This window comes from Pelodiscus sinensis, chromosome 1, assembly GCF_052426305.1.
Source record: "Pelodiscus sinensis isolate ZL-2025 chromosome 1, ASM5242630v1, whole genome shotgun sequence".
NCBI lineage: Eukaryota > Metazoa > Chordata > Testudines > Trionychidae > Pelodiscus > Pelodiscus sinensis.
The window spans coordinates 264,044,644-264,116,732 of record NC_143052.1 but is presented as its reverse complement, the minus strand read 5'-3'; the positions used below and the strand labels follow the sequence as shown (position 1 = coordinate 264,116,732).

The 72,089-nt window shown below is 39.1% G+C and overlaps 1 protein-coding gene across 2 annotated transcripts; it reads right to left on the bottom strand.

Moving 5' to 3' along the window:
• Positions 1-21,772: 21,772 nt before the first annotated feature.
• Positions 21,773-28,959, bottom strand: SLITRK6 (SLIT and NTRK like family member 6). 2 transcript variants are annotated; one of them, XM_075918830.2, is made up of 3 exons: positions 28,350-28,959; positions 24,810-24,978; positions 21,773-24,398 (listed from the first exon to the last, which is right to left on the bottom strand). In XM_075918830.2, the coding sequence occupies exons 2-3, from the start codon at positions 24,961-24,963 to the stop codon at positions 22,441-22,443; spliced, it is 2,112 nt and encodes a 703-aa protein (XP_075774945.1). In that variant the 5' UTR covers positions 24,964-24,978; positions 28,350-28,959; the 3' UTR covers positions 21,773-22,440. The 2 variants fall into 2 exon arrangements, with proteins under 2 accessions (XP_075774945.1, XP_006122778.2); XM_006122716.5 differs by having other exon boundaries at positions 21,773-24,978; positions 28,350-28,958.
• Positions 28,960-72,089: the final 43,130 nt, after the last annotated feature.

Here is a 72,089-nt window from a genome sequence, read left to right as displayed (position 1 = left end):
GATCTCAGTTTCCCAATACAATGCATGGGGAGTATTAGTACCTAAGGAAAGGATTCACAGGAGCAAGCATGCTGAGCAGGGAGCCAACTAATATAGCCAGTGGGAAATGACAAGGAAGGGGATATAGGATGATGGGACTTAGGTGCTTGATTTCAGGGTGTAAACATACACCTCCCATGCGAGGTTGTGATCTCTGTCCTGGAGTCAGGGATGATGTGCCTTTTTTGAAGAAACATATGAACCAAACATCCAGCCAACCAGCTATGATGCTGGTGGTGCTCAATGTTAATAAGCACAGAAGAAATTGTCTCTATTCTATTAGAAATGAAAATACAGAAACTAAATCAGTATCTTATAAATACTTTTAAAAGATAGTACATGATCTTGTACTTCTCAATCAGGCATAACTCTATTTATGTCAGAATTTGAAGATTAAGCCCATATAATGCATATTTTTCAGTGTGACCCAGTGCATGGCAGTACATAACTTTCACAACATGCCATTAAAAGGAATGTCTAATAAAGGACTGTTCTGGATGGAGAAGGTTAAGAATGTGAGTTTAGTTAGGAACACTTGAGAACAGGGCATTACTACATTTTTTCTACTTGAATTCCTCTAAATTGAAATTACCATGCATAGTAATACAGGATTTAATCCTGAGTCTTAAGCTACAGTTACTGAACTTTGTTATTGTTGAACCTTTGTAGTCCTTATTTCTAGGTGATCGAAATTTCATTCCTAGCATTCTATCATTTACTATATTAGTACAGGGGTTACATTAATTTATTATTTGCTGCAAAATTGTGTGTAAGACTAATATTCATTTTAGTGAAGCCAAAGAAAAACTCTTCACGTAGGAAAATAAAGATGGTTTATTTTTACCCTGGAACTGATACGGTATATTGGTTATCTTACTGCAAAAATCCTACTGAACACTAGACATTGTAATTTTTACCATAAAGTAGAAAAGTGAGATAAAAAATATACTACTACTCATGAGTCACCAGAACTGGCTACATAGAGGTAAAAAGCAGAATCTTATCTCCATTGGGACTTGTGTAGTGGGATTGCTAATGTAAATTAATTATCTTGATTTTTTTTTCAATCAAAAAACTTATATTAGCAGTGAAGATGCAGCTAAAATGTAAGTGGACTAGCAGCTCCACGTTTGAGAGTTCAGTCATTGATCTAGTTTCTCAAAATCAACAGAAATAACATATGAACATAAGACCCTGAAGTAAATTGTCAGAGGTTAAACTGAAGTTAATGGACTATTTGTATATTTGTATGATTATGTGCATGTATAAATACATCTTACAGAAAGGGATCTAGAGGTCACAGTGGATCACAGGCTAAATGTGAGTCAATAGTGTGACTGTTGCAAAAAAAGCAAACATGATTATGGGATGCATTAACAGGAATGTTGTGAGCAAGATACAAGAAGTCATTCTTCCTCTCTACTCTGCACTGATTAGGCCTCAGGTGTAGTATTGAGTCCAGTTCTGGACACCACATTTCAAGAAAGATGTGGAGAAATTAGAGAAGGTCCAGAGAAGAGCAACCAAAACGATTAAAAGCCTAGAAAACATGACCTATGAGGGAAGACTGAAAGAATCGGGCTTGTTAAGTTTAGGAAAGAGGAGACTGAGGGTATGTCTACACTTGCTCCTTAGTTGGACCTAGGGATTCAAATGTAGCTGACCAAAATTGCTAATGAAGCAGGGATTTAAATATCCTGTGCTTCATTAGCATAATCTCACCCACATGCTATTCCGCTCGCCAGCTGATTCGAACCAGGAAGTGTGCTCCGGAAAGTGTTAGTTTGAATCAAACCCCTTGATTCAAACTAACATTACTTCTCAAAAAAAGTATATATATCACATTTAAATTTTTTCAGAACAATTATTCCTGATTATAACATTAGCATGTGTTTAAAAAAACTGGTTTAAAGTATTGGCTTCATTAAATAGCAACTTTAGTGCTAATAACAATGTTGACAAATATTTCCTTTTCATTTCATTCTCGTTTACCAGATGATAATATGATGTTCCATTTATATATCTTCTGGGATTTTTTCCCATAAATTATTATACAACAAAAAAACCCCCACTAAATATTTATTTCCCTGGAGATCACTTCATAGAAATACAATGACTGTATTGTTACCCAGGCTAGTGATTTTAAAATGGAGTTTATGATTTAAAATGGAGTCTGCTGACCATTATTCACCTCAGCAGTTTCTTGCCACCAAAACCACACAGAGGGAAGCTTTGCACTCCACCCTCTAGCCTCTGCACACGATTCTAGACCTGTGCAACCCCTCTCTAATGCGATGCATGCACAGCCAGGTTATGCACTCGGCACCCTTTTCCCTATGCACACTACCCTGATCTGTTGCACCCCCACTCGCTAACCCATTTTTCCACCTTACTACCTTTATAAACCCTCCCCTGGGAATAGCTAGGATTGGCTCTCTTCGACCCGTCTGTTGGTTCTCGTCAATCCGTTTGTAACTGTGCCTTAGTTTGTCTTCATCACCCCTGAGGAGTGTCATCCGCACGTGGTCTGGTCAAAGGCTGCCCAGGCCCAACATTAGTTGTGCCCTCCTGAGGGTGAGATAAAGCTCTTCTCTAAGGATTTTGGGACTGGTGTCCTTGGACTCTGGGACTGTGCCACTATTTCTACACCTGCGGAACCTCACCTAGCTGAAGGACTGGTGCCAAGGAATCCAAAGGGTGTCCACCATGTGGAGAGGCGAGGATCTACCTCGAGGAACTACTCAGGAACCGGAACTGATCGGGACCCCGAGGGATCTCCCTGCTGTCCTTCCTCACGGCTTCAAATTAACTATGAGATTGAAGGTTACAGGAATCCATCGTCGCCTTAAGTGTTTTAGTGTAAAGTATACTCCTTTTGTATACGGGACCTTTTCTATCCTCCTTTTCTTCTGGGTTAGGGTGGGACAGTTTGCTGTTGTTTTGCTGTTGATGAGTGTTGTTATTTTCTCAAATATATGGTTTGGCCCTAAATTCGTGTCTGACCTGATTTGTGATTAACCTTTCCAATGGTGATAGATATGTGTACCAGGTCGAATCTGGCTTCTGTGGGGGAGGCAGCATTAGGTTTTAATTAATTGCCCACAGCAATTGTTTACCTCAGTTTTCCGGATAACAGTATAAAATGCATATCCTTCATATGTAGGGCTAGATCATGATTTGACCTAACACAGCCGCCCTTTCCCCCACACACATTCCCTAACCTCCCTAGTTATTGTTGCTTGGATCTTGGGGCTTGGTTTTGGAGATGAGAAACAGGCAGACAAAAGTAGAACCTTGTCCATTAACCCTCCTATATGCCACCCTGCAGAACTGCCTCTTAAATATCCACCCTTTCTACAACACGAATCAACAATTTACTTCTGAGATAGATAAGCAAAGGTCTTAACAATTTTTTGTAGACATCATAGCAGAAGTGGGTCAATCGGGGGGATTTGAGGGGGAAACAAGATAGTGAGGCTTGGTAAATGCACTACATGCAGACAGTGCAGCATGGAAGAAATATATTTATACGTTTTTCATCCTTTTCTTTTCTATTCCTATGGGAAGCCCCACATTTCTTATAGTAAAATTTTATCTTTGGGAAGAGGGATGTAGCCAACTTTTTGATCTAATAGGTAATATCTGATTTCAAGATGTAGTTTATACTGTAAAATCTCATTTTCTTGGGAGCATTGCTATTTTGTGATGTTAAAAAACATTCATTGTTGAACAATACATGGAGAACATCTGCAAAAGAAGATGCATTTTAAATGGTTTTGTGAATATACACCCTGAGGGTCAGACATAACCAGAAAAATCTTTTTGAAAGAAACCTGTGGTGACAGCTGAGAGAGCACACTAATTTAATAACAGTTGATGAATTAAGAAACTGAATTATTTTTTAAATTCACTTAGGAAGTCTCTTCTCAATCCCCTTGGTTCCTTGGTTGATTCTGCTGGACAGCATGTCAAAAAGATTTGGAAACACACAGCTTCTACAAACCACTGTGTCTGTGTTAGCCTCTTTTTCACTTTCTAGCAAGAATTACATCAAAGCTTTGTATTTCTGTTCCAATATATGCTGTCCATATAAGATGAAATACCTTGAGGTAAAAATGTGGAAGATGACAGTAGTCTTTGCAAAATTGCTCATTTTAACTCAAAGTGTAATCTTTTAGAACCTGTAATTGTTCACCACAGTTTACTAGAGAAAATTACATAGAAGACACAGATTCCCTAATGTTGATGATCCTGTATTTTACATTTAGTCATAATACACTTCTCTAAAGACTCTATGATTTTCATTATAAAAAAGCTCTGAGGTTGGTAACTTTGTCTAGGTACCAGTGCCTAGAAAAAGAAAAAGCAATTATGGCAATTGTTAACTGATGATATTTTTCTTCGGAAAGGAGGTAAACAAAACTGGGTAGGAAAAAAAGAACATTTTCCCATCTTCAAGGGATCCCAGCCATAAAAAGAGTAGGTGTGACCTAAATATAAAGAATAACAGGCATGAAGCCCATTCAGATTTGTTGGGTTTTCTTTTCTATAATGCTTTTTATGTTTCTGATGGTGTGTGCAAACCCCATATTGGATAGGGAAGCATAATGAGTTTCTGTGGACTCAATCAATCAGTCCCACCCATATTCAGCTGTAAGACCTGCCAGGTTTGGAGTTAGGTAGTTGAGAGCATACTGTCAACTCAGTTGGGTCTTGAGTTAGAAGGAGAGCTGTTTGGCAGCTCATATGTCATGTGGGAAACCTGGGTAGGGTTAAAGTTGGTAGGAAACTGGTCATCCAGGGCTTCCCTGAGGAAGGATATGCCTGACACTGTTGATTAATTACCAGGAATCTACTGTTGGGTGTTAAGACAAGCTGCTGCATTTGGGAATTGTCTGAAAGGAAGGGGATAGAAGCTGAGCCCAGTGGGGCTGAAATTACTTTTGGTTTGCATTATGTTGGACCATGGCTTGGGGAATCGGCAATACTGGAGGAAGTCGAACTCTGTCAATGAGTTACCAAAGAGCTAAGCCACATCCATAACTGAAGTGTGCTGAAGACTTTTGTGAAAACTGAGGTGCAACTGCTATAATGCTACTCCACGCTATTAGGAGGCATTCATCCTTTCCACCTCAGTCTCTCACATATCAAGACTGATATTGTGTCTATTCTGTTCAGGTTGTATACTGTGTAACAGATGCTTAAACAATAGGATTTTCCTGTCACAGTGCCCAATTATACATGGATTTGCAAATCCAAGAATGTTTGCAAATAGGAATGATAAAATGGAAATGTCAAAGGTCTGACATAGAACAGTTTAGTTACATGGATAAATGTTATCTTTCCACGTACTTATTACTTGAAAAGAACATTTGTAATTTCTATGCAGCTTAGAAAGGAAACAAAGAATTAAAGATGAAAAGATGAAAAACAGCAATGATATGCAGAAGTTAAAGGGTAAATTATAGTTCTTATTTTAAGACAAACATCATTAGACATAAGAGTAGGTGGAAGCTAGTACTTAATATCATTACACATTTACATAAGAATGGCCATACTGTGTCAGACCAAAAGTTCATCTAGCCCAGTATCCTACCTTCTGACTATGACCAATGCCAGGTACCCCAGAGGGAATGAACAGATCAGGTAATTGTCAAGTAATCCACCCTTATCATCCATTCCCAGCTTCTGACAAACAGAGAGGTAAGGGGTACCGTTCCTGCCCATCCTGGCTAATAGACATTGATGTACCTAACCTCCATGAATTGACTAGTTTTTTTTGAACCTGTTAAAGTCCTGGTCTTCACAACATACTCTGGCAAATGGTTCCTCAGGCTCACAGTTCATTTTGTGAAACAATACTTTTTGTTTGTTTTAAACCTATTACTTATTAATTTCATTTGGTGGAATTACTTCTAATGTTAAAACTTTTCCTTTTTTACTTTCTCCATTATAGTGGAACATAATGAACATTTTTCCAGAAAAACTACACTTAGGTCCACACTGCAATTGTGCTCTTTTGACAGAAAGTTGAAAGAATGCAGGGTTTTTTTTCTGGCAGCGAAAAACCTCTTTCTACAAGGAGGAAGCCTTTTTCAGAAAGAGCTCTTTCAGAAAAAGGTGTGTGGGGATAGGGAAGAAGAGTTTTGAGGGGAAAGGGAGGGTTTGAAAGAAGAGGCCTCCAGGAAAAAGCACAGCTGCCCTGGTGGCCACTCCATCCATAGTAATCACAACTTAAATGTGAGTTAGTGTCCAATCAATGTGGATACTTTCTTTCAAAAAAAGTTTGTCCAGAAGATCTCTTCTGGAAAAGCTTCTTCCAAATGAAGCCTGCAGTCTAGACATAGCTTTAGTTAGAGAGGAGGAGCTGGCACTATGGACAGGAAGTCAGTCAATGATGTTGCTGGCACAATATTTCTTTCTATCAGACCTTTTTCAGTTACAGAGTGAGACTGATCAAAGAACAAAGTGACTTGGTTATTGATTATATGACTTCCCAAGGCAATCAATTTCAGAAATTCTGTCTCTGAATGTCAGTCTTGCTTTAGCTTGCTTGTTAAGCCAAAAGGTGAAGCTTCTTTGCCTTATGTTGTTCCATATGGTTTGCAGCTTTCCTTATAGTGCTTCCCTCTACGGCCTTTGGACAAATAAAGTCAAAGGCCTATCTTAGAGGTATGCATCTTTATCTACTAGGGTTCATATTAGGTCATATTGGCTATCATCAGTTTGGAAAAAAAATCCATTTAAGCCAAAAATTTAAAATATATTTGATGTTTTCATACCAGAGAGACTCTAACAGCAACCCCCAAAATATAAAACATAAGGCCATTTTTGAGGAAACGGACATGCTTTCACAAGGTGACAAGGTCTTGAGATATCTGTAAAATAACTGCAATTTATATGGCATCTTTATTTCTTTATATGCCATTTCTTTTACATGAACAGCTGCCTAGAACCCAAAGGCATGAACCATGACACCACTGAGCTTTATGTGGTATACATGTCAAAATGATGGTCCTTGTCCCAAAGAGTATACAATTTTATCTAATTAAGTTTAGATGTGCTAAACAACTCCCACAATCAAGATTTCTACTAAGCAAGGTATTTGAAAAAAAAAAGTCAATCTCAAATCAGGATGAAAAATACATTTCATGAAACAAAAAGTCAATACAGTTCTAAATGGAAAGTTCTGATAATCCCAATTTGAAACATTTCATTTAATTTTTCTAAGAGAATTACATTTTTCAGCTTAGTTCAACAGAATACTGTATTGACCTGAGCTGCTGTAGTGTCTCCTGCGACTTGTAGTTTGAGTGTCTCCCATTCTTCTCCATGGATGAGGCTCCTCATCTGGACTCTATCTCCCATGAGACACTGCAATGATTCAAGAGATGATAGGCTGTCATGGGAGATCTTGTTGGTGGTCACAGTATAACAAATCGAATCAGTCACCAAGAGGATCAATGTCAGATTAATGTCAAACTCACCTGAAACAAAATGTTTCCATTTTCATTGGCCTGACTTAATGCAAAATATTTCATTATAATTTTCCTACCAAAAATCAAAACATTTCAGTAAAAAAAAAAAAGTGCCTGTGGAAACTTACACTTTTTCAGAAATCACATATTTCCTTCAGAAAAGCTTTTGTTTCATTACTTTTTTCCTACATGTTTCAAATAAATCTTGTTTTAAAGAATTCTGCTGTTACATGAATTTTACAAGCAGCTTGTTCCAAAGTAAAAAAGAAGTATGCAATCATGAAGAAGTTTAAAAATGTTAAGCATACATAGGAACTAAATCACCTGCTCCATCTCAGTGAAAGGCAAAGTTATCCTCTCAAGCGGTACATCTAGATTACATGCCTCTGCCGACAGAGGCATGTAAAATAAGCTACTCGACACAGTCAATGAAGATGGGAGTTAAATATCCCCGGCTTCATTAAAATAAAAATGGCCGCCACACTGTGCCGGCTCAGCTGATCGTCAGCACAGTGCACAAGTCAAGACGTGGATTGGTCGACAAGGGAAGCCTTTGTTGACCGCTCCCTTATGCCTCGTGAAATTAAGATTCATGATGCATAAAGGATCTGCCAATGAAGGGTTCTGGGGTTGGCAGATCCCCATCTAGACTGCCGCGCTGTGCCAACAAACAGCTGATCAGCACAGCACAGCAGCCATTTTGATTTAAACTAAGCTGTAATTATTTAAATTGCCGTTTCATTTCCCTTTGTCGTCCTGCCTCATCTACATGGCTCTGTCGATGGAGCCATGTAGTCTAAACACACCCCTAGAGTATAATTAAACTACCGTATGTACCTTTAGTCTTTGCACAATACCTCCTTATTAGAAATCTGGCAAAGGATTCAATCCATAGTGTTAAGATAAAATTACATCATTCTGTGCAATAAATCTATAAAGTTTCCAAACCCATTTAAGAGTTGACATAAAATATTTTGGATGTAGGATGGGAATTTTCAAATGCTAATAGGGATACATTTTCAAATAACTATATGTGTATCAAATAGTGATCCTCATCGATATTCATATCTGAGATTTGACTGTTGAATTTCACTATATGCTTTCAACGTGAAAGCATTTTGATACTAATTCTTTGCTTGTGTCTGTGTTTTAAACCAATTTAACAGATGTTTCATTAACATTTTATGGCATCATTCTCTGTAATTATTTTAACCATTTGAACTCTGGCACTTTCCAGACTGCCAGCTAGAAATCTGCTTCAGGAGAAGTCCAGGTGAATTCTCATTGCTTCCCAAAATTGCAGTTTTCATTATTAATATATCTCCCCAAGCAGTAGTTCTTGTGCAAAGATGACATGCAAAGTTGCAATATGTTCCATATGGGGAAAACATCATTGCCAATTATAGCAATGTCTATGAGATCTTCAGCATCCTCATTCAGCAATGTGTATATTAATGCAGAACATTTTCAGTGGCTATAATCCCCCAGCTCAGATTGAATATTTCAGACTGTAGTAATGAGATAACACATTGTACAAGAGGGGTCCATGACAAGGTTGATTACTAATTAACACTAACGAGCTCTAGAAAAATCTCTAGTGGTACACACAATTTAGATTTTGGGATGATTTCCAATGTTCAACATTAAAAGGAGGGACACATCCCCACAATGCTCTACTACTCACCATGTATGAAAATGCGCATGATGTCCTCTCCTTTTTTTCAGATTTATCTTACAGCTAAGGGCCTCTGAAGCCTTGGCTACACCAGAAAATTAGGTCTGTTTGACTACATCACTCAAAGGTGTGAAAAATTCAGACTCCAGAGTGGCATTGTTAAACTGACCTAAGTACTCTGTAGAAAGTGTAGACAGTACTAGGTTGATGGGAAAATTCTTCCACTGATTTAGTCACTGCCTCTAGGGCAGGATGACTGACTACACAAATGAGATAATCCTTCCCATTGGCATAGCTAACGTCCATACTGAAGTGCTACAATGATGCAGCTGCAGCATTTTAAGGGCAGGCAAATCCCAGGAAACAAAGAGGCTATTTTGATACAAGTTAAAGTAAAGGCCCTGATTTCATGGTCCAGTGTAGGCAGAAATCTTACTGAAACTAAAGGAAGTTTAATTTAATACTGCAAACACGGAAGTAGACATACTCGCATTTAAGTAGTTTCATTGAAGGGCTTCAGGCTCAGACATAAACATATTTTCTTTCTGTTAAGCCTGTAAACATACACTGCTTAGACTTTTTGAAAGTAAAGATATACCTCATCAACATTGTGGAAGAATGGAAAATAATAAGAATGATATTTGAAGTAGTGTAGTTTGCAGTAATCCATATACCAGCAGAATATAGTAGTATCTATGGAAACACACTGACGTAGTAATAGTATTTCGGTGTCCATTCTTTTAAATGGGTAAAAAATGTAACATACCTTAAATATTTTGGAAATGTCAATATATTTTTTTTAATGTTTCCGATAGAAACACTTATCAGTGTTGGGGTTTTTTATGGGGGGGGGTTGTTTTTGTTTTAGCAAGGGAGTGACTAAGGCCATAATTACACTAGATATATACTGATGCATCTGTGTCATTGTTTACACTGTGGGTTTGTTTGTTTTTTCCAAAAGAGGATATGCAAATGGCGCTCTCATTTGCACATTTTCTTCTGGTTCATTTCGTGGAAGAGGTTTTGCTGCTAAAAAGTCCCGTGTAGACGAGTCCATTTGTCAGAAAAAAAAACTTTTTCACAAGAACCTGTAAATCTCGATTTTTGAGAAATAAATGATCTTACGAATAAGGGTTTTTTTTTCCAATAAATGGCCCCATCTTGGAACTTTTTAGTGGCAAAACCTCTCCCTCAAAAAGAATCAGTAGAAGATATGCAAATGAGCACCATTTGCATATCCTCTTCCACCAAAAAAATGCAGGGTAGACATAGCCTCAGTGTAAGATTGCTCATATAGTGGCTCCCTGCCAACAGGAAAGAGCTCTCCCATCAGCATAATAAAACCCCCTCCTGACAACACAGTGCTGTCCACACTAGTGCTTCTGTTGGTGTAACTTATGTCACTCACGGAGATGCTTTATCCAGAACCCTGAACAACATCAGTTATAATAGCAAAAGTGCCCATGTATACTTAGCCTAAAACTACACAGGGGAAACAGTGAATCTGGATATTCACCAAGTCCCAGATCATTAAAGTTACTTTGCATCAGATTCCCATAGCCCCCAACTCCAACACAGAGGTAGAATGGGGCAGTCTGGACGTACCGCGGTCGACAAGGAAAGTCTTTGTCGACCGCTCCGGTAAACCTCATTTTACGAGGCATACCGGAGCGGTTGACAAAGCCTTCCCTTGTTGACCGTGGCATGTCCAGAGTGCCCCGCTGTGCTGCCAAACAGCTGATCGGCACAGCGCGGCAGCCATTTTTATGTACATGAATTGGTGATTATTTAAATCGCCGCTTCATTTTCCTATGTATAGTAAACTCATTTACATGGCTCCGTCGACGGAACCATGTAGTCTATACATACACTTAGTTACCTAAATGTCTTTAAGAATCTGGACCTAAATGCTGTCAAATACACAAAATAAGCAAACTGAACAATTACATTTTTGTTAGTTTATTTTAGTTATACTATTTTAAATTTTACTCGTAACTATAGTAGCTACAAATTATTCAGAGAAGAAATGTGAATTGCAAGTTGATAATATCCCTTTAAGACTCTGAGCAAGCTCCTTGTGAATTAGCTGATTCTAAAAGCCTGAACCAATTCTGCCTGAGCTGAGTGCTTATACATTTAATAAAAAATTACTATACTTTGTCTCCTGATTAAACTGATTCCTGTGGGCTTACTAAAGATTCCAGCAGGGGTCAGTATGATGATGGCATCATAACAGACCCCTTCCCTTTTTCCCTAAGCAATATTATCTCCCATTGTATAATTAGTCCTCAGTCATGATTCTTATATCTCAAAAGAATTTCATTTGTGACACAATTTAGATAATAGATTATTATTCAAATCTGGATTGGGGTCACTGTACATAATTCTGTAAGAAGCTACATACACCAAGATAGTCACCACAAAGCTTACTGAATTGCCTTATGAATATTACCATTTTAATTCCTTCATATCAAATAGATAATGAATTTGTCTAAATTAATCTTATATGGAAACAAGGACTTTGCTCTAGGCACTGCCTATATTGTCATACGGTTTCAAAAATTGAATATTATACAGTAAAACCTGTGTTATCTGGCACGCTTGGGGATTAGGGCATTCCAGTTATCTAAACATTCCTGTTATTTGATGGTCCCATCGATCTAGGAAAAAGCAATGGACAATAATGGTAAAACTCAAGTTTTTAATATTTGTAATTTTGTAGTGTGAAGCAGTTGGTTTCACATTTCTATTTTGAGTTAAAGATTATTAGTATTTCTTAAATAAAAAATTGTTAAGCCAATCATGGTAAACCAAGCTAAGCTTATGTGCCTGAAGATGTGACAGTATTGTGGCTGGGGGGAATGCCAGTTAACAAAGTATTCTGCGTAACAGAGTGTTGGATAACAAAGGTTTCACTGTATTTTGTGTAAAGATTTCTTTTCGTGGTTTGAAAAATTTAAACATTGCATAAATCAAACATTCTTGTTTAATAAATCATACTTGTTCACATATATCAAACACACTGATTAATTATCTGACTTTTTTCACAAATACAATTACCTTGCAAAATACAAAAGCCTTGAACACCTGAGGTGAAAGTGAAGTTACTAGTGCTTTTAAAATACATGGAGAAGTGCTGCACCAATCTGACAAGAAAACAAATTTCATTAATTCAGCAAATATATACATGGTTCACTCCATAAAAGACTGAGGGTATGTCTACACTACCCCGCTAGTGCGAAATAGCGGGGTAATGTATGCATACCGAACGTACAAATGAAGCCCGGGATTTGAATTTCCCGGGCTTTATTTGCATAAGCTGGCCGGCGCCATTTTTAAATGCCGGCTTGTTCGAACCCCGTGCCGCGCGGCTACACGCGGCACGGGCTAGATAGTTCGGACTAGCAAGCTACTCCGAACTATCTGTACGCCTAGTCCGAACTATCTAGCCCGTGCCGTGTGTAGCCGCGCGGCATGGGGTTCGAACAAGCCAGCATTTAAAAATGGCGCCGGCCGGGTTATGCAAATAAAGCCCAGGAAATTCAAATCCCGGGCTTCATTTGCACGTTCGGTATGCATACATTACCCCGCTAGTTCGCACTAGCGGGGTAGTGTAGACATACCCTCAGTCAACAGTTATAGATCATCTATCATACTAAAAAAATAATAATTCGAATGGCTGAGTTAGATAAACATGATCTACATACAGTCTGACAGAAATCTTAGAAGCATTGGTTAATTTGACAGTGCACAGACGTTACAGATTTTTTATTTCTTATAACAGTCAGAGGGAAAGACTTGCCTTCAAGTACACAGCTTATTTGGTGAATATGGCTTCTGTTTCCTTCCTGAATCCTGTAGTCAAAAAGCCTGTCTCTAGAAAATAGAACAATTTTCTATTTTCTTCTCATAATGCTTTCAGGTCCATGTTATTTATATCAGCATTTTTTAGCTATATCATGTTCTGGTTTATATGTTTTGTGTTAGAGGAAATTAATCAAGCCAAAGAAAGCTTTAGTTACCTTAGCAAAATATGGTATAGACGTCTTGATGATCATTGCTGTGAAACTAATATAGAATGCTAAATTTATGGCTGCACCTGATCCACAGTCTACTGCAGTCAATGGGGGCATTGTGTTCAAGCCACAAGTCTTAATATTAACAAATGTGCTTTTCTCAAAGGGATTTTTTTACATAGATATTTGTATATGTAAATAATAAATATTTTGTATAAACTGTGGATATGGTTAATTAATATAACAGCATGATGTCTGAATTGCAAGAACCTATTATTGGTATCGGCTGGGAACACTGATGGTTTTTAAGCACTTATATGCAACTATTACAGGACCTACTGAGCATGATTCAGGCTTAACATTATCATATGAGTCAGCAGAAAGATAGTTATTCTGAATGAAGAATCTCCTGTTGGAGAGTTCTGCATGCATGCATGACTAATGGACAGGGGTTTTTTTTTTCATGCATTTCTTTACATTGTATGTTATTTAAGGTTATGTATCTAATTCATGAGACAAGTAAAGGTGACAGGCCTCATTCACCAGTTCCTAGCCCCTAGTCATTTAAGTGGATATAAAATGTTATCCTTCTGATTAATTAGTGTTTTACACTCACCTGTAAATCATCAGGTGCAAAGCAAAGGGCAATTAGACTCTTCATCCATAAACACACCATATCTCCTCATTCTCAGTTCCATCTGGATCACAACTCAATGAGAAATACTCTCCACCATGGAAATTAATGGTGGGGAATATCTGGCATGCTGGCTGGATGCAAGTTTGTCAGGGTTAGCTGCTTCTGGGCAGCTGGATACTTTGTTTATCTGAGTGTCTGCAAATAATGGAATATGTGTGAAGTGGTGGCCCGGCCAAGGCCACCTGCCACAGCTCCCATTGGTTAGGAGCAGTGAACTGTGGCCAGCAGAAGTTGCATGATTTTGTGCTTATGCATGATCAAGTGAAAACAAGTGCCTACTGGCTCCGCAGTGGCTAACCTGATGAATAGTTTGGGGCCTGTGGGAGGGAGGTTTCCCACCCCTCATGTAAATCTATAGTAACCTGTACTACTACTTATCTGATACTTAGTCATCTACTTTATCAGTTTGATGATAAAGCTATTTAATAATATTTAAGTGAAAATGTGTATCCTTTATGAAAATTCCATATTAGCTTTGCATTTAAAACAATGTAAAAATGCTATGCCAGCTCTTATTCAAAATTAAAATTACAATTTAGATTTATGAGCTGACAAAACTCAGTTTTATTGCTAATTTAAAATGCTAATTTATGGTAAGAGTGAAAAGGATAGATTTTATTGCATATAAGGGACTCCACTCCTCTTTCTGTCTGAAAATTACTGTAGGTACTTCTATAATCTAAATGGTAAATTAACTACATCTGCCAGATTTTTAAGATTCCTCGAACAAATTATCTCACACACTTATCTCAGTTGGTTTATGTATCAGCAATGAGAATAGGCTAAAATGTAGATAAACCAACATTTATTATGCAATTCCCCTTTAAAATAAAAATAATAAAAAAGCCAAGGCTTTCCTTCTCTCTTTTCTTTGATCCTTCCTAAAATCACAAATAACAAAAAAGTGGTAATAAAAGGTAGAGTCGGAGCTGGATTTTACAAAAAGAGTTAGGAGCCTAAGTTCCAGTTTTGGTTCCACTGAGATGCAAAAACTGAGGCTAGGTCTACACTGTAGTTTTTTCAGGAAAAGCTACACAAATTGCACTTTTCAGTTTGTGTAGCTTTTTCTGATCTCTTTTCCAGAAGAGGCTTTTCCACCATTTGGCCCATTTGGTCTAGACGAGGCCAAATGGTGGAAAAGCCTCCTCTTTCGGAGGAGTACTTATCCTTTGTAGAACAAGGCATACAGAGCTCTCCAAAAGAGCGTGTTCGCTTTTCCAAAAAAAAAAAAAGTGGAAGAACAAATGTGTTTCTTGGACGCAGCGGAGTTTTTCCGGGATATCAGAAGTATCCTGAACCCCCCCACCCTGCAGTGTAGACGGACTCAAAACTAATGCCTGTATGTGCTTAAATTTAATCAGTGCCTAAGTTTTCAGAAGCAAAATACAGGACAATGTAGCACTTTAAAGACTAACAAGATGGTTTATTAAATGATGAGCTTTCGTGGGCCAGACCCACTTCCTCAGATCAAATAGTGGAAGAAAATAGTCACTACCATATATACCAAAGGATACAGTTAAAAAAATGAACACATATGAAAAGGACAAATCACATTTCAGAACTGGAGGGGGATGCGGAGGGGGGGGAGGTACCTTCCCTTGCAACAAACCCCGTTGCCAGCTTTGTCCACATATTTATTCTGCTGATACCATTATTGGACCTAACCAAGTGAGTTATAAGATCAAGAACACATATTCCTGCGCATCCAGAAATATAATCTATGCTATCATGTGCCGAAAGTGTCCGTCTGCTATGTACATTGGACAAACATCTCAGACACTTCGCCAAAGGATTAATGCCCACAAAACAGATATCAGACAAGATCACAAAGAAAAAACAGTTTCTTGCCATTTTAACCAGAAAGGACACTCTCTCAATGACTTAACCACCTGCATTCTGCTACAAAGACCTTTTACATCTGCACTTGAAAGGGAATCCTCTGAACTGTCATTCATGTTAAATTTCGACACTCTCCAAAGAGGATTGAACAAACACTTGAATTATCTTACACATTATCAAGATAGCTTTCCCAATTATCACCTCTAATACCATTAACTCACAAACATCCCACTCTCCCCACCTCTAATATTGTCAATTCACAGACACTTACCTTCCTTCCCCCCCTCCTCCCGCATCCCCCTCCTGTTCTGAAATGTGATTTGTCCTTTTCATATGTGTTCATTTTTTTAACTGTATCCTTTGGTATATATGGTAGTGACTATTTTCTTCCACTATTTGATCTGAGGAAGTGGGTCTGGCCCACGAAAGCTCATCATCTAATAAACCATCTTGTTAGTCTTTAAAGTGCTACATTGTCCTGTATTTTGCTTCAGCTACCCCAGACTAACACGGCTACATTTCTAAGTTTTCAGAGTAAGAGTTCCCTTAGCACTTGAATTTCTGCCTCTTGGTATTCACACTTCTGCTTCACTGTAGATGTCTGGGTACCTATCTCGTACCCAGAAATTCACAAACCAGGGGAGATTAGGTGTTTCACTGCATGAAGGATTGGATTTGGTTAGAAACTAACTACTACATTCAAATTTTAGTGGGAGGTGGTGGTAGCATTGCCTATTTTATAACTTTTACCCCAGTGATTAGAGTATATGCCTGTGATGTGAAAGACCCAAGTTCAATTTAGACCCTCTGCCAGATGGGGAGAAAATTTTAACTAGGGACCCCCTGTATGTCAGAGTAATGCTCTGCTGCTAAGTAAGGAGATATTCTGATGCAGGTCTCCATCATGGTCTACTGTCAAAGCTGTTTCTTGGTGGATAAAGAATGAATTATGAAAGCAGCTGAATGAAATCCAAGATCTCCCACTTTTGAGGTGGGTGCACTAAGTACTGTACCACAGATTATCTCGTTCTGTCTCTTTCTTTCTGCCTGGCCATAATTGTGCCACTCTGGGTAGATACTTAAATAGTTACTGGTGTAGATAGAAAGAACATGTATGCTTGAATGATTCTGTAGTCCAATGGTCAGGGTACCCACGCTCCAAACACTCTTTCATGATTTATCCAGAGTATAACAGCTTCTCTGGGAGAAAAGGAGAAACTACACATTACACTATTCCATAGTTTGCTAGTCAGACCATTCGCTTTAAAGGTTTGAGATTTGTATTCAAATACTTTCTCTTTGGATAGTGGAGGTGAATTGAAGGTCTTCCGAAATCCATGCACATCCTCTACCAAGTCCAATAAAAATTATTAGGTGGGCAGTAGCCTCCATGTCCTGTTTCTTGCCAAATGGCATAGATGCATTGGTCCAAAGAGAGTTCCTGCCTGTGAATCACAAGTTGATAGAGGTGCCTCCCTAAATCCTGGATATAAAAACTTATCTCTGCAAGGATAGAATTAGTACAAAGCCCTGGCAACAGCACCTCCCATTGGCTAACTTATGTTGTCTGTTCTTGATTACAGTCTATGGTGCCTCTCTTTCCCCATTCATTGTATAGGAACCTAACTCCGGCTTTGTCAATTGCAGTGAATTTCCGTGGGCATAAATGTTACATGTTGTTATGCTCAGTCTAGCTTCTTTCATATATCCAGGTATTTGGTGCTTCTATATTGGAACACAAACTATAGGTGCACATTTGGGGTTGTATTATGCCTATGTATTTGAGTGAGCCTCTGAAAAGAAGCCATTCCAACTAAAGAGTATTTGTCCATCATACGATACCATTGAAAACATGAACAACATCTGGTGTTTTCATTCATTTCTTGTTCTTGAAGTGAGCTGGTTTCTATCAAGTTGCGGCTTTTTCAGAAATTGCTCTGTTGTGTTAAAAAGACAAGGCTGTCTGTTAGCAGATGAGCAGGAAAGAGAATGTCATGCTGTATCTTTTCAGTATGGCAATTAACCTCTCAGTATTGATTCCAGTGGGTAGCTAATGTTCTAGTCAATTTCTGTTTTTCTGAGCAAGAAAGATTTAACATCCAATACTGGGGCATGATCAAGAATATCACAAAGCTAAAGCACCATTAAGGGACAAATCCTTGGATGCAGCACACGGCCTCAGAAGCTAATCCCTCTGCTTTGCTCCTAGTCAGCAATGGGAGACCACACAGTGACCTCTGCAGATGTGGACTCTAAAAGTAATGTGCATACCCCTTAGAGACTTGCCAAGCTCTGCAAATTCCTATCTCCTGGAACAAGAAAAGGGGAAATAAAAGAGTGATGCCTCTTCAAAGAGTGTCACAGATGATCTCGTCATCTTGAAATCAAACGTTTCCCCACTCCACCACAGTGCCCTGACCATTTCTACAAGAGTAACCAGTTATGCTGATGTGTATGAGAAAGTGCACTATGATTGGTCTTCCTCAGTTCACAGACCACTATTATTTTTCCCTGTGACACATTGGTTTTCTTTACAGCATATGCCTTTCTCCATTAAAGTACAAAAATATCCTCTTGAACAGATGTCTGGTCTTCCAAGTTAGCCTCAACTCTTCAGTTTCTCATTCTCTTCAGGAAAAATATCTTTAGATATTTGTTACACAACACCATTTGAGGATTTTATTTCATTTAGAGGTAGTCCTAACTGATTCCTCAGATTGTTATCATGCCAAATGCTGCTGATCGTGGTTACAGATCTGTATCCTGTGGCTTGGGCGCATCCCTGTAAAAAGTATGAACTCGTATTTAGTTTGTAAATCCCTTACAAAAAATGTCAAGCAACTATGTTAAAAGAGATGGAAAATAGTTGATCAGTACCATGGTGAATGAGGCACTACACTAACAATTATATGGTTGTGTCTTTTGTGTTCAGAAGTTTGTAAAAATATCATAGTAAGCAATATTTACATGGGCCATTATTAAAGAGGCTGCCAGGATGACTGTAGTAGGAAGCAAAGAGAAGAAAAATCATGTTTATGTATGTTAAAATCTGTTTTGCAGGTTAAAATGAATATCTGCAAGAGACCATTTTAAATTGTGTTTCACGAGAGAAGAGGCCCCTATTGTTATTTAAGACATTTTGTATGCTAAACTGACGGAAAAAAAATGATTGTATTAGGTACCTTGTGGTGCCTTAACAACATAACAGTTATGTACCTGCCAGCTGCACCAATGTGTCTGCTGAGGTACTATTCTTGCACTCAATTATTAAGTACAGTACTGACATGGGAAAAATGAATCCACTTTGTTTCAGACTGTCAGACATGCTGCACTTTCCATTTTCCAATGTACTGTCTCTGTGAAACACACACAAAGTGTTTAACTCTGACTGTCAGTATAATAGAGGAGAACATGCCACAACAACAGAAAACTCCATCAGGGATCTCACCCAACTATCCATTAAGGACACACTCTAATGGCTGTGATGGAAACATTCCAGAGAACCTCCAGGCACAGACCTTTCACCTATCTTTTTTGCCTAGTTCTTATTGATTTTATTTGTTTATTTATTATCAGGAACAGGGTGGGTGACACATGCCTTAGTCCACTGATCCTTGGATACTAAAATAGCCACTTGGGAGAGCACTTCTGGGGATGATTTAATTTATGCAGGGATTGAACTAGCCCCCTTCTGACCGAGGCAGCAAGAGAAACAAAGTTAGTGTAAATTTCTGCATCCCCGAGCTGTGGTGAGTTGAGCACTGACACAACTGAGCATCTGAGTTACTGTGACATGAATTGTAGTCAACATTTTTCTGATGCTTTCAGTCTACTGTGAAAGAGCCTATTTTTCAGCATAGTTGTCCTCCACGTTCTGCTAAGACAACTTTAGCAGCTTAATAATGTGTCATCTATGCATGTAGCACTTATCTGTAGTCTGAAAGCATTTTGCTCAAAACGAAGCCTAAGGGCCTGTCTCGCCACTGCTCTGTACCATAGAAATCAGAAGGTGTCATTGTACACCCCCAGTCGACTGGTATGTATGACCATATGAGGAGAGAGAAGAATAAGACCCAATTTGTTCCATACTGCTTCTGTCCCCATCCTCCCCTCACCCCAGTTCTGACTTTGAAATCTCTCAGGGTGCATCTACACAGCACCATAGCTCAAAATAAGATACGCAATTTCAGCAACACAAATTGCGTACCTTATTTCAAAATTTAGCACTCTACACAGGATTTATTTTGAAATAAATCACTATTCCAAAATGTCCCTTTCTCCTTGTGGAATAGGGTTTAAGGGGATGTCAAAATAGAGAGCCCATTATATTTCAAAATCACGGGCATGCTCAAAAGATGCAGAACAACTATTTCAGGATACTTCTGGTATCCCAACATAGAGCTGAAGTGTAGACATAGCCTCATAGTCCAGAGATTTGATGGCAGAGAGGGGAGAGAGATGAGTTTGAGGGAACCAATCCATTTATTTCAACTTATTTTAATAGAATATTATATATATTGTCTCTGACCCAGAGTCCACCAAATACAATTCCATAAACTTAATTTGATTTTTGATCAGGCTCTTGCCAATTTTAATTATTACATCTATCAGTATCTCATACTGAAAGATGTTTTGTGACAGAATTTAGTTGTCAATTTTCTAAAGGAATTTATTTTGAGTGCAATAATGGTAACATTAGTGTAACTATATTCAAATCAATATTTCTGTTGTGCACTCTCCTAGAACGTGTGGTGGATAAATCTAAATGATGTTAAGTTTTTGTCATAACCAGAGCAAATGGTGTGTTTTGTTTTGCTACTGCTATACGATTTGTGGGGGCCAACAGGTTTTACTGTCATGGCAATATTATATTATCAATAAAATGTTGTTATGGAAGTATGATTAGATAACAGAAAGGTTAGAGAACAGATCCTTAGCTTGTGTAAAACTGTATAATACCTCTGACATCAATGGCATTATGCAAACTTAAGTGCCAAGAAAATGTAGTTTTCTATCAGATATTATGTTCCTTCAAACACTCCTATATTAAGTGTAGCGAACTCACAGCTAATTAAGAAAACTGCAGTAAGCCAAACTCAAGGAAAGGTATCTTTTTTAGCTCTGAATTTATCAAGTCTATATGTTAGCTTTATTCTATATATTTAGAAGTCTATTAATTGATTCAGCCTTTAAATAACTGTACAATTGGATATCAGAAACATATATTCATGTGTAGTTGATTTACAAAAGGTTTGTTTAAAAGTCAGGAGAAATGCAGATCAGATTTTCTGTTTGGCACAGTGTCAGTCATGCACAGAAACTGAATGGCCTTATTGCACAGTGAACAAGATGCTTCTGTCCACGTGACAACAGAGAGAAGCTTCGTGTTTGATTCCTGAACAGTCCTGAACTTGTGCATGCAGATCTTGCTGCCTTCTTTTTTAAAAAGTGACTTTTAAGAAAATGACTTTTTTTTAAAAAAAAAGCTTTATTTCCACTTGTATTTATAGTGAGCAGTTCTTTGATTTGCTTGAAAGGCACCCAAAATTATTCCTTGTTGTGAACTGAAAAAAATTACAAAACTGTACAGAATAAATAGTTAATATAAATCTAGCTAGACTTTGTTGCAAAATAAAGCTGCTGGGCTCCACACTCTAAGCCACTTTACCTTTTAACTGGAGAAACACGGTTTTTGCTGTTTATGTGGGGCATAATGTAGAGAACTGATACAAACAACAAAATATTCTCTTTTCTTTCCCCACACCTGGAAGTTACTGGCCATTGTGTACTTATTTTTGTGTTTCTGCCAGGAATATTCAAAGCCACCACAGGAGCCAGTCATATGAAAGAAATCATACTCATTAGGTGTACTAATGTATTTACAACTGATTCTCATTAGCCCAGGATTCTGAATTGAAAAAACACCAGTGATGCACAATATTTTATAGCAGCAGAACAGGAGAAGATTGTCCAAATTTGTGTAAAAATGTCAGATAGGGAAAGTAGCAAAAAGCTTTGTTGATGTCTCTTAACTTGTTGGTAATTCTATGTATACATATATTTTCTATCCACATACTACAACAACATGATAAATTAAGTCCCACATAAAAGATACTTAAATGTTTGTAGACACAGAGTGCATATACAATTAAATATCTTTTGTTCTCCATTTTTTCTCTTTTTTTAGCTGACATTAGGTATGAGAGCTTCATTTCCTTCTGCATTTATTATAAGGGAATGGTATGTGCAGTTGTAGACAATGTTCACATATGTAGTGCATATATCAATGCCTAACCAATACATATTAACCTTACCACTATATAATTAGGTGCTTTAAAAATGTAGTCCAATTAAATTGAGCAAAAAGAAAGAAGTACAAGTAACATAAAAATTTTATCCTAGGTTAGGTACAGAATGGGGAGTGCCATACAGACCTTTTAACCCCCCCCCCCAAAAAGAATATGGCAATCTTCCTCCCACAGTTCAATTACCCAGAAATCATGTTTCATTTGGGGTAAGATATATTGCCTGGCATATCCCCATGGCATCCCACAGTGATCCCTGAGTTTTTTTGCTAGGATTACTGCTGTGCTTTAGTCCTAATGGATGACACATTATTATAAGGCACTTTTATTTACAATGTTCTGACTTAAGATAGAATTACAGATTTTTGTCCCAGTTCAAAGTAATGTCATTTTATGTTTGCTGTTCCAGGACTTCCAGGTAGTCAGGCTCAGCATGTAAGTTAGCTTTGAGCTCAAAATATTCATTTTTAGTCTGTTCAAGCAAAACTTTTCTTGGTCTAGAATACATCAGCGTCTCCATTAACTTTAGCTCTTCATGTGTTCCAGGATAACGTACCTCCATGTCAGGCTGGAGCTGGACAATATTTTTCCTTAGATACTCAGTGATCCCTAGCTGCTGGAGTTCTCTTTCTTTCTCAAGAATGTTTCTGTATAAGGAACTGGCATCCTGAAAAGTCAGAAATTCAGCTGATTGGTCTGTACATTTGTACTTCACATTTGAACCTGTGAGAGGAGAACTGTTCTCTCTTTCCAGAAGACTTCTGCGGAGATGATTGGAGTCATTCCCATCCTTTTCATTTCCCTCCTCCTGTTCTTCTGCATGTTTGGGGCTGAAGGATGGACTTCGATAAACTTGAATCATGGGGCTGATCATGCGTTGCTCATAGAGAGTAGGTGTTGGACGTTCAGTTGTGTGGTGTGTGGTTTTGTGACCATACATGCTATAATGGAGATGAACTGGGCTACTGTCCCTCATGTGTTCATCTGCCTGTTTCTTTTTGTGTCTTCTCCGCCGATGCAGAACAAGAACAACTATTCCTGCTGCACAAAATACAATCGTAATAAACACAATTAGGAGTCCTAGGATTAAAACTGAAAGTGGGACAGCATCTGTAAGTGATCGAAGAATAGTGTCTGCAGTATTGGTTGTTGTAGAAGAAGTCGTCACAATTATAAAGCTAGCATGCGTCGGTAGGGCTGGGCTATTTATTAGTCCTGGGCACAAGACTTCACTATTCAGAGATTTCAATTCTTTTTTTGCTAGGTGTTCTGGAGATTTACAGAAAATGTCACCCATCATGGTGTTCTTACTCAGCTTTTGTATCCACTGCTGCAGCCCAACTGAATCACAAGTACAATCCCAAGGGTTGTCCTCAAGCTCAATTTGTATCAGCAAATCCAGTTCATCCAAGACAGTGCTCACAGGCAAGTGGGTAAATTGGTTTGTTTTGAGGTTTAGCCTAGCTAGTGGTACTCCCAAGAAAACATGGGGTGGTAAAGTTTGAAGAAGATTGTTGTTTAAATATAACACCTTCAGTTTTGGCATTGTGTTAAATGTCCCCGGCAAAACTTCCTTGATGGCATTGTATTCAAGATACAAATACTCAAGGTGCTGAAGACCAAGGAAGAGACTTTGACTTAACTTTGTAAGATGGTTGCCATTTAGATATAGCTTCTGTAATCTCGTTAGATTAATAAATGATCCTTCTTCAAGGATTTCAATACGATTGTTTCCCAAATGAAGCATTTCCAGGCTAGCATAGTCCACCAGATCTGATTTCAGCAATGTCTGAATAATGTTTCCAGCAAGAATAAGTTTTTTAGGGTTTGGAGGAGGGGGACCTAAATCAGACAAACTTTCAATATTTCGCTCTTGGCAGTGAATTAGAACTCCTGACAGGATATGGCTAGTGCAGTGACAGGGGACAGGACAGTATATTCCTGGAACGTGAGTAGTTGGCTTTGTGGCATGAATCACTAAACCTGTTTCCTTGGTAGGAGCTTTCAGGACAGGTATCACCTTGGCTGATAAGTGACTATCACTTATAGAGGTGGTTACTACCAAGGGTAAGGACCCTGAAGGATCTTCAAGTTCATTTATAGGGTGAGTTGGACAGAGCAATTCTTTTTTCAGTCTTCTTAGGATGCTTCCTTTAATAACTGGAGGGCTGTTACACACAACATCACCTATTATGGACTGGGGAGGCATGTTTTCTAGCCATATCTTCAGCTGCAGTAAGTCACAGTTACAGGCCCATTTGTTGTCTTCCAGCTGCAGGTCCAGTATTCGACCAATATGCTCTAAAAAGCCAACATATGGCAGTGTCTGTAACTGGTTTCCTCGAAGATCTAAGTGGGTCAATGGCACAAAGCGAAATACGTTAGGAGGGAGAAACTCAATGGCGTTATCATTTAAAATAAGCACTTTAAGTCTATTGAGTTTGCTAAAGGCACTTGCTTCAATCACGGTGATGAAATTGTTGTCTGCTTGAAGAAACTCTAGATTTTCCAGGCCCTGAAATGTATCCTCTTTAAGTATTTCTAAAGAATTGTGATTGATATGAAGTTGCTTAAGAAGACTCAGACCATTAAAAGCTCCAGGCTCAATATCTGCAATATTATTAAATCCAACATGTAGTGAGATAGCATTGATGAGGCCAGCAAAATCATTCATATGTAACATGGTCAAGCCATTGTTTAGCAGGTTAAGATTGAAAGGCCGTGATGGTGGAACATTTATTTGTGATAACATTTTAATACCTCTTTCTTCACAGTTTATAATCAAGATATCATCCTTTTCATCGCAAGAACACAGATTTTCACAAGATCCTCTCATTGAAGACAAAGAAGTCTGGGATTGTAGTAAATCCGAGGCAACCACAACTGAACATAATAAAAAAATCCAGAGCTTCATTGTTGCCAGTAGATCCTGTAAAAAAGAAAAAGAATTGTGATGATTATTTTAAATTTGAACAAAAAAAATTTGAAAGTTCCCCAAACATACCTGGCCACCCTTTAGAAAAAGACACTGATTCCATACCAATAGTAGGACTAGTCTTGATTATTAAATATAGCATGAGGGTCCTAACACAGAAGCACTTCAGTATTTTTATTCTGCAGCAACACTATATGCAGAGCTCATGACAATTACATTCTTATTTATGGAGTGCCATATAAATATATGGTGCTCTGTAGGAAAGCAAAATAAGAAACAAACAAACAAAAAACCTAAACTGCTTCCATCAAAGTTAATATAAAATATTATATTTTTACCTTTGATGGTCATGCAGTGCTACAGTTTTTAGGAACCTGTAACAAATAGGTATTAATGGGAAGGAAGGATATTAACAGATTAAATTAATAGTTAGTATTCATAAAGAAACTTAAATTCTGGTAGGTGTCAACAATCTATTGTCTATCAAATATTTATTCAGTCAGCATGTGCAGGGCTTTTTCTTTGCCTGTTTCTACAACTTATCTGTAACTTGAAATGGAACTTCCTCTGTAATCCTAGCATCCCAAAAGTGAGAATAAAGTTAATTTTCCCTTTGCTTCAATATGAATATTCATGTGCTTTGTTTATATTTTAATTATAGCTATGGGCAGATGCACATACATACATCACCCATAGATTCATAACTTGAGGAAGATTAAATAAACATGTTATACTGATATATATAATATACTTATGCATTCAATATGTAAACCAAGATTATCAATACAAAAAAATAAGAGTAAAGTAAAAATACAAACAGGTAAGCGGGATTCAATCTATTAAATTGGACATTTTCCTCTGAATAATTAATATTAATATAATTCTAAAATGCACACAGCAAGAAATTTTGTCATTAACAATTAAAATTGATGAGGGACATCATGTGCACTGTGTAGTTTAAGCTTTTATCTTGCAAGCCATTGGTCTCAAACTTTAGGATGCATGAGAAATACATCAGAACTGTCCAACTATTAAACCAGGAACAGAAACTAGTGGATATTATACATTCTCGATGAAGTATCTGTTAAGCACCATTCTCACTGAGATGGGATTACTTTGTTACTGTTCATATGAGGGTTCCATATGCATCTTCCTTTATAGCAAAGTTGTCTACCAAAGAGCAAAGATATTTACTGTAGCATTAGATGAAGTCATAAGTCTGTTTACAATCTATTATTAAAGTAAATACTTCCACATTTCCAACAAGAAAAGGTTCTTACTATGAAAAGGATGATTTGAAACACATTTCATGCAAGAACTTGCTTTCAGTGCACTATTTATTCCAGAACTGAACAATATTGCTTGAAGAAACCTATGTCGGAAAGGTCACTTAATCTTTTTAAGTGATCTTTTGAAATGTGCTTTGGAGTGCAGAATGTCATCACACAATCAACCAGCTGAATTGATGCTTTATGAGAAAATTGCAAGGAATCTATGTAATTATATTAATTAACATTCTCAGAATTTGGCCATATATTTAGGCATTCCATTTAATAGCAATTACTGTTTAGATGTGTATCTTATTCTTACTACACAACTCATTTAGACTTCTCCTGTAACTTGATGAGAGGACTTTCACAGGAGGCAATGAGATAATATCCTCGTGAATAACAGAAAATGTTTATAAATCAGTAAGCATCTGTTTATGAACAGTGAGCAGTACCTTACACCACAGTAGTCCCATTGATTTAAATGGAGAAGGGGGCTTTTCAGCATGAGTAAAGGTGATAGAATCTGTCACTAAACTTGTTTGAATCATGTATCTCATTCAGTAGAAACAAAACATATTTGTGTTGTAGCATAGAGTAATTCTTGAATGTAGTCTGTTCAAGTTAGCTGGTTAACCCTCTGTTTTCCCATGAAGTATTGGAAGAGAGACACAATATGCAGACATTGTATACCAAATTATTAAGATGCATGCCGGCATGATATTGTGTAAAAGAAAACTGAATTCCATTCACTAGAATTCTTTTCAGTAACTGAAGGTGAAAAATGAAGATGCTAGTAACAATAAATAGTGACAAATCTGGTCTGTTGCTAGTTAGCTTTCATTTCTGTATAAGGACACCAACATAGTTATGCATTGTATTTAAATGGGAGTTTTTATGAGGGCCTAGACCAAAATTAAGTGAAATAAATCAAAATATATTAATCTGAAATGTATGTTGCATTTTCACACATATTGCAAACATGATTTTTTTAAATGAAGGCCCTCTCATCATTTTTAAAGATGAAAGTAATAACATTTGCAACCAATTGGAAAACATTCCTTTTTTAATCATTATCATACTTTTGTGGGGAACATAGCAAAAATTCTCTCTCTCCTCTTTCTCTTTCTCTCCCTCTCACTCATAAATACACTGAGAGAGAGAGAGAAAGAGAGAGAGTAGAAAGACACTTGGAACTTCTACATTTTGTAAGTCCTGGGGGAGAAGTGATTGGCATCTCTTTTTACATTTTCAGTCTGTGCACTCCTGAGCAAATAAATCTAACCCTGAATGGGCTCCACTATCATTTTAAAATAGCAGATACTTTCATGGAACAGATGATTAACATTATCTTGAAATAACTCACAGTAAATATTGAATATGCATTTCATTATAAATACTGGACTAATTATTTTCTTGTTCATTTAGTGAAGTATAATAAGAAATTTAAGGTGGTAACTTAATTTTAATAAATAGTTACTGTCATTGTCCTTTCCAGTTTTGATTAAAAAAGACTAGTGATCTCCAGAGACTTCCCTACCAGGCAAATTTGCAGTACATAGAGAAGTAGTGAAATATGAGTCCCTTCAGGCTAATTTACAATATGCCTGAGAAGCAATGAAATAATAAAATCTTCTTTTTAAAAATAGTGTAATTTTTATTTGATTGTAATTGTGATACAAATATTTGTAAAGTGACTGATGAAGTATTCCAAAGCCAGAGTTTAAACAAAAGCAGTGTGCAGTGTATAAAATCCTTCAAGCCTGCTTCTTAATTCTGGATATAAGCACAGTCGCATGATGTATTTTAAGAGAATGTCATACTTTAGAAAAATACTTCTTTAATCCACACTCCTGTGCATACTACAGTCTAAAACTACTCTATTTTTTGCCAGCTGAGTGACTACATGTATTGAAAAACTGATCAATGAAAAAAGTACCTGGAACTGTGCTTGAAATATTAGTAGGTAAATCTATACACATTTCTATCATTTAAATGTAAAATGATGCAAAATAATACAGGCAAATAAAATCAGAGAGATAGAGAATAAGTGAGGAAATTCACTTGAGATAATTAGCTATCTGGAAGCTTTCTTACCTGTACTGAAACGACACTCTGACACGGTCAGTAATGCACAGTTTGAGCAGATGTTCAAATGCAATTCAGTTCTCAGTTCCTTTCTATAAAAATGTACACTTTCTTCCAAATTTTCACTTTGCTGCAAGCTTTTGTACAGCTCCAGCTGCCTAAAGTTAAAAGCCTGGGTCAGAAAATAAAGTACACAATGGTTCACTGGAAAAAAAATAATGATAATCTCTCAGGCAGAATGCACACTTAGACCATCCTGAAAGCGGTTGTCCCTTTTGCCCAATTAAAATTCACAGCATACTTCCCATCTATGCTGACTTTTCTGCATAAGGTTAACCATTTGCAAGCTTTTGGATGCTGTAAATAAACAAGATGTTCAGCAGAGCTTAAACTGATCCCTCTTGGTTAGATTTTTAGATCCGAGCTGCTTCTGTGTTCTCTCTCTTCTTTCTAGTCTTTCTTGTTACCTCAGTTTGTTATTAGTCAGATTGCCAGGGGCTGGGAGGTAGGCGTAAATAAAAAGACTTCTTGGCTTTTGACTCAGCCTTTAAGCCCTTCCCCTTCCCCATCAGAGAGCTTTAATCTGCCAGTGTCATTTAATACAAGATACAGCTCCACCTTGGGACAGCTCAGCTCCACCTCCTCTTGTAATTTGTCTCACCTTCTCTTTTCCTTTTCTAACTGAACCTTCTGCAATTAAAATCCAGCTAAATCTGCCTTAAATCACTTAAGATCTATTAATGGCTGTTTTTTCAAGACAATAAATCTCTCACACAGCTCCTGCAGTTTTTTTTCTGTTTGCAGACATACAGTGAATGTAAAATCTCTCTAATATGCACTTTAAATGCTGAAAATGCCCCCAGATGAAATTCAAAAGTCCTTGTTTTCCAACTAGCAATAGTGATAAGGGAAAATCTTATGTTCCTCTGCAGCAAACTGCCAGTGATCATGATATGAAGTGTTTATAAAAGTGTAACACTGAACATTAGAGCCTTACTCCAGTTCACCCAATGTGGGAGTTTATATAGTTGTGTGTGTGTGTATGTACAGTGGCTTTAGAGGTTTTTCTTTTGCAGCAAAAGCATTTTATGGTACATTGATGTTTATGTTCACGAGTGAATGCAGGGAGTACACTTTAACCCACACCCTCCTCTTCTCTTTTGGAGGGAATATCAGTTTGATTTTAACTGACTGCTTTCCATATGTTAGGATAATATATTGGTATTAAAGCACATGCTTGTGTATTCCGCTTGGCATTAAACAATGTGTTTGCAAAAACTGACTCTTTCTTAAAATCAAGTTAATATTGAAATAATATGTCCACTGGGATTCTAAACATGCAATTATTAACAATTGTGTATTACATGAAAGACTACAGGATTGTATGTCCCAGAATTTTCAGCCAACTTCTGACACCCTTAGTTAGGCTGAGCATTGCTTTACTCTAATAAGTATTCTTATTGACTTCAGAAGGGCTATTTATAGAGACAACTACTATTCCATATCACTAGGATCATAATCTTATCCAGTTTCTGTAGGTGCTCATAGAATATCAATAGGCTGATTTTTAGTTTATTTGCCTTACTTGACAATATTTCACAAACATTTTGACAACCTCTTTTATATTGCTAGATTGATTGAAAAATATTTTCAAACTGGGGTTCTTGGCAGAGGGTATGTCTAGACTACATGGCTCCGTCGATGGAGCCATGTAGATGAGTTTACTAGACATAGGAAAATGAAGCGGCAATTTAAATAATTTAAATAATTGCCGCTTTATTTACATCAAAATGGCCACCGTGCTGTTTGGCGGAGCAGCTGTTTGGCGGCACAGCGGGGCAGTCTGGACGCTCCGCGGTCAACAAGGGAAGACTTTGTCGACCGCTCTGGTAAATCTCATTTCACGAGGCATAACAGAAAGGTCGACAAAGGCTTCCCTTGTCAACCATGGAGCATCCAGACTGCCTTGCTGTGCCACCAAACAGCTGATGAGCACAGCATGGAGGCCATTTTGATGTAAATGAAGCGGCAATTATTTAAAATGCTGCTTCATTTTCCTATGTTTAGTAAACTCCATCGACGGAGCCATGTAGTCTAGATATATCCTAACTATGACAGATCAAACAATTCAAAAGGTTTTTTTCAGATTTGCACTCCTAGTTTGTATACGTGAGTATACAATCTTAATGTTTTAGGTTGTTCAATACAGTGAAAAAAGGAACCTAAAATGTTCACAGAAATCAATTACATTGATTTAATTAGGCAGAGTATTCATGAAAGTTTTTTTGTAGTTTCTTCCAGTGCTAAAATGAATGGGACAGTTCCTCAGATGTGTGAGCTCCCATTGCTTTTTTCTCCAAAAAACTTTAAGATTTATTATTGGTCAATGATATTTTTAACTGAGGTCTTGATCCTGCATTTATCTCTGCATGGATGTTCACCTGAACTTATGTGGCAGTCAAGGCCTACTAACATATTGTTTGCAGTGACATTTAAGTATTTCCCAATGTCTCTGGCATCTATTAATCAAAGAAAATAATTCCAATTAATGTAGCTAGTGATCTTGCACTCAGGTTTATGTTGATGAACATTCATGTGCATAATAAAATCCATCAACTTCAGTGGGACTCCATGCTTTTACAAATATGTGACCATTCAGCTATGACCACATGACAAGGAAACTTAATTTGACTTATACACTTCATCTATACACCTAATTTTAAATTATATAACGGAAGCCAACAAAAGGTCTAAGGAGAGAGATAGAAGGGTTACTGCAAGGAAACATTACCTACCCAGGAAACTTAATTTTTAAAGCACCTGTTTGTAAAATGTTTTTGAGAGATGCTCTCCCTAAACAGAACTGTTCTATAAATGTTAACCTTATCAATCACATTGACAGTTCTAAAATTTGTGAAGCTGCACTAAAATAGCCACAACTGTCAACCTCACTTAGTTCCCAAAGGCCCTAAAAATTTTATGACACTGCTTTTACTTTTTCACAAAGTGCAGAATCTTCTCCAGATTATAAATAAGCATACTATATCCTTCTTATCATACATACTTTCTATGTATTTTTCTAATGACAGAGAATTCTCTCCATTATTACATGTAAACATACATATGTAATCTATCATATCTACAATGGTTCAACTTCAATCCATGAATACAAGGAAGTCCAGAATTAAGGCCTTTTGTTTCATTCTTTACCGAGCTGTTGTGAGTCATTCTTTGTTATATCATATGTTGTATGTGACATGGTGCATAGCCAGATTTAGGCATTTCATACAAGTTTGAGAAAAAAAATCACTTTACTCTGAATTGAATGATTTGTTAATTACTATATAATTAACATATGGCAGAAATTCAATTAGTATTTTCTATTTCCCTCTTAATTCTCTGTACTTAATAATACCCTCACTTCAATTTCACAAAGATTGGAAGTGTCTCCTTTAAAAGCTGATGGATCGGTCAAGCAGTCAGTCAATTTGCCCTGCTGCCAGGACCATTTCTTACTAAAGAGATTTTAACTCCATTAGGATACGTGGGCTCTCAAGAAGTCCACATCCATCCCATCTACTACCCATGACTTTCTGTCAACAGTGTCACTGACTGAAATAGATCTGAACTTTTGGCATCAGAGAAATCAGTTGTAGTAGAGGAACTCTGAGTAGACAAATCCTTCCTGTTCCTAGTCTCAGACATTCCCTCCACAGCACCAATGGTATGGAGATATCCACAGTCTACCTTCAACCTCTCATATTAGCCCTTTTAGGGTCATGTATGTAAAACAGACATCACTCCACTCCCATAAAAGGACAACCAGAACTTATTCCTTAGCTCATAGAAAAATAATATGAGACAGATCCAGTATTTTGCCATTACTTGCAAACTTATTTTCCTCATTTTCTGATTATGTTCCAGCTTTGCCATCTCCTCCAGCTGACCACAATCAAGGTTGTAACAGATACTGGCAGAGAATCTCCATATCTAATTAGAGCAGGTACAGGACTCACAAAATAAATTCCTGGATTTCCTCAGGATCCACCCAAATAGCACTCCTGATGAATAATGGCATATTGGAATCTAAAAGAGCCAACAACATATGCCACTACACGTAAGTGGGCAGAGAAGTGTTACTTTTTCCCAGAATAAGAATTTGAGTTCTATTTACCCAGCTTCCATCTAACTTCCTAGCTGTTCACGCTGCCACAGAAAGACTCAGGGATTCAGAAGCAATCCCCACCGAAAATGAGGCTAAATGCCTGGTCCTTCTGGGGCTAAAGGATATTGATTCCCCTGATTTAGAATATCTGTCTATCAAATGCTGTTCTATATACAGGATTTTCTAAAGTATTCTAAGTTTGTAGACCTTAGAACAAAGTGCAATTTACTTAGAAGGAGAGGATTTACTTTCAGGCCCTTTCTAAAGAAGACAAGTTGGTAATGTTCCCTTATATACATAATATTGGATAATATAGCAATCATACTCTACATAAATAAACAGGGAGAGACAATATCCATTCCCATATGTAGAAGAAGACAACTTATGGAATTGATGTATGAGGTGCTACATAAACTTATTGGCAGCAGCACTCCTAGGAACCCAGACTTCGCTGGTGGACAGCTTAAGCAGTCATTTTTTCATTGATTACAAATGGGAGTATCAACATCTTCATTTCCAGGCAAACAGGAAAGTCAACGGCTGTGTCTACATTGGCACCCTTTTCCGGAAAAGGGATGCTAATGAGACACTTCGGAATTGCAAATGCTGCGGGGATTTAAATTTTCCCCACGGTATTTGCATGAACATGGCTGCCGCTTTTTTTCTGGCTCGGGGCTTTGCCGGAGAAAAGTGCCAGTCTAGACAGGTATCTTTCAGAAAATAAAGCCTTTTCCGGAAGATCCCTTATTCCTACTTAAAATCAGGAATAAGGGATCTTCCGGAAAAGGCTTTATTTTCTGAAAGATACCTGTCTAGACTGGCGCTTTTCTCCGGCAAAGCTCCGAGCCAGAAAAAAGCGGCAGCCATGTTCATGCAAATGCTGCGGGGAAAATTTAAATCCCCGCGGCATTTGCAATTCCGAAGTGTCTCATTAGCATCCCTTTTCCGGAAAAGGGTGCCAATATAGACACAGCCCAGATGTATTGCTAAAGGGGAGTTTTAACCCAGTAATGCATCACTGATGCTGTTTTATTCCCTTTGATAGATCACTTGAACTATGCCTTCTCTCCTACCCTGTAGTACCCCAGGTTCTTCAGAACATTTGACAAGAAAGAGGACAAATATTTCTTACTGGGCCTAAATGGTGCAGAGATTTCTGTTTTCCCAGCCTCCTACAAATATCAGTCTATTCACCCAACAGCATTCAATCCTTCTTTGATATTGTGACTCAACAGAAGAGCTAAAGAAGGCATCCCAAGCCAGATTTTTTTCATTTCAGAGCTTTGTATTTGGATGTTGGGTAACATCTAGAATTTTCCTTTTCTAAGGAAAGCAAGCTATGTTTCATATCTGAAACAACAAATATTATCTAGATGACTGAAAAAACGTTTTCTAGCTGAGCCCTGTGATTTGTTTTGCTTAAAAGAGAACATGATGCATACAGAAGTAATTATATTTTATTTGCTTTGCTGTGAGAGTAAATTGTACTAGCATTTCCTTCATTTAAACCAATGTTGTCCTTTTAAAACCCTACAGTGAATTTGAATCTGATATTTTGCTGCTCTTTTCTATCCACAGATGGAGTACTCTCAGGAGGAGGAAGAGCATAATACCAGAGTCAAGTATCAGAGGGGTAGCCATGTTAGCCTGGATCTGCAAAAGCGAGGAGTCCTCTAGCACCTTATAGACTAACGGATGTTTTGGAGCATAAGCTTTCATGGGCAAAGACCCACTTTGTCAGATGCATTTGATGAAGTGGGTCTTTGCCCATGAAAGCTTATGCTCTAATACATCTTTTAGTCTATAAGGGTATGTCTACACTACCCCGCTAGATCGAACTAGCGGGGTAATGTAGGCATACCGCACTTGCAAATGAAGCCCGGGATTTGAATTTCCCGGGCTTCATTTGCATAAGCGGGGAGCCGCCATTTTTAAAACCCCGCTGGTTCGAACCCCGTTCAGCGCGGCTACATGGGGCACGAACTAGTTCGTGCCCCGTGTAGCCGCGCTGAACGGGGTTCGAACCAGCGGGGTTTTAAAAATGGCGGCTCCCCGCTTATGCAAATGAAGCCCGGGAAATTCAAATCCCGGGCTTCATTTGCAAGTGCGGTATGCCTACATTACCCTCCTAGTTCGAACTAGGAGGGTAGTGTAGACATACCCTTAGATGCTACAGGACTCCTTATCAGAGTCAAGATGCAACTCTGAGAGGATCTTTTTTGCCCATAGATTATAATGCTGATGTGAATGAATCCTCTACAGTCTTTTTATAATGTGTAGCATTCTTTCCTCTCATTGTTTGGTATTATTTCCCACCACCAATTATAGTTGCCAGAATGTAGTTGCCAGAATGAGCTTTGGTATATTTGAAAATGATGGGACAAAGCCTCAGGGTATAGTAGATCTATTGAGAGCACAGGTCAGCATATGGAGTATACAGGTGGCTTAAACCTTAAAAGCAAACTGGGTTACATCTTGAAGGCTCCTGTAATTAACATTCACTATAAATGGTTCCAAGAAGCATCCTAACAATGTCTCCTTTGTTCCAACCAGCTCTTTCAACCTCTCTCCCCAACCCCCATTACACTGGCATTAGAGGCAAGTAATATAAGAACTGATTCATTGATCCTAAACCTCTCCACCCTTATACTGATGTGATTCTCAGTTAAAAAAAAAAAGTGTTAAAGCCAAATTATACAGGCAGAGCCATACGGAGAAGCCATGCAATACTGACGGGTGAAATCCTGGCCTAATTACAATTAAACAGGGCTTTTTTGACAAAAAGGCAGTTTAGATGGAGCATTTTCAACATAAAGGCCCCGTTTTGAAAAATGAGGAGTACAGGCTCTTTCGAAACAGGGCATTTCTGTCGAAAATGCCCCCTCTAAACTGCTGGGTTTTTTTCAGAAAAGCCCCATTTTGAAAAAAAGTGGCGGCTGCCATTATGCAAATGAAGCATGCGAAATTCAAATCCCAGCTTCATTTGCAATATTGACGTTCCTAATTTACATCCCTTTATCAAAAAAGGGATGTAGTCTAGATGTAGCCCTAGAATCTACACGTTCAATTGATGACACTATATATACTGTGATATAATTTAAATAAAATATTCTAAGAAAATATTATTTTATGCTATAAGTAATAATCACCTAACACCTAACTTACACTTTTTGTCAATCTAAAGAAATGGGTTGTGCTCGAAAAAGCTCATGGTACTTTCTATATTTTTTGTTAGTCTCCAACATGCTACCGAATCACTCATTGCTTTTTAAGGGTTTTTTCTTTCTTTCTTACACTGTGGTTATAAGTGTTCTATTTCAAATAATACTTTTTTCCTGCAGATTTTCTGGTGGCATTTTGTTTCTTCTGACTGGATTTTTAAAGTCAATGAATGTTTGATGCCACAGTCCTGTTTGACCCTATGAAAACACCAGCAACTATTTTCAGTCATGGGTACCACCCATAGCTATGTCTAGACTGACATGATTTTCTGCAAATGTTTTTAATGGAAAAGTTTTCCGTTAAAAGCATTTGCAGAAAAGAGCGTCTAGATTGGCATGGACGCTTTTCCGCAAAAGCACTTTTTGCGGAAAAGCGTCTGTGCCAATCTAGATGCGCTTTTGCGCAAAAAAGCCCCGATCGCCATTTTCACGATCGGGGCTTTTTTGTGCAAAACAAATCTGAGCTGTCTACACTGGCCTTTTTGCGCAAAAGTTTTGCCAGTCTAGACACAGCCCAAAAGTATGGAAATGCAGGAAAATGTAATGCAGCATTTAAACTTCTGAATAGAATACTTATGGTGCAGTCTTGTAGTGTTTACATGGGCAACACTTCCACTGATTCCAATAATTTTCCTTTACTTTCTTTAAAAATATATATATTCCAGTTAGCGGTGAATATTTGTCCTAATTCTTATTTAAGCCAAAGTGTTTCATTCACATCTGCAACAATATAACATGTTCATAGTTCCTGCTTAACTTCTAATTTGAAATGTATCAAATTTATATGTAAAGTTTACTGCTCACATATTTTTCCTATTAAAAAAGAAACTAGCAGAAGGCAACTGACACCTGTACATTTGCCAACATGGTTTAATAGATATGGGGAAAAATACAATACCATTTGAAATTTCAAAGATCATTAGTAAAAACTGTGTGGCAATCACAAGTTATAGATGTAATTATTTTATTTTATTTTTTTTGCTGAATGGTATTGTTGTTAGTCAACAACAAAACTAATGGTAGAAGACATAAACTGAATTATGACAAATAGCATTTGATACTGAAAATGAACTTGGCTTACAACAATGTGTGCCCTTCATCATCCCAATAACTTTTCTTTGATGTTGTATCTCTTGATTACTCTTCCCGAGTCTTGTTTTCTTAGGCCTCAGTCCCACCACTGACTCCATATGGGTGAACTCCTGCACTTGTATGGATCCCCACTGACTTGACTGGGTCTTTGCATGGAATTCCTGCAGCTCCCATTGCCCCGGAAGGCGAACCACAGACAGAGGGAGTTGCAAGCATTTGTGCCCACAGACACACATATAAACCAAATGTCTTGTGGGCCCATTCGTGGCTAACCCTTACAAGCCATGGCCCAAAATATGAAAATACCTACTCCATGGTATGTTCAGATGGAGTCTATTGCAGGACTGGGAACTGAGTCAGTATAAATTGTTTGAAATTTAGATGTTGTCATTGTGTATGCCTGGAGACCACCTAGCTCATGGTGGACACTGCCAGACTGCAAATAACAATACTACTGTATGGGGGCAAAGGAACTAACACAGACCACTAAAACTGAACTAATCTTTTTTGGTCCTCATGAAGTTTGGTGTTTTTTATAACAATGGTAGTTAAAAGAATTCCATATTTGAACTGCACTTTTCTATTTATAGTGCCTAGGTTTCTTATTTGAGGTCTAAATCAGGAAATAAAACATCCAGCTGTAAGACTGTTATTTTTTTTTCCTGCAGACTTTGCTGGTGAAAATGCTGCATGACTTTTTTTTTGCTGAAACTGGCCTTGTGTTTTTAGCTGATTTTCTTAATTTCATACAAGTCTACTGTTTTGTTAGTTTGTGACAAATGAGTTGGAAAAAATGCTGAGATTCTTTTTTTGGTTTTCAAAAGCATCACATTGTTCTCTATGCTTTAATATAGATATATAGTATAGCATCTATTTTTGCTTCAAATCACTGTTATAAAACATTTGTTTTGATAAAGACAATTAACAGTTCACCTTTAAAAAAAACACATTTTATAGCTACTGCAGAAAAAAAGAAACCACTAATCTCTCTCTCAATCTCTCTCTCTCTCTCTCTCTTTCTCTGTGTCTCTAATGGAGATAGATAGATAGATAGATAGATAGATAGATAGATAGATAGATAGATAGATAGATAGATAGATAGATAGATAGATATGCCTAATTTATATTTAGAAATAATATTTAATTCTCCTTTCTGCAATAGATCCAAGTGATCATAAGTTTATGGAGATTTCATATTGTGTTTATTATTATATAACATCATGTTGACCTATATAATGTTGATCAAACAACTTTTCAAAATAATGTATTGGCCATATCTTTTGTGGAAAAATGCAATCTTGATTTTAAAATTGTCAGTAATAGAGGATCCATCACAACCCACATAAATTGTTCCAAGCGTTAATTACTCTCACTGTTGAAAGTTTGTGCATCATTTCCAGCTTGAACTTGTCTAGCTTCTGCTGCTTGCTAAACTGACACAAACAAAGAGTAATATTTTTAATATGGCTAAATGTAAAGATATACATCTAGGAATCTAATGTGGGTCATATATTGGGGGATTCTGTGTTGAGAAACTGTGAATTTGAAAAAAAAAAGATGTAGGGGTTGTGCTGGATAATCAGCTGAACTCCTGTGTGAGGCTATGGCCAAATGAGCTAATGCCATCCAGGGATTCATAAAAAGACAAATCTCTGGTAGGAGCAGAGAGGTTATTTTACTTCTTTACTTGGCATTTGTGTCACTGCAGCTGGGACTCTGCCACTATGTCCAATTCTGGTGCCTACAATGCAAGAAGGATGTTGATAAATTGGAGAGGGTTCAGAATAGAGCCAAAGCAATGATTAAAGGATTCAGAAACATGGCTTATAGCAATAGACTTAAGGGCTACGTCTACACTGGCCCCTTCTCCGGAAGAGGCATGCTAATTTAGAACTTTGGAATAGGGAAATCCGCGGGGGATTTAAATATCCCCCGTGGGATTTAAATAAACATGGCCGCCGCTTTTTTTCCGGCTTGGGGAAAAGCCGGAAAAAAGCGTCTAGACTGGTGTGATCCTCCGGAATAAAGCCCTTTCCGGAATAAAGCCCTTGCAAGTAGGAATAAGAGATCCTCCGGATCCTCCGAAAGTAAGGAGTGTAGACGTAGCCAAGGAGAACAGAAGTTGGGTTTGTGTTTACATGCTTAGTTTAGGAATTAATCTAGAGACATTGTGGGGGAGAAGGTCTGAGAGAAGCCATGGTAGAAAAAGTAATAGAATGGAGTAGTCTCTGGTTGTTGTTTATAGGAAACCTGGCCTAGAACCCAGAATAGAGGGAAGTATTTGGCGTCTCTACTATCCATGGGTAAAGTGGCATGAGGAAGATTATTGATCTAGAAAGGGGAAAAAATAAAAAGGAAGAGTACTGCGCCAGAACACACTGACACCTTATTTGCTGAACTGCAATTCTAATTCTAGGAAGCATCAAAACAGTTAATGCAGATTCAGGCAGTCCTCCTACTGATATAGTAGAGGCATTGGGAGACCCAGTTGCATGTCTGGTAGCAAATGGGAAGACTGGAAGAACAGGAATGGATTTTGCAGAAAAACCATCAGAGCTCATAGTCATGAGGTGAAAAAACAGTATTCAGGAGCCAGGAGGCCAGGAGTATTGCCAGTGGTATGCTATGTCTGTGGGCAAGAGATGCACTTGAGAAGGATTTACTTCTTTATGAGCTCTGTCAAACAAGTCAGTTAACAAGAGCAGAGAAGGAGGAAAAACTGCGGGTGTGTGGCCTACTGCCAACACTGGTTGAAGATTATTTGTTTTTGGCTCCGAGAAATTGGCCATATAAAAAGGCACTGCAAAAAAGGGTGTGCAAAAAGAAGTGTGCTATCCCAAGGAATGCGGAAAGAAAAGACGGAATATATCATGAATATACATAAGTAGACAAAGTGTTGGTAACAGAGATGTAAGAGGCCCTTACAGCCACTCAACTGCTAGGCGAAGCTCTGGAAGGAACTAGAAGGAAGGATGACTTTCCCTGAGGCAAACAGATAAATAGAGGGATGAATACTAAGGCTACAAAGCCAGTGGTGCACAGTCAACCCTGATACAAAGTATGATGGGGAAGGAAATGGGAGAAGTTAGTGCCTTTAGTACAGGCCTTGCAAGCAGTTTTCCATGAACACTGGGTATGTGGGAAAAATGAGACTGGGGCACTTCAAATGAGAAGGTTGAGCTGCTCATTGGTATGAGTGAGATTTCTTGTGAACCCTGGTCCAGCAACTGCAAGAAATTCTTGAGGGACAGGGTACCCTGTACGGGTTAATACTGTCCTGAGAAACCAATTGACATACCACACTGCCCCTGACAGTAGATGAGGCTTAAATGAGAATGAAGCCCAGATGGTAAGGGACTGAGGGGACTATAAAGAGAGGAGGTTGAGAGCAGAAGGGGGCTGCAATTAGAAAGTAAGGAGTTCAGGGACAAGCGAGATAGGATAAGCCCTGGATTCCATGCCTGAGTAGAGATGGCTGTCAAGCAACCAGGGGAAGAAGAAACATAGAGTAGCCACATTGGTGGAACAGACTCTGGGACTGTGTTTAGACTGCATCCCTTTTTCATAGACATATTGCAATTGCAAATGAAGCGGGGATTAAAATCTCCCACGCTTCATTAGCATAAAAATGGCTGCCACTTTTTTCCGGTTCGGAGCTTTGCTGGAAAAAAGCATCAGTCTAGACGCAGATCTTTCAGAAAATAAAGCATTTTCCGAAAGATCCCTTATCCCTCATCTTAAAATGTTAATCTTAAAATGAGAGATAAGGGATCTTTTGGAAAAGGCTTTATTTTGAATGACTGAAGTTACATTTATGTTTATATGTTAAGTTTGGGAGCTTGTTAGGGAATCTCAAGGAACAGTCCACAGTGTCCTAGCTCTGACAGAATGGTTAATGTAGAGAATGGAAGTGACATCTATGTTGGAAATAATTCATATTCACAATTAAATACCAATTAAATATCTGCTAAATAGGTATTTTATGCAACATGCCTCTGGAACAGGAAAAAGAAAGTATAAGACTTGTGGGGATGAAGTCCTGAAAAAGACTAATGTAGGCAGAAGTCTGAGATTCAGGAGTGAGGAATTGAACTGAGGAGACGCTGGTCCTGGCTACAGGGTTTTTGGACTGGATTGTAATGAAGTACAGGCAGTCCCCGGGTTACGTACAAGATAGGGACTGTAGGTTTGTTCTTAAGTTGAATCTGGATGTAAGTCAGAACTGGCGTCAGCCGCTGCTGAAACTGATCAGTTTCAACCGCAGCTGAATCTGGATGCCAGTTCTGACTTACATACAGATTCAACTTAAGAAACCCAGGCGTCCCCAAGTCAGCTGCTGCTGAAACTGATCAGCGGCTGATTCCAGGAAGCCTGGGGCAGAGCAACTCTGCCTGGCGCTTCCTGTAGTCAGCCGCTGGTCAGTTTCAGCAGCGGCTGACTTGGGGACGCCTGAGGCAGAGCAGCTCCTCGGCTCAACTGGAGCAACCCAGCTGCTCTGCCCCAGGCGTCTTGATTCAGCCACTGCTGAAATTGACCAGCAGCGGCTGAATCAGGACGCCTGGGGCAGAGCAGCTGGGGTGCTGCCGGGTTGGTCCGGAGCGACGCTGCGGGACCAACCCAGCAGCCCCCAGCTGCTCTACGCCAGGGGTAGGCAAGAAAAGCCTGGTCTGCTGGGGGGGCACTAGCTGCACCCCCTCCCAGCAGACCAGGGGGACAGGAGCAAAGCCTTGGAGCACGCCCGCAGCGGGACAGCCCGGGCGCACCCGGGCTGTCCCGCTGTGTGCGTGCTCCTTGGCTTTGCTCCTGTCCCCCTGGTCTGCTGGGGGGGTCCAGCAAAGTCGCTGGACTCCCCCAGCAGACCAGGGACACCAGAGCAAAGCCGCCACCTGGGCGGCTTTGCTCGTTTGCCCGGGAGCAAAGCCGCCTAGGCGGCGGCTTTGCTCGGGTGTCCCTGGTCTGCTGGGGGGGGGGGCCAGTGGCTTTGCTGGACCCTCCCCCCCCAGCAGACCAGGGGGACAGGAGCAAAGCTGCCCAGGCGGAGGGAGTCCCGCTGCCTGGACGGCTTTACTCCGGGGCAAACGAGCAAAGCCGCCCAGGCAACGGGACTCCCCCCACCTGAGCGGCTTTGCTCGGGTGTCCCTGGTCTGCTGGGGGGGGGGTCCATCGGCTTTCTGCTGCCCGTGAGCTCCGGGGCGAGAAAAGCCCCGATCTTAAGTGCGGATCCAACATAAGTCGGATCCGCGTAAGTCGGGGACTGCCTGTAGTGCCCAAATGAACATGGCCATAGATATAGTGCTGTAGGGTCAGAAAAGAGGACAAGGATAATGGAGATTCCTGAGAACAGTGAAAAATTATTATGAGATCCAGTGTCGAGGCTATAGACCTGGTACAAGGTCTTTTATTTTGGTTTGTTGGACTCTTTTCCCCAGAAGACATGGTCCTCTGGTTCAGGATTAAGAAGCGGGAAGAATACACCTCACAGCACTATATGGAATGCAGTAATTGTAGTCCAGGCATATCCAATTGAGTGCCCTATGCTTATTTAGTTCCTCATGTGGAGTGAATGGATAGGGAGGGGAAAGGAATGGTCTGAGATTTGGCTCCAGGCCCACTCCTTATTGCCAGCCAGGCTGAGCCAACATTAGTATATTGTACAGGTTAGAATCAAATGACTATCCCCTCCACCACCACCCCCCAGAGTACACAAAAAAGCTGGGGGAAGAACTGTGACTCAGAGGAGTATCTCTGAATCATACCAGTTAGGCTGCTCCTGGGATGGTGTACTTTATATACCACTCCTTTCTCAGGCTGGTAACAACAGTCACAGTATAACCCTAATTGCTTACTTAGTCATGAACCTTTGAAAAATCTGAAATATATGAAAGCACCTAATTTTAAAATATATTTTGTACATGTTACTTTACTCATATAAATATGTGTTTCTTTTTAATAACCCCAATGCAATGAAAAATTCCCCATTTAATGTAAATTTGAGATATTGATTTCAAGATCCTTGCGTCATTGACTGTACACAGTTCCCTTCCCCCACCATTGAGAATGTTAATTCAATAATTATTTTAAAGAGGAATTAGTCTATCAGTTCAGTGGACCACATCATAAATCCATTGCATTTAACTCAGCAAACCAGCAGCTCCAGTTCAGAAGCACATAGCTGAATTAGCATGGAGTTTGAATTACGTCGGCCCAAAATGAAATGGTCTCTTAAATCATGGTTAATGACACTTAGTGACAATGAAAGAAAGGCTAGTTATCTCTCACAGCAACTGGTCTGTGGTTAATACAAAGATACAATATACGTTAATCATTCTTTAACCCTCACAAATACCAACCATTCTTAGTGATCAAATAAAACCACAGAGACTTTATGTGCAAATACTAATGATACAGCAGAAAAAGTGAAAAAAGGGATTTTAGAAATAGCCAGGTGTTATATTGATATATTAGAATTTGTTTCAATATCCATTTTCACCTGCAATAGGATACAGTGATGTGGAAGCATAACACTGGGATGGGTGTAATCCTTCTTGAAGAAATCCAGGAGGGTTACACCAACTATTATGCATGAAGGTGCCATGAACAAACTGTATCTAGGAGAAGGGAAACTCTTATTTCAAACTGGGACATGGAGTGTTTGATTTGCTGCTTTAGGCAACTCTGTCTAGGGGTGTGTCTAGACTACCGAGTTTTGTCGACAAAAGTGGTCTTTTGTCGACAAAACTATACCTGCGTCTACACTACCGCTGAGTTCTGTCGACATAACATTGATGGAACTCAGCAGTTTTGTCGACGCTGGTAAACCTCATTTTACGAGGCATAACGCCTTTTGTCGACAGAGCTCTGTTGACAGAAGGTGTTATTGCATCTAGGGTTGTGTCTAGACTACAGGGTTTTGTCGACAAAGCAGATTGCTTTGTCGACAGAACTGAATGTAGTCTAGACGCTCTTTGTCGACAGAAGCTTTATCGACAGTATCTGTCGACAAAACTTCTGTCGACAAAAGCCTGTAGTCTAGATGTACCCTAGGAGAAGGAAAACTCTGATTAGAAATAAAAGCAATCCAACTTGTTAACGATGGAAGATAAGGGGTCTAGAGAGGAACATATGTCTAGACACATATTCCCAGGCACATATTCCTAGCAGGACCATAGGCATGGTATTCCTATGAGCTGAATGGGGTGGATTATCTCAGCATATATTGCATCTTTGCATTAACCACAGACCAGTTGCTGTGAGAGAGAACTTGCCACTAAATGTCATTAACCATGATTTAAGAGTCTATTTTCTATTACACTGGGGTAATTCAAACAATTACATCTGAAAATTACTTGCTACAGAAACAGTACAGCAAGCTACACTTATTTAAATGGATTTTCACCCAGGCTTATCAAGACTATCAAATGGAAATTGTCATGGATTATTGCCTGTATTTGGTTCCTCACAGATCATGATTAAATACCTGTTGTGAGCTGGAATGTTAGAACTCTGTGAGCTCCACACCAGACTGAGCTTATATCAGAGAAGATAAGGAAGTTGCAAGTTTCCCTTGCTGCCATACAGGAGACACATATTCTGGGTAGAGAAGAGTTCTCAGTTGGAAAATAAATTTCATTGTGTTTTGGACATTCAAGAGACCAACTGAAGAACAGAGATGGGGTTACTATAATAGTAGATAACAGAACAATTACTTCAGTGATCAGCTGGAAACCTGTGATTGAGAAGACTGTCATAGTAGGGTGGCTACTGCCTACAGTAGACCATGTATAATTGTGATGTATTCATAGAAGCAGCAGAAGAGAAGGATGGATTTTATCAACAGTTGGAAAACTTTGTACATAAGATTCTTCAAAAGGATATAATGTTGATAATGCAAGGCATGAATGCAGAGGTTGGTAAAGAACATGGTATGAAAATTAATAGTGTTGGACCATACAACACTGTGCTGGCAAACAATAGTGAGGAAAGGTTGAGAAATTTCTGTGGGAGGTGTAATCTGATTATTGCCTCTATTTGGTTCATCGTAGAAACATGAACAATGTTACATGAAATTCATCAGATGATAAAAAAAAACCAAGATCAACCAGTTTATTATAGGCACAAAAGGTCACTATTGACATTAGTGTATATACTAATTGCAAGTGTGTAAGAACTACTAATGGGAAAGATTATGATAGTGTGCCCTTGTAGCCAAGAAGGCTAATGGCATATTAGGTTGCATTAAGAGGAGCATTGCTAGCAGATCCAGAGATGTCATCATTCCCCTTTATTTGGCTTTGGTGAGGCCACATCTGGAGTATTGTGTCCAGTTCTGGGCCCCCCACTACAAAAGGGATGTGGACGCATTGTAGAGGGTCCAGCGGAGGGCAACCAAAATGATTACGGGGCTGGAGCATATGACTTATGAGGAGAGGCTGAGGGACTTAGGTCTGTTTAGTCTGCAGAAGCGAAGAGTGAGGGGGATTTGATAGCAGCCTTCAACTTCCTGAAGGGAGGTTCCAAAGAGGATGGAGAGAGGCTGTTCTCAGTAGTGACAGATGGCAGAACAAGGAGCAATGTTCTCAAGTTGTGGTGGGAGAGGTCCAGGTTGGATATTAGGAAAAACTATTTCACTAGGAGGGTGGTGAAGCACTGGAATGGGTTACCTAGGGAAGTAGTGGAGTCTCCATCCCTAGAGGTGTTTAAGTCTCGGCTTGACAAAGCCCTGCCGGGTTGATTTAGTTGGAATTGGTCCTGCCTAGAGCAGGGGGCTGGACTTAATGACCTTCTGAGGTCTCTTCCAGTTCTATGATTCTATGATTCTATGAAAAGGATGGCTGCAGGTAAAGCTAGATTTAATCTTGATAAATTAAATAATAGCTTTGTGATTGAGGTGATGCTTAGATGACAATTCAGGCCATTAATTTACAATGATGAAGAACTCTCTCAGCAGAATGAATTGGAAATATTCAAGAGAATAATATAAAATACAGTGGAGGAAGTAATTACAAAGGGTAAGAAAACAAGGAAAATCTGGTCTGGACAAACAACAAAACAAGATCATTAGAAAAACAGAGTATACAAACGAAGACTGCTGGGAAAACTGAAGGAGTAAAAGTGTTGTGAAAAGTGTTGTAGAAATCACAAATAAATTAGACAAAGAAAAGTTTTGGAAAGAAGCAGCTCAACAGCTAGAGGAAACATCCAGAAAAGAAAATATGGAAACAATATACACAAAGATTAAGTTGTATGGAAACACAAGTGTTAAGAAAGGCTTCTAGTGAACTGGCAACAAATGCCAAAGAGATGCTACAAGAGTGAAAAGAGCATTTTGACAAAGTGTTAACTCTTATCGTTCACCCAGATGCAAGCATTCTAGATGTTCAAGATGATCAGGGCTACTTTCAAGGCATAATTGGTATCAGCATTGAACCACCATAAAAAAAAACAATACGGAGTTCAATGCATATCTAAATTATACTAAAACATAGGTGAAACAGACAAGTTTCCAATAATGAATTTGATAGTGCTCAGATAATTATTAAAACTTTGGCAAGGTTTGGCACCTGGTTTGCCATCATCACTTTTCTATAATTATTGAAACTTTCATGATCTCTTTTCCTGAAGACTGGTAAAAATATTGCCTTTCGTCATCTGATACATCATTTCCTCCATTACCTTCCTACGCTCTGGTCTATACTACAGAAGAAGATTGAATTAAAATATGCAACTCCAGCTATGTTAATTACGTAGCTGGAGTTGATGTATTTTAAATTGTGTTTCCGCGCCATCCACAGAGCAGGAAGGAGGAGTACTGGAACCTGGCCAGAGCTGCCCTCAATGTTCAATTTACAGCTCTATACTAGACCTGCTGAATTGAATGCCCAAAGATTGACCTCTGGAGCACTGATCTTCCTCAAAATGTAGACCTACATGCAGTCCTATATGGTTTTTTTCCTAATTCTTTGGTAACACATATCCTACCAACTTCTAGCAGCTCACTTCTTCTAGATACACCTATTTCTGAAAATTTGTCATGTTTAAATCCTTAATTTCTCTATTGCTCCCTCTTCCAAGTGGACAGTCACTTATCCCCGATTGCATTTAATGTTTAGATTTTATGAAAGGCTTGTAAGTTTCTGCATGTATTAATCATACTTCTAATATCTTTGTCTCTTTGTCACATGCTTCTTTTTTTTTTTACTTTATAACTATAAAAAATGTTTCCTCTGAAACTGTGAAGCTATCAGAAAGAAAGTCTCCTGCCCCTCAAGATGGTCTAGCAAAACTAAATGGGACATTGTGGGACATTACAGTATAAAGGCTTTGTTGCACCTTCATGCCCATGAAAAGGCTGGTGTAAAAGAGCTCATCGTTTCAGCTTGAATCTGGAGGAAGGAAATAAAAACAGTTGACTTGAAAATGTTTAATCTCTTTTGCTGTTTGGACTCTCCTAAGCCAGAGATACAACAGAGATGCAAAGATCCCCAGTGTAAACCTAGATTAGCCCTAAAAGACATTCTGAACTGACAAATTACTACAACTCTGTCACTTGGGAAACACAGACTGAAACTTATTTGTATATATGTTTGCCTGCTTTAATTTGTAAATAACTCTTTCATTTCTTTTCTTCTGATTTAATAAATCCTTAGCTACTTTTCTGTAGGATTGGATACAAGTGTGAGATCTAAGATACCAATTGGGGGTAAGTGACTGTCCCCTTCGAATAGGGAGCACCTACATTTTGGTATGAGTTTTGGTGAAAATAGCAACTGAGCACAGCTTGTCTGGAGGGCAAGATGGGCTGGAATGCTCAAAGGACTGTCTATTACTCTATGCTAATACAATTTTAGTACGTCAGGAGTTCAGACTTGTTATTGGGTCCGTGAAATTTTTAATGATATGACATACAACCAGTTTTGGGTCTCTACCTTGCTTCTTGACAGTTTACCTAGAGGATGGCACTCAAAGGCATGAACCACTCCAGTCAGAAGACAAGATATAGACACTTATCAGGAAAATCATGATGAAACTAAGGTCATGTCTATAATGCAATAAAAAGAAATCCCCATGGAACAGAGTCTCAGAGCTTGATTCAGTTAACTTGGGCTTGTGGGGCTCAGATTATAGTGCTGGTAGGAGGGCCATTAAAGGGTTTGAGTTTCCAGCACTATAATCTGATGTGTGATTATGGCAGACTATAGTTTTCTAGATACAGACTGGAGAACAAATGCTACTAATGATGATAAGGCCCAGTTATTCCTGGATATGATAGTGTACTGATGTCTTCACCAAATAGTCTCAGAACCAATAAGAGATGAGGTCATTTTAAATTTAGTATTGGTAAGTACTAAGGACCTCATAAATCAAATGGTTGTAAAGTACAACCTTGGAAAATGGAAGAATAAACAAAAAGAGCATATGCTTAATGCTTTCCAGGATGAGGATGTTTGGGTCTGATATCTTGTAATCTATGGAACTTTGGAGTATGAAGAAAGATGTCAAAGCGTGGCTTTCTTTTTAGATCTATAGATTTTTAATACTATCTTATATCAATACCACAGTCAGAGCCAAAACTAACTATCTGCCATACATAGGTTTAAGATAACTCACATTGAAATTGAAGAGAGTCCTTCCACAGCCTTTAATAGGCCCAGGATCCATCTGTATTTCCCTTACAAAATAATAGAGCCACCTCCCACACCAAAAAATAAAACAAATCTAAAGCTTGTATTAATGAGGACACTCAAAAGTAGTTCCATTTATTTTGCTATTATGATTAAGTGTTGACTATTGTGACTAAGGGTTACACAATCTAAGCCTATATTAGATAATGGTCCCAACCCTGAATATATTATGATACAACTTAAAGGACTGAAATTCTCAAGTCACTTAAATGTTCAAGTTTTCCCTTGATACTAACTTCCATTAATCTAAAACTGAATACATTTGCACCTCAGAAGAAGAGGAGACCATAATGTATTGGTACACAATCCTTGAAAAAATGTTAAGCCTTATTCAATATATCACATTATCATTCTGCATCTTATATAATGAAAGGAGAAGTCTCTTACCAGCTATCCCAAAGAGGAATACACCTTATAATTATAGATCAGTGGGATAATATGTGATAATTGAGTGATGGCCTATTTACTTTAAAAAAGCATGTTAATATTGTGTTTCTGTTTGTTACACAAACATCATTGTAAAAATCTTCTCATGACCTTAACAGACTCCACTTCACCGGTAGCTGAGTTTTATTTTCTCAGGGTAGGCAACACTGAAATAAAAAGGGGACATACCAGGAAATGAGGTTTTTTTTTTTTTTTTTTTTTTTTTTTACTGAAAGCATCCAATAACACTACAAAATGTTGGAGAAAATATTAATTTGTATTAATATTTTCTAAAGGCTGGTAAAGTTTTTTCCCCGATAACATTTTCTAAGTGTATGTGAACACCTTGCACAGACTTTATTCCCTTTAAGATAAGAATTTGTTTTTTAAAAAGCGATTTAAAAGTTGCATGTATAAAAATGCACATGAATTCATTTTCATGATGCTGAAACTACAGTGAAAGCATAAAGAGACAGATTTAAATTCATAGTTCAACATCACCCTCTCCTGGTTGATATTATGAACTGAAGAATCAGCAAAATATATGTATTTATTGAAATTATATACTGGGTTCTAACAAGAAAAAGTCTGCAAGTCATTTTGTATAGCTAGTTACTATATTTTACAATTAAAAATTGTTAAAAAAATCCTTTTACTTTGTCATAACCAATGTGTTATATTCTTATTGCTTGAGAAATTGTATTCCTGAATATTATTTCTGCTGGCAAATTACAACTTGCTATCATATAAACTCATTTTACATTTAAGATCCATTTGATTGAAAGATTTAGTATAAAGTTGACTACCCTTTTGACATTCAGACAACAAAACCTCAACAATGATGTCCTGTAATATTTTAACATTTATCTCACAAAACGTTTATTTTTTCCCGTTGGCCTGATAAATCCTCTATAAGAAGAGGTTATTATGAGAATGATACTCTCATAGAAAAAAAAGAGAGGCAATTAAGTATTCATTGTTCACCTTTCTAGAAAAAAGAAGAGAAAAATGTCTTTTGGTGTGTTGAATATTTATTTTAAGGGCATACACTCTGTGTAAGATGTTTACATGTGCATCGTTGCATTTATTTATTTTAAAATATTTATTTTAAAGGTCATACATTCTATGTAAGATGTTCACATATGTTTCTTTGCATTTAACTATTTCTAGCTTCATTACACCCTAAAACCGACTGTGGCCGTTGGCAATATTGCAATATAAATCACAGTAATAATAAAATAAGAACTTCAGTTATAATAATCTGAGTGCCATCAAAATAAAAGCAGTAAAATCTCTGATGTCACTGAAGAGGTTCGCTAAGGGCCATTTGAAATCTGTTTCTGTTAGCATCCTTACTTAAAAATTATTCAAAAAATAATAATTGTGGGAAAGGGAAAATTAAAAATAGATGACCTCTGGAGTGAAAACAAGGATGAAAGTATTTTCATGCTTCTTCGAAGCTTGACATCAGCCAAGTGACAACATCTCAGCTGAATTATAGCCTTATATTTGCTCCAGGGACAGCTGTTATCCTCTCTGTGGCTCTCAATAAAAAAAATCCTTTTTCAGAAAATGAATAACAAATTATATTTAGAATCATCAACAAATGAATGTCTAATACAGTGTGGAATTGCTGATATATTGGTTCTGTTGAAACCAATGTGAGCTTTTCATTCACTTCAATGGGATTGGGAGTTCACTTGTGATATACATTTCCACATGTGTTTTTACCTCTTTGTCATAGCTGAGATGTATTCTCATTTTGAGTCATAAAAATTTACATTTTTCTAAAAATATTAATAATCTAATGAAGCAATAGTGTGGCAATGTTTGCTTGCTAGATCTTACCTGGTTGCCAGTTCATTTTTTTTCCATTTATATACCTTTAAATTGAAATAAGAATTTAAAAAGCCACCTTTTATGTGACAGGTACCCTAATGGTAAATTGTATTTGAAACAAAGTAACAGAAATAGATATAGTTATAGATATATGAGTCACCCACTAAAACACATTTTACAATAAAATAGTCCCTTTAGTCCCTTGCTCTCCATTTCACTGCTTCCTAGAACATACTTTTAATCCACTTTTTAGATGTGCCCTGAGATATTTTGGACTGAACCCTGTCAATCAATCTAAGCTATACTAGGTGGTTACATGAATTACCTAGGTAAAGTCAACGTAATTTAAGCTGACATTAAGCAGCGTCTATATTGTGAAATGCCTACTGTTCTTGTGGAGAAGGAGCACTCCTCCCATCAACTTAACTTGTCTTCACCAGACACACTAAATCGTTGCTACTGCATCCATCACAGTGGTGCCAATTTAGAATGTAGCGTAACCTGACTTGAGAGAGCAAGTTCCAGAGTCCTGGGTGATTAACAGGAGCAGAGTCCTTCCCTTAATCCTGCTGGGAAAGTATTTTGCTGAGGCACTCCATAAGCAGGCTATCAGAGTAATAGCCTCAAGTAGAGTGTTTTGATTTGGGCAGACAGGTGCCAAGGGAAGGACTCCTAGGAGCTGCTATTGATATTTGAAATGTAATATCACAAGATAATTTGCTGAATCAATGATCCATGTCTACTTTGTTGTGAAGTACTAGCATTAAAATCTACAGTTTTTTGGGGGGCAAGGTTTGTATGTTTTGATTGTACTACATTATCCCATTAGCACTACTTATACCTCTCTGTAATTCCCTATCACTACGTTTAGACTACATCCCTCTGTTGGCAGAGGGATGTAAATGAAGCACTTTGAAAGTGAAAATGAAGCCGTGATTTAAATATACCGTGCTTCATTTGAATAATCATGTAATTGCGCTCTTTCGAAAAAGCACTATTTTGAAATTGAAACCGCAGTCTAGATGCGGTTCTTTAAAACACGGGGAACTTTTTCAAAAGATCCTGTAAAAAATTAGGTTTATAGGATCTTTCGAAAAAGTGCCCCGTTTTTGAAAGAACAGCGTCTAGACTGCAGTTTCAATTTCAAAATAGCGCTTTTTCAAAAGAGGGACATTACATGATTATTCAATGAAGTGTGGTATATTTAAATCCCGGCTTCATTTGCACTTTCAAAGTGCTTCATTTACATCCCTCTGCTGACAGAGGGATGTAGTCTAGATGTAGCCTATAAGAATATAAGAACTTAAGAATGACCTACTGGATCAGATCAAAGGTCCATATAGCCCAATATCCTGTCTTCCAGCAGTGACCAATGACAGGTTTCCTAGATGGAATGAACAGAATAGGCAGTCATCAAGTGATCCCCCTCCTGTTAGCCATTTCCAACTTCTGACAAATAGAGGATGGAGACACAATTCCTACCCATCCTGTCTAGTAGCCATTGATGGACCTATCCTTCATAAATATATCTAGTTCTTTTTTGCAACTTATTAAGGTCCTGGTCTTCACAATATCCTTTTCCTAGGACTGTGCATTGCGTGAAGAAATACTTCTTTTGTTTGTTTTAAACCTGCTACCTATTAATTTGATTTGGTGACCCCTAATTTTTGTGTCTCTAGTTCTGGGGAAATGGTCATATCAGGGGTATTGTCAGCTGTTTCACATACTGTGATTCTAAAAGTACTAATTCCACGTAGGAAGGAAAAGGTTGTCTTAAAATATACATCTTCTGTCCACTCTACCTCCTGAATATGCACATGGATATCCAACAGACCAGTCAATTTAAAACAAATGGACTAAGCCAGTAATAATGGATGCCAGAAGTAAATTTTAGCAAGATTAGCAAAAATTTATCTGTTGCATTTTGTTAGCTTTGTAAATAGTTTACTTTTCTTTTATGCATGAAAAAAATTAATTAGATATGTACATAGATGAGATTACTGGGTAACGTGAGTCTGCTCAAAGTTATAGAATAGAGGAAAATAGGTGATTGACAATAAGAAAGTGGAAAAGGCAGGAGAAGAGCATAGCTAACATAAAAGATCTGAGAAGAGTGCCTTGTCCGCAGGGCTACATCTACACTGCAGGGTTTTTGCACAAGAAAGCTCAAAATGGCCATCAGAATACCTGTACTTTTTTGTATTGGCTCTTTTTGCACAAGAAACACCTGTGGAGCTTCCACACATGCCTTTTTGCGCAAGAGCTGTAATGCAAAAAGGAGTTATGCCTCATAGAAGGAGATATAACTACACCGCAAAAAGCCCTCTGTTCTGTCAATTGACTGTAGATTTTCTTGTGCAAAAATGTGCTTGAGGTATGGATGCTCTGTGGGTTTTTGTGCAAAAACCTTGTAGTGTAGACGTAGCTCAGGAGAAGTAACTTGATCAATTGTTTTTTCTTGCCTTATCTGTTTTTATGTATTTATGTAATTCACAAGCCATTATGTGAGTCACAGCATTGTCATAAAACAAAAATAAAGGCTAAAAAAATTGGTTTAAGCCAAAATTGAAGTGGATTTTGGTCTTTTATCACCCAATACTCTTTTGAGAAGAAAATAATGAAAGCACAAGAAGCTACCAAGGAGATCTCAACACCAAATATAATATTGTCATTTACATCTGAGTAGCTGTGAACTCTTAAATTTTTGATATGATGTGAAATGTTGGCAGGTGACATAACATAATAGGTGTATCTAGACTGCAGGCTTTTTTTGAAAAAAAAGTGGCTTTTTTAAAAAAAAACTTTACCTGCATCTGGACTGCTACCACGTTCTTTTGAAAGTAAATCGAAAGAATGTGGCAGTTTTTTAAACCATCGTAAACCTCATTTTACAAGGAATAACGCCTTTTTTTGAAAATGCTCTTTCGAAAAAAGGTGCTATGTAATGCAAACTGTGCTTTTTCTAAAGAGAGCATCCAGACTGTCTGGGTGCTCTCTTTCAAAAAAGCGGCTTGCTTTTTCGAAAGTACTGGTTGTAGTCTAGATGCTCTTTTTTGAAACAGGCTTTTTCGAAAGTATCTTTTTCGAAAAAAACTCTTTCGAAAGAGGCTTGCAGTCTAGACGTAGCCTATGGCAGAGCATATATAATGAAATATGACATTGGAATATAAAGCTAAGATTTATAGGCTTTCAAATGTGATTACTCTTCACAGAAGTCTTCCCATCCAGTAACATTACCACTGAAAGATAGTTGGTTCCCTTAATGTTTGTGAATCATCACTCTTTGTGCCATTTCCAAATCTGCTCCTGTTGTTTTAGGTTTTGGGTGCAAAGCTTTTGTTGTTGTTGTTCTTATATTGTCATTCTCTGACAACACTAGTTTTCCTTTCTCCCTTAATAAAAAAGAAGCATACTACAGGAAATGCTGGATGGATTTGAAAAATGCAAGCTCAAGTTTTAGTGCTTTATTGTATATTTTTTAAGAGTTAGGTTGATTATAAATAGGTCTATGCACTAATTATACTTTCTTATCTCTCCCCTGTACATATACTGTACTTTTTGTGTGCTTTCTTACCTTTGGTGGATATTAACCAAGTTAACCAGACATTTGGAAATATCTTGATGTGTTTTCATATTCCAAGTTAACAATAGTTGTGTGCAGTGGATGGAACTCCCTTTTGGGGGAAACTAGCTCTAAGCTCTACCCCTTCTAACCATGCTCCCCAATCAAACAGCCAGAGCACTGAAGCCCCTGTCTACCCCCTACCCATAGTTGGAGCCACATCTCCTACTCTGCCAGAGGAACCCTGGGGCGACCATAACCACCAGCTGCAGGAGTCCCATTCCCTCTCACATCTGCCTGAAGGAGCCCTGATCCAGCCACAACAACAGACCAAAGTTGCTTCATGGAAAAGTGTATTGTCAAATACATTTTTATATGCCACTTTCTGAGATGGCTAAGTCAGTGATATTTACTATTCAGTTTCCTGGGCTCTTCAGTAATCTACCTGGAATCAGGGAGTGACATATTATACCCTCCACCCAGCTTAATAGTAAAAACTTGGCTTATTTTAGTTTAGAATGTTGTAGCAGGGGTTCTCAACCAGGGGTATACATAACCTTGAGAGTATGCAGAGGTCATTGAAGGAAATATCATGTAGATATTTACCTAGTTTCACAATGGGCTATGTAAAAGCTCTACTAAAGTCAATACAAACTAAAATCAAAAGTGACTTGTATATACTGAACTATGTATACTGAAATGTAAGCAAAATATGTATATTCTAATTGATTTATTTTATAATTATATGGCAAAAATGAGAAAGTAAGCATTTTTTCAGTAACAGTGTGCTGTGATTATGCAAGAAAATTAATTTCCTAAAGGGTGTACAGTTGTCTGGAAAGGTTAAGAGCAGTGTTCTTCAACATTCTACAGTATTATGATATTCAGAATTGAGGGTTCCTCCTTACATACACACATACACATCCTAGGCTATGTCTAGACTGCAAGCCTCTTTCGAAAGAGAGCGTCTAGACTGCACCCGGAATTTTCGAAAAAGCAAGCTGCTTTTTCGAAAGAAAGCAGCAAGTGAGTCTGGATGCTCTCTTTCTAAAAAGCCCGGTTTGCTTTCAAGAATGCCTTTTTTCGAAAGAGCACTTTCGAAAAAAGGCATTCTTCCTTGTGGAATTAGGTTTACCGCCGTCGAAAGAAAAGCCACGTTCTTTCGATTTAATTTCGAAAGAATGCGGCTGCAATCTAGACGCAGGTGAAGTTTTTTCGAAAAAAGGCACTGAGTCTGGACACAGCCCTACTGAGCACATGGACCTCCACCAAATTAGAGGATGAAAGCAGTTAGAGCAAGATAAAACAAACAACCAGAGTTACCATGCCTACAAAAAATATTGGCATGGGACTGGACTGGGCCTTGAGGTACCGATCATGAGTAGAGGGAAAATGTATATTTAGCTGTGATCAGGTTATTTTTCTTTATTTTGCTGTTTTGTAAAACCTTTCTGTATTAAACCCATGCTTTCTTGTGGCAAAAGAACTTAGGGTACTCCTCGGAAAGGAATTCATGTGCTCCTTCTTGTATTTTGCTTGCTTGTTTTATTTTTTTAAAGCATAGCCTATAGAGGTAAGGTATTTAAGGTATTTAGCAGGCCCCCACCTTCTGCTCTTGGAATGCTGGAATGGGGAACAGCCCTGACATGGTGACTTGTACTGCACTACAGTCAGATCGCTGTGTCACTGACGGACCTGACCAAAAGAAAGCAACCAAACTCAGTTAAGTTGACGACAAAATTGCCAGGAAACTTTTAAGGAGTTTAAGGCTGCTCTTATGTCTGACCCTGTCCTAAGGACCCCAAGACTACAACAAATCTGCAAACAGGTCCAAATCAACAATTCCGCCATGTTGTGTTCCCCAGTAAAAAAACTCTTGGAAAGGGAAAGAAACTGGTCTATCTCTGAGAAGGAATGCTATGCCATTGCATACACCCTAGAGAAGCTACAACAATATATTTGGGAATGACACTTTCATCTGTAGACTGTGCTCTGCAGGGGCTTCATACAATCAAAGGGTATATCTACACTACAGAGTTAGTTCGAACTAACTTAGTTCGAATTAGTTAATTCGAAATCAGCTAATTCGAACCAACGCGTCTAGAACTAAAAACTAGTTCGAATTAGCGTTTTGCTAATTCGAACTAGCATGTCCACATTAAGTGGACCCTGAACAGGGCTTAAGGATGGCCGGAAGCAGTGCTGGCAGGGGATCAGAGGAGGACTTAGAGTGTGGAGATGCTGTCTCAGGCTAGCCAAGGGCTGCGCTTAAAGGGACCCGACCCCCACCCCGGACAGACAGTTCTCAGGGGTGCCCCACTTGAAAACCAGTCCTGGCTTGGAGTGCCCGGAGCGCCCACACTGGGCACATCACAGCACTTGGCCATCAGACCGGCTGCACTTGCCGCAGGCTGCCATCTGGGGAGAGGGGGCAATTGGGGGGCTGCAGGAGAGCTTCCACCCCCAGAAGCCCGCAGAGCCAGCTCAGTCCTCCCCATCGGGGGCTCGTGCCCCATTCCTCCCTCACCTCCTTCCACTTACCCTTCCCTAGCCCCTTTTCTTGATGTACAAAATAAAGATAACGTTTCTTCCAACATTGACTCTGTCTTTATTGAACAAAACTGGGGAAGACTGGGAAAAGGAGGTGGGAGAGGGGAAGAGAAAGGGTGGGAGAGGGGAGGGCAACTAACATGATCAGGGGTTGGGAACAGGTCCCAGATGAAGAGAGGCTACAGAGACTGGGACTGTTCAGCTTAGAAAAGAGGAGATGGAGGGGGGACAGGATAGAGGTCTCTAAAAGCAGGGGTTGGGTGGAGAGGGTGCATACAGAAAAGTTCTTCATTAGTTCCCATAAAGATGGAGTAGAGGACACCAAAGGAAAGGAATGGGTAGCAGGCTTCAAACTAGTAAGAGAAAGTTGTTGTTCTTCACAAAGCAAATAGTCAACCTGTGGAACTCCTTGCTGCAGGAGGCTGTGAAGGCTAGAACTAGAACAGAGTTTAAAGGGAAGTGAGATCAAGTCATGGAGGTTGGGTCCATGGAGTAGTCTTAGCCAGGGGATAGGAGTGGTGTCCCTGCCCAAAGTTTGTGGAAGGCTGGAGAGGGATGGCACGAGACAAATGGCTTGGTCACTGTCTTCGGTCCATCCCCTCCAGAGTCCCTAGGGTTGGCCGCTGTTGGCAGACAGGCTACTGGGCTAGATGGACCTTTGGTCTGACCCAGGATGGCCATTGTAAGCTCAGGGCTCAGGGTTGGGGGTCTCAGTGGACCCCCTTGACTCTCTTGCACACCTGCTCCTGGGTTGCCAGGCTGGCAGCTCTCCTGCCCTAGCCGGCCGCTTTCCTGTGCCTAGTGCGGAGATCATGGACGAGGTCCATGATGTCTGCACTAGCCCAGGAATGTGCCCGCCTCTTGCAGTCCCGGGCAAGCTCCCGGGAGCTACCAGCCTGGTCCCGGGAAGAGGGGGAGGGCTGGGGGACATCAGGTGGGTGGCTCTGTGCCGTGTCAGGTGCAGGGTCTGCTGGCTGGGTGCTGGCAGGCTTGCACCTGGCACGGGCACCGTAGCCAGCCCGTGCCCCTTTAAGGGGTCCGGGGCCGGGAGGGGGTCAATAGAGTTTCCCTGGTGTTGGCCAGAGTGGCCACCAGGGAAACCTGGTGAGGGCTAGCCTCCCACTAGTTCGAATTAAGGGGCTACACACCCCTTAATTCGAACTAGTAAGTTCGAACTAGGCTTAATCCTCGTAAAATGAGGTTTTCCTAATTCGAACTAAGCGCTCCGCTAGTTCGATTTAAATTCGAACTAGCGGAGCGCTAGTGTAGCGCCTATGAATGTTAGTTTGAACTAACATCCGTTAGTTCGAACTAACATTGTAGTGTAGACATACCCAAAGAGACTAACAAGAAACTCATTTGGTGGAATTTGGCTCTCCAAAACTTTGACTTTGATATATAACACATCTCAGGAGCTTCTAACATAGTGGCTGATGCACTCTCCCATGAAAGTTTTCCAGACTAAGCCATTAAAACCTTATATCTATGTCATTGTATTCCATACGTGGCAAATCATGTTTAGTTCTTTGTGTATTCAGTAGTAAATGTAGTGTGTGCATGTACTTTATTAACTATGTTTTATCCTAGACCTCCAGGAAGAAATCACAGCCAGTGTTCAGTACTGACTGTGATTTGGGGGGTGGGGGGCATGTGATGAATAGGAGGAGTTCTGGCCAGCACTCAGGGACTAAAGTGTTAAACTCAGGTAGCTAAGTGTGTTGCCAGGAAGCCAGAAGAACCAATGGGATAAAATGCTGAAATTTGTATTGTCAGTATATATCTTGTCTGCTCTCTTTGGCTATGTCTATACCTCAGAGCTTTTCTGGGATACCTCAGGTATCCCGGAAAAGCTATGCCACATCCAAGGAATGCATCTGCTTTTTTGGAACAATTTCTGAAAAAGCGGACATGTTCTTTTGCCATCCCTGTTATCCTTATTGTATGAGGAAGAAGGGATGTGCCAAATTTCGAGAAAACCTCTTTCGAAAGAAATGCAGAAAAAGATAAGCAAATTGTGGTTCAGAATTACCATGCCTATAAGAAATATTGACACGGGACTGGATTGGGCCTTGAGGTATATATCAGTACAGATTGTGATTAGAGGGGAAATGTACATTTATTCACAATCAGGTGATTTTTTTTTCTTCTTTTTTGCTATTTGGGAAAACTTCTCTGTGTAAAATCCATGTGCTTCCCCCCCCATTCACTATTTATGCTGTGCCCTGAAATATCATTTTTTTCTCTGTGTTTTAATCTGTTCTTTTCTTAGTTGCTCTGTAACACCTAGCAACCAAGTATGCTTTATCAAGTACATATTTTTGTTTTGTTAACAAAATCACCTTTTTAAGGTGATGATTTGATTCTTGTGTCCTGGAAGGTAACAGAAGGTCTGTGTGTATGCCTTTCTAGCCTGACAGGTAAGCTATCAGAGACACAGATTGTTTTCTGTGTTTTATTTTTTTTGCTTTTTTCAAGCTCTCTTGTGGTAGAATAGCTTAGGGTACCGTTGAGGATGGAATCCAGATATTCCTTTCTGGTTTTTCAGGATTCTTTAAAATCACTTGATGGTGGCAGCCTGTCTTCCAGAGCCAGTTTATGTGTGACTCTGAGGAGGTATTGTTTTGTTTTGTTTTGTTTTGTTTTGTTTTGTTTTGTTTTGTTTTGTTTTGTTTTGTTTTAAGAAGAGCCAGGTAACTTTTTAAAGGAGATTTTTGAAGACATATTAGTTATATTACTATAATAATATATTGGACCTCACCCAACATTTCATCCACTTTGTTCATCAGATATGAATCAGATTTGGAAATAGCACTGATTTTTCTAAGTTCAACATAAAACCTATGCTTTCTAGTTCAGTGCTCTCTAGTTTGGAGATCTGTAATCACTATGCAATTCTTCTATAACCCTAGGCATATCTTCTATATCGAAGTTAGAATTCCTGCTGCACCATTTCATGAATTTTCCCAAGCATAGGACAAGGCATTTTTTCTAACTTTGTGCACCGCCCCTAGATATGGTGGTATATGAGTGAGTTTGCTTTGGCAAAGCTGCAAACATTGTTGATAAGGGAGGCCACTAGATCCTGCACCTGGCCTTTTTGCTCTGGAGAGCGATTCTTCTCCATCTGTATGGAGCACGGGGTCACTCACAGTGTACCTGGGGTCTCAGCTCTGGCATAGAAGAGTATAGAGATTTCATAATTAACTTGACCTACCTTTCTTATTACTTCATAACTTCCCTGTGAATGGATCAAAATTTGGACTGTGCCAAACTAGGGAATAATAAGAGCAGGTGTTGGTCTTAAATAGCAGGAAGCCAGTTTCCCTATTAAGGATCATTTTTGCAACCATGGAGCACTAAATAGATTCACTTTTGTTAATGTGCCCAAGGCCTCATGACATTTACAGAATTTGAAGACACATTTTACCATAGTCTCAGGTTTGGGAGCCTGTTCATCTCCATTCTCTTATAGTAGGTATAAAATTGCTCAAGTTGCCTCCCATGAAATAGAAAGAAAAACCAATAGATAACTGGGGAAACTCCTACACCAGAAAGTAGATGTGAGCAGTTGGTCTTGAAGGCAAAGGTCTTTGGCAACAATTTTTTGTAAAGTTTGGTTTTAAAGTTTAATATAACTCTCCACTAGACCACCCATCTGGAGATGATACACAATGGTACAAGTAGTTTGGTTTTTTACCAGTCAGCACAGTTCTTTCATCACTTATGATGTTAAGATAATGTTATGAACTCTTGGCAATCCTTCCTTTGTAAAAATCTTGTTACTTTAGGGGCTTAGAAAAGTCTCTGGATACCATATGTCATCATTTATTACCAGAATATATGTATACCACACTTTTCTGGTTTTGGGCGGTCCAAACAAGTCCATCCTTATTTACTCAAAGGGGATGCCCAACAATGGAAGATGAACTAAAGGAGGCTTTGAAAATTCCTTAGAAGCAGTTAGCTGGCATTTTGGACATCAGACACAGAAAAAATATGCTCCTGATCAGCAGAAGCAGACCATGATTTAGCATGGATCTTCTTTTTGTTCAGATATCCCACAAAAGGCATCAACTAACCACACAATGTCATGATGACATGGCCATAAAATTAGGAGCCAAATCCAAACTTCTCCAAACTCTCCGTTTTATATGATCAATAAAGCCACTGCATACGGAATTCAAATTTTGGATATTTACTGGCCTGTTCAAGGTCCCCACTACTTCCCCATTCACCACAGTCAACTCATATTGTTGACTACAGATTTTATCTAGCTGTTGTTCCATGAAAAAATCAGAGAACCTCACCTAAATACCCACATCTTGCAATGGTGTGGCTGCTGACTCCTGATTGGGATAGAAGGTTACAGGGGACATCCTCGTGTCTGGAATCCCCTTCTCCAGTCCATTTCCTCTTGTAAACACATACCCCGCCCCTTGTCCAGGATACCTTTGATCTGAGTACAAGGGGATTCTTCAGGTCCTGAAAAAGTTTTCTAAATGTCCCTCAAATACTCCTACTCGCTACCTGATGAAGATGTGATGGTGGAGGCTAGTCCCACTACTGGGATGCAGTGTGCTCTCCAACTGTCAGTTGAAGCTTTATATGGCTTAACGTCCTGATGCATGCACTCCAAATCAATTGGGACAGTGGTGCTCTGTGACATCTATTAAGTTGTGTCTGACTAGGTCTGGCCACAACTTTCTACTTCAGTTCCATTTATTGTGATGAAATCGTCAGACTGAGGGGAGTGGGAGACTCTTCCTGCTTCCATGGTTTTCTTCCAGCCAGGTTTCTCCATAGCCAGAGTACTCTGAAGAATGCCAGATAAACCAAATCTGCTGTAGTAGTTACTGTTGAATTGCTAGCTGCTAAACCAGCTGCTGCCTGCTCCACCAATCCATTTAATATATATTCAAAGTTTATATATATATATATAAGTGATGGTGGGAGACTGCTAATTTCCCCACTTCTCTGTCTTAGGTTGATTGGTGTCCTGATTTGTTCCCTTCTTCAAGGACTAGATCAGTTTCCTCTATTCTCCACCATGTATAAGCATGTGACTTGGGGGGGGGGGGTAACAAGTCCCCTGTGTCTAAGCATGGCATGTGAGATTCTACCCCTTTAGCACCTTCTGTTGCTAGTGTTCACAGTGATGGTTGGCTTCTTTTTGTTTTTCAGCCTTCCAGCCTTGTCAATTTTAGTCCGGCTTTTTAGATAAACCCCAGGCTAACATGCCATTATTCTGTCATGGTCATATTGGTGGTTCAGTCCCACTTCAGTCTTTTAGGCATGCCAGACTTTGGCTCCAGGGTCATCATGCCCTCCTCCTTATGTGGGCTGCGAGGGGAACCCTGACCAGCTCTCTCTTCTGGTTCCATCCTAGGACTCTTTATGAAATAGGTGATGTCTGTTTGTTCAGGCCCTTTTCTGTATCCCCACATGGATTTGTACCATGCTCTGAAGATAAGCTCTTTCCACCATCTCTTACTTGGCTGATTCTTCTGTGGGATGCAAATCAAAATCTGTGGGATGCAAATCATTTGGGAATTTCAAATGCATTGACGAATAAAAGAAGATTCTGAATCAGGCCAGTCTGACCTTAGAAGGAAGCATCTCTGGCTAAGATCTAATCCCATCTGATCCTGGCTTCCAAGAAACTTCAAGGTAGATGCTAATCAGGCTTTCACCCCACCTGGTCAGACCTTCTTTCCTTTGCAACTTTCAGGCAGCCTCTGGTAAGGATCTGGCCCCCATTGGGGACCTCTTTTCTAAGTCTAGTTCAAAAGTCTTATTCCCTCTCCTAGTCAGTCCCTACTCAACTGAATTGACACCTGCATCAATGGTAGTGGAACAGAGCTGACTGCATCAACAGGATTTCCATATACCCCCATAAGGTGTATCATATGCACCATAAGAATCAGTTTGTTGTTCTTTTTCTTCAAATGCCGTAGTCCACTGATATTAATCCACCAACACTTTTCAAGGGCGTTCTAGAGAAATTTTCTAAAGCTTAAAAAAATAGAAAGAAGATGGGTGACCATGACATCTTGGAATGACTTTTTGAGGCATTTCAAATGTCTAGTTTGTAATTGCCTAGAAGTAACTACCTCTTCACAGAACTATGTTAAAGAAATGTCCTTCTCTTTGCTAATTAATGCTTTTTACAGCTGACATGGATTGGTTTCACTGTGAATTGCAAAAGACACACTCATTGAAAAAAATCTTCTGAGGTGTTGTTGAGCTAGTAGTGCATGTGTATAAACAACTTTCGGCATCAAACCCATAATAGGGCATGCTTCATTCTTCTCCAGAATTCTTCTTGCAAATCCACTGAACAACACATCGGCTTTAGCAATATTTCCAAAAATACCTCAATGTTTTTCCATTACACATGGTCAGAAGCTATATATCTAGGAAATGATTCACTTTAAAAAGAGAGGAAATGTTATTTGACATGAACACATAAGGCCAGATCACCACCCTTAACTAGAGAGGTAACTAGTTGGCAATGGAGAGAGAGAGAGAGAGTGGAGGTGCTGGAGAAAGTGGCATAGCGGTGGAGGCAGCCAACATTTCTTTCTGGCTGGTCTACTCGTCATGGGAATGCCCAGCTTATTTCTATTCACGTGAAAGGCAATAGTATAAATAGTTGCTGAACAGTGAAATTTTCAATAGAGTTTAGCTCTGATATGAGGCTCTTTATTTCAAAATGTTAAACATGTGTAGCACACATTGTTTAGCTTTTTCTGTGGAAAGCCTTGGGGATTCTCTTTGGTTTTTACTTACTCAGTTATTCTACTTTAATAGGGCCTAGAAATAAGCAGCATACACAGCACTTTAGATTGCAGACTCAAGCAATAATTTATCAATAAAGAAGATATCTACATGAAATTTAGCTTAGCTCAGATTTTCTTTAGCCAAACACACTGATTCTTTAACACCCCAAGAAACTAACCTAATTTACCGTGAACAAAATCCATGTACTTTTCTATTTTACATCTGCTTTCTCTAAGACAAATATTTAAGAACCAAAGCCCTGGCTCATCTGATGTCCTAGGTACCCACATAAAGTATGTGTAAAATCTTATTTGTCATGAAAAATTACCAGCCCATTCATTTTTGCATGATGATGATGATGATGATGCAAAAACCCTAATATTTTACATGTTCAACATTTAAAAAAATTAAAATTCATGAAAGTAGAATTTTGAAAAATGTTCATTGTCCATTCACCTCCCACAGGGAAAATAAAACTTCCTAAAATGTTCACCAGGGCTTTCTTGAGTACTTCACATTTAATATACACTGGATTCTAAAAGTTTTGGAGAATTATAAATAGTTAAATATCAAAGGGAGAAGAAATTTAGTGCCATAAAACAGGAACTTAAAGAAAGACTGAAATAGATGGAGAGGAGATCCTAGAGCAGTGGTCCCCAACCTTTTTAAGCATGAGATCACTTTTTGAATTTAAGCACAATCCAGGATCTACCTCAAACCCAAATACCCTTGCCCCACCTCCTTCCCACCCCTTCTCTGAGGCCCTCCCCCAGTGAAGCTGGGGGCCACATTTGGCCCCTGACCCTTAGGTTCCCCACCCCTGGAATAGAGTATAGGAATGGAGCTATGAGCATTCCACAGGAGCATCCTGTACATTCCCTTTAAGGTACTGTTAGGCAAACAGTTACATGAAAAGGCCTGAGTACAACACTAAGGGTGTGTCTAGACTACAGGGTTTTGTCGACAAAAGTGGACTTTTGTCAACAAAACTATACCTGCGTCTACACTGCCGCTGAGTTCTGTCGACATAACGTCGACAGAACTCAGCAGTTTTGTCGACGGCTGTAAACCTCATTCTACGAGGAATAATGCCTTTTGTCGACAGAGTTCTGTCGACAGAAGACGTTATTGCATCTACATTGTCCTTTGCATCTACACTGTCATGTCGAAAAAGCAGCTTGCTTTGTCGACAGAACTGGATGTAGTCTAGCTGCTCTTTGTCAACAGAAGCTTTGTCAACAGTATCTGTCAACAAAACTTCTGTCGACAAAAGCCTGTAGGCTAGACGTACCCTCAGAGTGTGTCTAAACTACACCCCTCTGTTGGCAGAGGGATGTAAATTAGACACCTTGAAAGTGCAAATGAAGTGGGGATTTAAATATCCTGTGCTTCATTTGCATAATCGTGTCATGGCGCTTTTTCGAACAAGCACCATTTCAAAACTGAAACTGCGGTTTAGACACAGTTTTTTCAACAACTGGGCGATTTTTTGAAAGATCCTGTACTCCTCAAAAAATGAGTTCGGGAATACCATCATTAATCATAAAAAGCTGGAGTACAGACTGCAAATTCCATGGCTCCTTATCTCAAAATAACAAGCTTGATAGAATGGATGCATCACTTACAAATTCAACCTTGGAGGGCTAATTTCAGACTAAGGTCGAAGTGTAGACCAGGCCATGAGGAATAACACTATAATCAAACTTGTAAGTCCAAAATAATGTTAGTGTGGATGCTCTGGTGACATTAATTTGAACTTATTTGCCTCTGGAAGGCATCCTGCAGTTCCCCCAAGTGCTTTCTGTGGCTCTGAGTCCCAGGTAACGCATCCACATTAACAGAGCCTGTCTTTGATTCTTCTCCATTGTTAGGACATGGAACTTCAAATTTGTAAAATCAGGTGCCCAGAAGTCAAATTTAGCAAATTTGGACTAATCTCCTAGTGTAAACATGGCCTTAGAGAGACAAGTGTGAGTCTCTATAAAGGACAACTAACCGAAGATAAGTCAATCTCCAATATTTAGCTTGTTGAAGTCCTGTCAAATTACAATTTTATTTAGAAAGAGAAGGGCAATGTTGCCACTTGCTTAAAAGTGGCAGTTCATCTAAATTTAGCTTGCTTTGTTTTTCTTTCCTCTTTCTTTTTTAATACCTTTTAGTGAGCTTGAGTGGCCCTGTAAGTAAACAGTGTTTCAATTTGTCCTCTCTCTATTATACTGGCAAAAAAAAGTGAGAGAGATTTTTGGCATGATTAATTGCCTGTAAATTATGGGAAACTTGGTATAGAGTTTGTATAGAAAACTTTGTGGAGAGTCATGAATTAAGTATAAGATATGGATTGTCACAAATTTCATTGTACTATTGTATGCCTCCTGGGATGAGGTTTACCTGGGTGGTCGACAAATACCTTTGATGTCACCACCCGCGCGTCCAGATTATCGCGCTGAGCCGACAAATAGCTGATCAGCTGTTTGTCGGCTCAGCGCGGCAGCCATGTAAATTTAAATGAAGCGGCGATTATTTAAATCGCCGCTTCATTTTACTATGTCTGGTAGCCTAATCTACATGCCTCTGGCGACAGAGGCATGTAGTCTAGACGTACCCTTAGTGTCTATGAAGGGTAGCAGAACAAAGGCAATAAAATGGAATGCTCTGAATGGGGTGCCGGTATCCAGAATGGTGCAGAGTTTGGCTCTATTGATATTTTTATACAGTGAAGGTAAAGAAGGTGTGATGAGTCAGACAAAGGTATTGAAACAAAAGTTTTGCTGCTTTATAGGTCTCTGGCCCTTCATACTCAGTGATGATGAGTGGACATGCTAGGACCACAGAGGATATGTTAGCCAAGTACCAAGTTAAAAAAATGTGTCCCTGAACATATATCTTTGAACACAGTCCTATAGATGGGGCTGTTGTTTTAAAACCCACATTAATTCCATGAACATTTTTGCATGTTTTGCATCCAACATTTAAGAAAGGAAATATCCTTTATATAGAATCTTTCTTGAGAATTTGCTTGTCTTTCAGCACTACTGTTTTAAAAACATATTGGAATACATTATGTCAAGTCTTCTGATTGATGTGCTGTGGCATTATGTGCCATTTCAACTCAGGCTCCCTAGTTTTTAAAAGAAATTGCTTGTAGCTTGAGTTCATTGACCTATAACAAGAAAAGTAGGTTGACTATATTTGGGGTGAATGAAGCTGTGCATTAAATGGTTGATGTGGGGATGTCATTCAATTAGTCAATTTCCTGATGTAAGATTTAAATCACTAACCTCAGAAACATTAGCTGGAAATATAATTAAGCATTAGCCTCAGAAATTGCAAATGTGATATTGTTGTTAAATAGAACTCCAATTAACATGTTGTGCTTATGATTAAGCCATCAGCATTTGCAGCTGCTCTTGTCACACTGGAATGTGAAATAGCATAGGTGGTATGCTATTCCGCCACTCCCACATTTAAAAAATAAAATCATTTGTAGATGTTGATTTATTAACACTGAACAATGTTCATTGTGAAGAATTTATAAGTCTACCCTAGTCTAAGGCCTTGTCTTCACTCCGTGGAATTTTGATTTAGTGAGTCTAGTTAAGACATGCTAAATCAAACTTGGAGGGTACTCCCACTGGCAGGGAATACCCCTGTTGTTGTGAGGAATAAGGGAAGCAGATGGAAGCCAGTGGGACAGTAGGAGCTGTGGGACAGTGCCAAGCTTGGCTTAATGTAAGCCAAGTCCAGATACATATTTACCTGAAGCCAAGCTTCCAGGTCTAGTGTAGACCTGGCTTAGATGTACTGCACAAAGGTGGTCACTATCTCTATAACCATTTTACAAGGGAAATAAACTGAAGTATAAAGGTCAAATGACTTGTGCACCTAGTGCAGAGGTAGACAAAAGGACCTCTGCAGGCCGGATCTGGCCCGCCACACAAGTTGATCCAGCCCATGGAGGCCCTGCCATTCCCCTGCTCCCAGCCTAATCAGGATCTGGGGGCAGGAGGAAGCATGCCACATTTCCCCTGCCCTGCCTCTGTGCCGCAAGGAGCGTGCGGTGCTTAGAAACCCCACGTGCTCCTGGCAGGGCAGGAGTAGACTTTTTGTGCTCCCCCACCCCCAGACCAATCAAGGCAAGACAAGGTTCCTCCACTCTGCCCCCGCCCTGCAAAGAGCATGCCGTGCTTCTAAGCACCACGCACTTTCAGCAGGGTAGGAGGAGACTGGCCTGGGGGCAGAAAGGGGAGTGTGCAAAATCTCCTCCCACCACCAGGTACATGGGTGCCTAGGGGGAACCTTGGGCAGGGCAAAGACTTTACGTACTCCCCCGCCCTCAGACCAATCATGGTCTGTGGGTGTGGAAGCATCCTGGCCCTGCCCCTTACTCTTTAGGCCCCACCCTTTCTGCTTGAGGTCCTACCTCTTCTGGTGTGGCCCAGGCCCATTTGAAACATTTCTGAAGTGGCCCCGGTAAAAAACTTTTGCCCACCCCTAATCTAGTGGCCTAGTTGGGAACAGAAAACAGAACTCCTTAATGCATTACACTAAACACTACCACTTACTGTTCTACTTAAGAATAAAAATATGTCCGTCTGATGCTGTATGGAAACTGGGGTCTAAAGATGCACCTCCATTAAAAGTCAAAGTGGCATTGCTCCAGTGCAGGGTTGTTCCCATGCAGAGCTCCATCCTAGACTATAGATGTTAGGTGTTGCTGAGTGGTAGGGCACATTGAAAAGTACTTTGATTTTTTGGGGGATGGAGAGTTGGTGGAGAATTTGCAAAAGAGGCCAAGAAAAATAATTCATATAAGGTATAGGTTCAGAAATATGTAGCTAGCACAAGAATTGCATGTATTATATGAAATATGATATCTCAGCTAAACCTGTGAGATTCAAAGGTTACTGGTAATTTTTTTAACATTAAGGTTAAAAGAACTTATGCAGAACATTTGTGGCTTATCTGACAAAATCTAATGGTTACTGAAAATTGTAGGGAACTATGTATAAATGGTTGCATGCTAGCATTGCAAATATAAAAAACTGATTATTGTACTGTGAAATTTACAGTCTTCTTTGACATTATTGTCATGTATACATTTTAAAGAAGATATTCCTGAACTACAAAAAGGAATAATTAAAATAAACTATTTTTCTTAACCAGATAGCCACCTCCTTGACAGGACATTATATAAAAAGCTTAAACAATTAAAACAAAAATTGTGATCACTTTTTTGTGCTTGGAGGCAATTTTGGTCTCAGGATTAAGGTGTATAACTAGGAGTTAGAAAACTTGGATTTTAGTATTGGTGTTGATCATCATGTGGCCTTGTTCTCAGTTTACAAGTCTTAAACTTACTCCCAGGACCATTGAGATCTTTGGCCATTTGCACAGTTCTGTCCCGTCCCCCCAACTTCTTTTTGTCAAGGATATTTTTTTATTATTGAGGGTAATTCACATTAAGGAATCTTAGGTCTTGCTCAGTATTATCCCTCCATCTTTTCTTCGATCATCACCAAAATCTTTCTGTCATTCCAAGAAAGGTTTAGGTGGTCTGTTTCTCTAATTACATGCCTGCTCACAGAAGTCATTGAGATTTTACTACATTTACATCTTAAAAGTTGTTATAATAATGTTTATATTTCTTTGTAAAGTATTTTAATATAAGTGGATTAAAAGTACACATACATGCATATATACATACGAAGTGCCAATATGGATAAGTTCTGTAACTGGATTCTGCAATTAGTTTTAAAAGCTAATAGATTCATGCAGAAACCATTGTATTCATTATGTTCACTAAATATAAGAATCTGAAGTGATGAAATAAAAATTTGTAGATTTGCTGAACACTAGAAAATGCTACTAGACCATTTCTCATATTGTGGCTAGTAATTATTTCTTCTTCTTCTTCTTCTTCTTCTTCTTCTTCTTCTTCTTCTCACGTCACACTCATCTTCATGACATTACTGTATACTGCTGGCATTTTTTCTTCTGTCCATCTTTTCCTTAGGAAGTTATCCATGTCACCAGTAATTCTGCAATTTTAACTGAAACTTACCTGCATTTGAATCTGAATATCTGCATCTACTTCTGTCGATTTTATCTACTCTGGATCTTGTTATTTGTCACTATAAGTCCAAGTTCAGTAACTTATAACAAACAAATAGGAATTAGTCAGTAGTGTTTTTTAAAAGATATCACCTTCTGCCCTCTAGTGGTATGAATTTAACATATATCCACTTTAAAGATATTCCCTTAAAACCTTATTGGTTGAAGTTAGTTAATTGTATTACAGGCATCTCAGAAAACTAAATTGTATAAAATCAGTTCACCATCAGATAATAATTCTGTTGTGGGATCTATTTGGTTTCTGCCTGAAAAATGAAATGGAAAAATACTTTGACAATGGCCTGACTCAACTATTTTTCATTTTTTACATTATCATTGCTTAATAGGTAATGCAGATTGAACCTCCCAAATCCGGGACTCTCTGGTCTGGCAACTTCCATGGTCCAACAAGGCCTCAGATGTTGCTAGACCAAAGAGCCCTAGGAGAGTGGGGTCTGTTGAGTCCGGGCTGGGCCAGCAATGGTTAGGCAGGGGAACACCAGTATCAGCTGTGCCAGATGGCATCTGAAGCCTCCATCCTGGCCAGGGAACTCCCAGCGTCAGTGGGGTCAGGTGGCCAGAGTAGCCGCAATCAACCCTGAGAACTCCCTGGCATCAGCATGGTGATTCAGCGACCTGGAAGCCCAGGTCAGGGAACCCTGGTGGCGGGGGCCAGGCAGCAGCCAGGAGTCTTGACCGCAGCAGGGGAATACCTGGTGGCAGCAGGGCCAGTCTGGTGGCCTCAGCCAGAAAACTCCAGGAACCCCCTGGTGGCTGCAGGTTCAGCAGCGACTGGGCAGCTCTATCTGGAACCTCCTGGAGATAATAGAGCCGGGCTGCAGCAGCTGGGCAGGCAGCAGCTGGGTGGCCTCAGGGCTGGTAAACCCCAAAGAACCCCTAGAGATACTGGGGCCAGCAATAGTTGAATGGGGCTGGCAGCAGCTAGGTGGCCCTGACTGGGGAATCCCCAGTCAGTTCAGCCTAGGCCAGGCCAGTGTTAGTGAGGCAGTGGCTGGGTAGGAAGCACCAGCCTTGAGAGCCCCAAGGAAAGGAGCCAGCGGTGGAGCAGCCAGCCGTGGAGCATTGACTTCCCCTGGTCCAGTAAACTTCCTCGTTTGGAATGGCTCATGTACCCAGGGGGCCGTATCAGGCTGGTCCAACATGTAACATGCTGCAAACTTTAAATGTAAATTTCAGTAATAGCATAATGTCTTGCAATGTAGTTTGTTTACTGCTGATGTTTCTGCAGAATTCTTATTCCTGGAGGTCTGTGACATGAGACTAGGATAATTCCTCTAGCTCTCCAGGCTTATTTTATACTATAGGCCCTGGGCTACACTAGGACCTTATTTCAAAATAACTCCCCCACTCAAGTTCAACTTTCTAAGTTGTGCATCCACACTATCAAGCCCATTATTTCGAAATAACGGGCCACAGAATTCAAAATATGTACTCCTGCTTTTCATAAGGAGTAACACTAATTCTGAAATAGTTATTTTGAAATAATGTTAGCGTGGATGCTCCACTGCCACTAATTTGAACTTATTGGCCTCTGGGAGGCCTCCTACAGCTCTCCAGAGTGCTTCCTAGAGTTCTAAATCCAAGGTAGCAGGTTCATCTTAACAAAGCCTGGCTCTGACTAATGTGGATGCTTCCTTGTAATGAGAACATGCTGGTTTGAATTTGTTAAATCCGGAATTCTTAAACTGAATTTAGTAATTTTGAAGTAGATTCCTAGTGTAGTGATGTCTTAGGACACTGTCTTAGGGCTATGTCTAGACTGCATCCCTTTTCCGTAAAAGGGATGCAAATTAGACACATCGCAATTGCAAATGAAGCGAGGATTTAAATCCCCCCCGCTTCATTTGCATAAACATGGCTGCCATTTTTTTCCAGCTCGGAGCTTTTCCGGAAAAAAGCACCAGTCTAGATGGGAATCTTTCAGAAAATAAAGCCTTTTCCGAAACATCCCTTATTCCTCTTAAAAAAAGGAATAAGGGATCTTTCGGAAAAGGCTTTATTTTCCGAAAAATCCCCATCTAGACTGGCGCTTTTTTCCGGCAAAGCTCCAAGCCGGAAAAAAGCGGCAGCCATGTTTATGCAAATGAAGCGGGGGGGGGATTTAAATCCCCGCTTCATTTGCAATTGCGATGTATCTAATTTGCATCCCTTTTACGGAAAAGGGATGCAGTCTAGACACAGCCTAGTAGTGGATAGAGAATGAGCCAAGTACTAATTATAACAACAAGTGTGGTGAAAAATAAGTTTACATTTCTTAATGCCTAGATATATCTTATGATAGAATAACCACCCATTTGGGGT

What these genes read in the sequence shown, in the direction of transcription:
- SLITRK6 (XM_006122716.5), bottom strand. Translation starts at nt 24,963, where the DNA reads ATGAAGCTCTGGATTTTTTTATTATGTTCAGTTGTGGTTGCCTCGGAT.